The sequence below is a fragment of the Myxocyprinus asiaticus genome, chromosome 3, assembly GCF_019703515.2.
Source record: "Myxocyprinus asiaticus isolate MX2 ecotype Aquarium Trade chromosome 3, UBuf_Myxa_2, whole genome shotgun sequence".
Classification (NCBI taxonomy): Eukaryota; Metazoa; Chordata; class Actinopteri; order Cypriniformes; family Catostomidae; genus Myxocyprinus; species Myxocyprinus asiaticus.
Window position 1 is genome coordinate 77,239 of NC_059346.1, and position 72,089 is coordinate 149,327.

General features: G+C 40.7%; 2 protein-coding genes across 2 annotated transcripts in view; one reads left to right on the forward strand and one right to left on the reverse strand.

Moving 5' to 3' along the window:
* The first annotated feature begins 1,954 nt into the window (after positions 1–1,954).
* On the forward strand, positions 1,955–57,546 carry tek (TEK tyrosine kinase, endothelial). The gene is made up of 23 exons (XM_051667271.1): positions 1,955–2,099; positions 20,212–20,514; positions 20,912–21,022; positions 21,560–21,715; positions 21,980–22,111; positions 26,476–26,613; positions 26,981–27,106; positions 27,221–27,366; positions 27,468–27,612; positions 27,783–27,941; positions 28,800–28,934; positions 29,012–29,287; positions 29,703–30,014; positions 30,928–31,088; positions 45,193–45,397; positions 46,353–46,463; positions 46,650–46,840; positions 52,378–52,491; positions 52,575–52,645; positions 52,726–52,766; positions 53,725–53,824; positions 56,648–56,747; positions 56,853–57,546. Exons 1-23 carry the CDS (start codon positions 1,955–1,957, stop codon positions 56,925–56,927), a joined length of 3,453 nt encoding a protein of 1,150 aa, XP_051523231.1. The 3' UTR covers positions 56,928–57,546.
* A 14,275-nt stretch (positions 57,547–71,821) lies between these two features.
* Positions 71,822–72,089, reverse strand: part of LOC127423543 (THAP domain-containing protein 1-like) — a 7,928-nt gene continuing 7,660 nt past the window's right edge. Inside the window, exon 3 of the mRNA XM_051667945.1 lies at positions 71,822–72,089. This exon is cut by the window's right edge and continues 1,611 nt beyond it. The gene's annotated coding sequence lies outside the window, so the exon portion shown is untranslated.

Sequence of the window (72,089 nt, forward strand, 5' to 3'; positions counted from 1 at the left end):
TTTAATGTGTGTTCAGTTTAATGCTAGAACTCATTAGAAAGCAAAAATTCTTCAGATGCTGAGTGACATTATTCTCTCTCATTCACTCACACTCATTCATGTGCACAAAGGAAGTGCGGCAAGCGTCTGTCTAAACAACCGTTCCTTAAACACGTTCCTCTCTGCAGTCAAAGGTCTGTGAGAATATTTTTCCTACAGTGCTGCCTGGAGCGTCCAGATCACAACTGATTTCATCACTACACAATGATCTGATCTCAGTGTTCATAAACTCTTCTGCCTCTTGATAAGTATGATGCATTCGATGATTGAAAATTTCTGTGATATTTAAGACTTGAATATAAGGACACTGCTGTCAGTCATATAGTTTAATGATTTTATTGCTTGTGTTTTTCCTCATGTGTAATTTGCTTTGAATAAAAAGTGTCTGTTTAATTAAATATCTTCAGGCCCATTGTTTATTTGAGACTTTGGCACATCTGTGTGTTAAATGCTGAACATGTCTAGATTCGAGACTACACTAATCCTAAAATTAATCATGAGAAACTTTTACTAGAATTTAAACTTCCACCCACAGGCATCCTGTTAATATCAGACCCCAGACCTCTCAAATCAACAATTCCAATCTGATTGGTTGGTGTTACACAACTTCCTGTAGTCTGGAAGGGGTGCACCAGTCCACTTGGAAACAAAATTGCTTTTTTACAAGGTACCAGGTTGATACAACTAATCAGTGGATTTGACGTTTCATCATTTGACTAACTGAAAATCTTCATGGACAGGCACTGCTGTAAAATATTTTGAATATGTTTTTATTTTATTTTTTCTTCCAAACCAGTTTATTATTTAGGAATCTCCAATTCCAGACAAACTCGCTCCTAAACGAACTGTGACTGTTCACTTTACATGTCGGTCAGATGGTCTCTTCCTGTCTAAGTGTGCGGTGATTGGCTAAATAAACTGCAAACTGGACCAGTCCTTAAGCTGATAGTTGAAATCTGACTATGTGCTTCTTTCTTTTTTGTCTTTTTGATTCTGGAAGAAAGTGGAGTGTAGACAGGAAAGTAGTGGAGTGAGAGGGGGAATGACAATGGGATGTGACCCAGGCCGGACTCAAACCCGGGTCCTTTTGCGCTGCACCTGATGACCTGCAGAGTGAGAAAGTATTGAGTGATTGAAACATGTTCTGGCTCTGTTCTGCCCTCCAGAGTTTATGATCTCGTCTCATGTTTACACCCTCTGCTGTCCCAACTGGTCACTCTTGAATGTAGAAACACTCATACGTGTTCTCACCAGCAGAGAGTGTGTTTGATTTATTTTCACATTTAGACGTGTTTATTCCATGTGCTTCTCTTTTTTCTTCTGCGTAAGAGGAAACTTGAGCACAGTTCAACATTTCAAATCACAACATACATTTCATTTTGATTCTAAAATAAGACATCCATGATCAACTTCATGCTGCTACTAAGTGAAAAGCTGGAGTGGATGTTCCTCGTGGCGTCTGAACACAGACGGGAAAATTCAACAGTTGAGACTCATTGAAGCTCTTGGGATGGGCTGACAACTAAAGTTCAACAAACATTCAGAGAAAGCATTAAAAAGGTCAAAATAAACAAAGGTACTAATTGCATGAAAAGACTTGCATGAAGTCATTGCCTTGATTTTAGAGTTTGATGACTGAAGCCCTTTGTGATAAAAACAGTGCTGTGAAAATAAGAAGTTTTATAATGTCGGATTACCACATTTGATTTATTCTCTCAGTAAATTTTAATGGTGATATGTTTCTCTGAAAGCGAGACCCTCCCTTCAGGAGCTGCAATTAATGACATGCGATTGTTCAGGCTGCGGCCGATCCCATCCTCACAGAGCAGAGAGGAAACAGGAAAAGGAACTTCACCTCCCTGTGCCTGGAAGAGCAGACGAGAGGAGGAGAAAGCGAGAGTTCATTTGTGTCTGAATGGAGGGATGTTTGCGGACGCTCTGTAGAGTCTCTGAGGCTGAACGTTCTTCTCTTCGGATGAACCGGCATCAGCTGTGCGACGCGGCGACCATGAGTCACCTGACCTCTGTCATGCTGTGTCTGATTGGCTTCTTGATCACAGGTTACGCTGTTTTCATTCTCATGCACTCTGCGCTTCACTTATTCTGCTGTTTTAAGAATAATATCTAGGACACAAAATGATTGAGGTGATGTTTATTTTGAAAAGAGATGTTTGTAGTAAAGTATTTTAATAAGTGAGATACTGCAGTAACATGTACTGTAACAAACCATGGCCGATGTGGATATTTGATGTATTAAAACTTCCACAGAGTGCGATTGCAGAAGAAGTATAAGGAGATGGTTTATGCATTGACACACCTGATTTTGGACTGTTTATGATTTAGATAGTTCCGACCGTGTGTGTGTGTGTGTGTGTGTGTGTGTACTATGATCTCTAGTTCTGGGACTCAGGACAGCTCCCAAGCATGTGTGTTTTATAACTGTTTTAACCTTCTATGAGAACCTTTCTTTTTTCTTGCACTGTATATCATGGCACTTGTCCAATTATAATAAACGTAATATTTGTGTAGAGTTCATTGTAGAAGAATGCAGAATCCGGTCATGATAACACAGAAGCGGAAAGTGTACGGTATGATTTAATACTGTAGTGACTCCAGCTTCATAAATATATATCAGTAATGTAAATTTAATGAAATAATCTCTTAAAGCTCCAGCAGCTGCTGGTTTCTTTCTGAGGAATCAAACTGCAGCTTTTCCTTTCGTCTCTGTTAGTTCTCCACACCCGTTCCATACTGCCAACTCTTCACTCCCTTTTGGGCACAAATATTCCCATCACTTCTAATCAGAACATTTAAAACAATGTAACTGGGAGAGTCCACTCTGATATATATGACGTGCATAGAATCGTTTTTTTTTTTTTTTTTTGACAATTTCACATGGACAATGAAATGCATTAGAAATGGCTGTGACTAATTTTACAATACAAAAGGTCTAAAGCTACATCTAATAATTAATCCAAGTTTGACCAGGATCAGATACATTTTTTATCACATGTGAATGTGTACACAAACACCTAATAAGATCACATCATTTCTATTCATTTCATCAGCATTTAACACTATTTCTTTGTGATATTAAAAACAGTTTTGACTGGTTTAGTTGATCTCAGGTCATGTCAGACGTTCTTCTAAGAATATAGACTTTAGATTGCTGGTGTTGTGATGTTTGGGATTTTCTTCAGGACATTCAATCCATCCTGATGTGAATGTTTTAAAGCAGTCATCTTTATATCTGTATTAACATATCAAAGACACAAACCCACTGCTGTACCTGATAAAGCTAAATGGTTTTGAGTACAAACATTAATCTTATAACTTTTGTCTGCCATAGTCTGAAGATTACTGTATCTGACTTCAACAAAAGCTGGAGGAAGAGTGAAAATAGTTCAGTACCAGGTCAAATTGCTCCGGTACCCTCAGGACGTGGTATCGCTGACATTTACCAAGTTTGGTTTCAATGCATTAAAGCGCTGCAAAGATAACAGCAGTTTACGTTAAAATTAAAAATGATGGACAGGCAATTCGGTCAACCTTTAAAAAAGTGGTATCATTAGACTCCTTGTGACATAAAGAATAGAGCAATTATGAAGGTTTATGACTTTAGACCAGTGGTTCACAAACTGAGTGCTGTGAAATCTCTGCTCAGTTTAATATTTTAATTGCCACCTATTAAAAGTACCTGTAAAGGTATAAGCATATTTCTCAATTATTTGGATTTTTTGAGCAGTAGTCACCAAATTTGGCAGGTATAGTCTGATCAGAGTAGCAATGATGCCAATCAAATTATGTTTCTATAAGCAAAGTGTTGTCAAGATATAGCTTAACTTCTGCCTTTGCATCAACTACATCAAATAATAATTATTTGTTCATTTTTCGTGGGCATAATTCTTTACCAGTTGTGAAAATCAAAAATCTACACAGTAATGTGAGGTTTGGCCTGAAGATCATGTGTGCCAAATTTTGTGAAATTGGAAAGACTTGGAGGAGTAAAAAACAGTTAACAATATAATTGTTGAAAAATGAAACCACTGGTTTAGTCAACTCGGGAAAAGAGGAGAAAGCAGTAATAGAATAGATTTATTTTCCTAAACCAGGGGGTTACAAAAGTAATTAAACTTTGAGCTGGTGGTGGCACTAAGAGCCACAAATTAGTCAGAGGATAATTCAGTGCCACCCAATCAGTGTGGCAGATTTTCTGACATACATCTGGAATTATGATCTGTCTCGGGTGATCCGATCACATGTGGTCAGGTGAGACACTTCGCTGTTTACACCTGGTCACCTAAATGCATCTCCTGTGACCACTTGTGTTTGGATTTGGAGGGGAGGGTCTCTGTTTCATGACGACATATATCAATAACTCTGTCAGTGTGTTACTGCATGATATTAAAGCGCAACAAAGTCAGAAAAGACAACGTGAAAAATGGTGCGCTGTCTCTCACAGATGCAGAAATGTAATCTCAAGTCAAGTCATTTTTATTTGTATAGCGCTTTTCACAACACACATCGTTTCAAAGCAGCTTTACAGGAAATCATGCATTAACAGAAAATGAAGCTTGTATTTATAACCCCAGTGAGTAAGCTGAAGGCGACTGTGGCAAGGAACACAAAACTCCATAAGATGTTGATTAATGGAGAAAAATAACCTTGAGAGAAACCAGACTCACTGTGGGGGCCAGTTCCCCTCTGACTAACATCATAAATAATCTAAGCACAAATGCAACATTTAGAGCAAAATAATCAGTTATTTTAGTGTAGTAACTGTATTACATTCACATTTATTAATTTAGCAGAAGCTTTTATCCAAAGCGACTTATAAAATGTGGAAGGATACAATTCAATTATATCACAAAAGTACGAGCCAAGACAGAAATTAGAGTGCAGACTGAACTTTAGATGTGTGTGCTGATCATCTGTGTCTCTGCATATTTGATATCAGACACACTAAAGAAGATCCGTGAAGCTCTCGTGATTGTGTATGTATCCACTTTTTGAAATTTTCCGATCTTAAGGTTATTTTGTTTTAAACCGCTCGTAAACGGCAAAGTTTAAACTCTTGTTTTAGCACAGCTGTTGATTGACAGGTGAGGGGTGGAGCTTCAATGCTGCCGGGACGCATACAGGACGAATTAGTGTTTACATCTCAAATGTGATGTGGACACATGCGTTTTAGACCACATTCGTATGTTGTTTATCATTTTAGACCCCGTTTAAACCTGGATTTAGCGCTGATCACTTGTGATTGGATCATCAAAACGCATCTTAATACCAGGTGTAAACGGGCCATAGACTTTCACTACAGACATTTAGTGATTTACATTTAGTCATTTAGCAGATGGAGAAAGAAGATGCTGAAAACTTAACTAACTGAGAAACTGTCTGTCCATCTTTTTCTCTCTCTAATCATTAGTAGAACAATAATATCAGTGTTTTACTAAATACACCCAAAGAGAAGAAAAATACATCATTCATCTGGACAGCTTTTATTTGTTGCCTGTTTAAAACCCATACACCATTCACACCCTTCACACACACACACACATGCACACACACACTTTATCTGCCCTAATTATCTTCGGTCTTATTTATGGCATGTAAATCTGGGAGTTCACTTGTTAAGTCTATAAAAGCTCGAAAGTCATGGAAAAGCATGTAATTTTTTCCTTGTCAAAATAAGTTTGACTCATAACTGTGCTGGTGAGAGAAAGAGAGAGAGAGAGAGCAAAAGAGTTAGAGAGAGAGAGAGAGAGAGAGAATTTTGAATTTTAACACTCCTTTATTAAAACATTTTTAACATTTTTTTAAAACAATCACATTATGACAACAGAAACAAAAATCCTAACTCCCCTTATACAGAGACCTCCAGCAGCCCCTAGGGGATGAGTCTGGCCCAAATAGATCTAGCCATTTTGATTCCTTCTGCTTCTTTAGGGAGGCATGATGAGACACTTTCACACATGTTACATACATTGCTTTCTTAGAGGTTTCCTCAAACTTTGTTAGTTCTGGAGTTCTGAAATTGAGAATCGAGTCCTCCTTTGGTTGTTCCTCAATAGCAGCAAAAACCTTTATCTCTGGAAAAAAAAGGTAGCCTTCCTCCTCCAGCGGAGATATCTTGTTGGCCTCAGAAACTTGTCTAAGGACCGAAGGTAAAAAAGAATACATTTCATTAAGTACCATCTTCATGAACCTGACAGACTTAATGCCCGTCAGGCAACACATCTCCTCAGGACTTTTCCAGGTTTCACCAGCTCTCAGATCTGATATTTTGGTACAACAAGCTTTTGCCATTATAGTCCTTAAACTCTTAAGGTTTAACACCTTAGCTTCTATCTGGGGATTACTGAAAAGTGGTTCAAGTTTTATCCAGTCTCCAAGATTTGAAAAGTCTTTCTCCAATTTAAAAGTGGATCTCCATGCTTTTAAAACTGACTGATAGAAAAACAAAGTGCCACTCAAATCCAAGTCTGTCAGCCTTATTAAAAAGAACTGCATGTCATATTTAAAAATGTCCACTTTTTGCAGCAAAGCGCAGGCTTTATCAGTCCAATTTGATCCTCTAGGATATAGCAGTCTCTGTGCAGCTTGAAGTCTGAAGGTCATGAGTCGGCTTTGTACATCTATTAATCCGTGTCCACCTTCATGAATAGGCAAAAAAAGCACAGCCGCCTTTGTCCAATGACATCCAGACCAAAAAAAAATCAATTAGTCTCTTTTGTATCTCATGAACAACATCCTCTGGTGGATTAAGCACAGTCATTTTATGCCAGAGCATGGAAGCAACTAGATTATTGGCAACCAAAACCCATCCCCTATATGATAGCTGAGGTAGCATCCAGTTCCATCTAGACAACTTGGCACATACCTTTTCCACCATACCCTACAGTTCTTTCCCTGATACCCCTCCTTTCCTAAATGGACACCAAGAATTTTTAGCCCTTCACTACCCCATTCAACTCCAGCTGGAAGTACAGGGAGATTTCTCTCTTGCCAGCTCCCTATAATAAAACCTTCACTTTTTTTCCCAATTGACTTTTGCATATGAGGCCTTTTCATAGATTTTTAAACTTTCTTTTAACACTCTTACATCATTATCATTTTTTATAAAAACAGTTATATCATCAGCATATACAGATATATTAACAGGTCTGTTTTCAAATCCTTTAATTAAAAAAACAATTTCTTCCTTAACTGACAAAACAAGGGTTCAATTGCCAGAGAATATAGTTGCCCTGATAAAGGACAACCTTGTCTAATGCCCCTATGTATTAAAACTGGCCGACTAAGCCCACCTCCTACCTTTAACATGGCCGATGCCCCAGCATATAAAAGTTTTATCCCTGATATGAATTTTTTTTCCAATTCCAAAAGCTTTAAGAGTACTGAACAAATAAAAATGATCAACTCTATCAAAAGCCGTTTCTTGGTCAATAGAAAGTATACCCAAATCTTGATCATCCATACATGCTAAATCAATTAAATCTCTTAATAAAAAAAGATTGTCCATTATAGTTCTGTTGGGTACACAGTAGGTCTGGCTTTTGTGTACTACATACCCAAGGTATTGCTTTAGTCTATTTGAAAAACACTTTGCAAGAATCTTATAGTCTGTGCATAATAAAGCAACTGGTCTCCAGTTCTTTAAAAGTCCAAGGTCACCCTTCTTGGGCAGCAAAGACAATATAGCTCTTTTACAACTTGTTGGTAATTCCTTTTTTTCAAAAGAAACTTTAAAAACCTCTAACAGGTCTTCTTTAAATAAGTGCCAGAAATGTTTATAAAATTCTGCAGGAAGTCCATTAATACCAGGGGCCCGACCAACAGAAAGTTGTTGAACTGCTTTTGACAATTCCTGTATTTGTGTCTCAGAGTCCAATTTCTTTTGCTGTTCAGCACTCAATTTAGGCAAATCCTTAAGTAAAAAGTCCATACTAGGGCCATCACACTCTTGTGCTCCAAACAGTTCATTATAAAAGTCCTTTGCAAGTATCCGCATCACTTTTGGATCAGATGTCAAAGTTCCATTAGTTCGTTTCAGATGTAGCATCTGTTTTCTCTCCGATTCTTTTCTTTCTAGACTAAAAAAGAAAGAACTAGGAGTGTCCATGTCCTGCAACAAGGAAAACCAGGCTCTGACTAAAGCTCCTTTTGCATGTTCATGGAGAACCTAAAGCATTCTTTTTTTTCTTCAACATTCCCAAATCTGCTAAATTATTGTTACTTACACTCATTTCAAGTTGTTCAATGTCTCTTTCAAGTTCTCTAATACTTTTTTAAACAAACTATTATTGTGAGCAGTATAATTTTGACAGAACATTCTTATTTGGGTTTTCCCCACCTCCCACCATTGTACAATATCATCATATTCACTTTTCTGTTCTCTCCATTCATGCCACAATAAAACAAACTTTTCACAAAAAACTACATCATGCAATAATTTAACATTAAAATGCCAATAAAAACTAGAGCATTGTGATTTTTTTCAAACTTATTTCAAATAAACACAAATGATGATCAGAAAAACCATTCGGAGAAATAATAGATTTTAAAACACTATTATTCCTGTTTCTACTAATATAAAACCTATCTAACCTAGCTGAACTAATATGTGCATTGGATGCTTTAACCCAGGTGTACTGTCTTGCCTTTGGATGCTGTTCTCTCCATACCTCAAATAAATCATAATCTCTAATAATATTACTTAAAACATTTACTGAGGGAGGGCAGGGTTCCTCTCCATTTCTATCTAAAGTAAAATCTAGGGTACAATTCCAGTCACCACCTAAAATTAAAAAAGCATTCTTATCAAATTGCTTTAAACCATCTTGTACTTTATTAAAAAACCTAGTTCTCTCTGCTCCAATATTTGGAGCATAGGATATTAACAAGTACAAACAATTGGCCCATTATATCAACTTGAACAGCTAAACACCGTCCTCTTTCTATCTCACAAGAAGAAACAACAGTCATATTTAAATTTTTCCCAAATAAAATAGCAACACCCCCACTTATATTAGAGCCATGACTAAAAAAGATATTTCCTTCCCACAACATTTTCCAGTCTATTTCATTTTTCATGTCACTATGAGTTTCTTGTAAAAAAAAATAATATTAATGTTCTTAGTCTGAATATATTCTGATAAAACTGCCCTTTTATTTCTATCCCTCCCTCCATTAATATTAATTCTTCCTAATTTTAAGCTCTCCATGAAAAGAGGGAAAAGAAAAAGAACAAGAAGAGAGAAGGAAAACAATCTAAGACAAGACAGAAGATTTACCCCTTGTGACATTAACATGGTTTGGTTAGTCTTTTGGTTGAGGTTTTCCCTCTCCGTAAGTTTGTGACAATTTTCTTCAATCTAAACCGTTTCCTTCTACTAAGCTCATCAAACCCCACAGACTTCTGTATTTTTCCCACTGAAATCAAAAACGTATTGATGTCTGGGAAAAACTTTCGCACTTCAACTGTTCTGCCAAATGTTTCATCTAAGAAATCATTAATTTCTTTTTCAGTGTGCAGCTGTTCATCTCCACACTGAGAAGGGATGTCCGACATTTCAGAAATGTTATCATCATCACCTATCTCTTCCATACCATCCCTAGTTCCTGTCTCCTCTATCTGTGAAAGAGAAGACTGTTCTGCACTTGTATTACCCCCACTAATAGTTTCTAAAGTACACATGACTTCAGAGGCTTCAGATTCAACACAAGCAGCCTCTATCACTTCACTATTATCCTCCACCACTACACCTGCTGAACTATCCTCCACCACTACACCTGTTGAACTATCCTCCACCACTACACCTGTTGGACTATCCTCCACCACTACACCTGCTGAACTATCCTCCACCACTACACCTGTTGAACTATCCTCCACCACTACACCTGCTGAACTTTCCTCCACCACTACACCTGCTGAACTTTCCTCCACCACTACACCTGTTGAACTTTCCTCCACCACTACACCTGCTGAACTTTCCTCCACCACTACACCTGCTGAACTTTCCTCCACCACAACACCTGTTGAACTATCCTCCACCACAACACATGTTGAACTATCCTCCACCACTACACCTGTTGAACTATCCTCCACCACTACACCTGCTGAACTATCCTCCACCACTACACCTGTTGAACTATCCTCCACCACTACACCTGCTGAACTTTCCTCCACCACTACACCTGCTGAACTTTCCTCCACCACTACACCTGTTGGACTATCCTCCACCACTACACCTGCTGAACTATCCTCCACCACTACACCTGTTGAACTATCCTCCACCACTACACCTGCTGAACTTTCCTCCACCACTACACCTGCTGAACTATCCTCCACCACTACACCTGCTGAACTTTCCTCCACCACAACACCTGTTGAACTATCCTCCACCACTACACCTGCTGAACTTTCCACACTTTCCTGCACAACCACACCTTGTACATTCTCATTTTTGGTTACATTTTGATCTTCCCTTGTTTCCTCCACTATTGGCACTACTGTTTTCATTCCGTTTGTATTCATATTATTCTCAGTTTGCGTTTTGTGTGGACAAGCAAATTTCTTGTGTCCAATATCTCCACACTCGAAACATTTCAGACTACCAGTACTCACATAAATCATGTAGGATTTCCCTTCATGCTGAACACAGAAAGAGATATCCAGAGATTGCGATTCCAAGAACATAAACACCTGGCGTCTAAATGAAAACACGTGCTTTAACGCTTGATTTTTACAACCGAGTGGAATAATTTTTATTCCGCTAGCAAGTTTTCCAAATCTCAGCAATTCACACTCAATATCACTGTTAGATATGAACGGCGGGATATTGGAAATAGTAACAATCGTTGAGAGTGAGACAAGCGGTGAAATAACAGAAAAATGCCACTTACCCACATGCCGCTCTCAATCAGCTGACTAAACAAACCGCAATCCTTCAAAAAGATCAGGCCTTGTTCATTCTTGAGGCCGAGGTGATATTCTCAAAGCCAATCTGTTCACCCACAGCCACGAGCACATCTTCCACAGATGCACCGGCATCAGGCACACACCTGACTCCATGACAGAGTGAAAGAGAAGAATTCCACTCACTCGGGTGAGCTTCCATCTCTACACCCCGCCATGAGGTCGGAAAACAAACAAACAAACAAGCAAGCAAACAAACAAACAAACACACACACAAAATAAATAAATAAATAAATAAATAAATAAAATAAATAACAAACCAACCCAAAAAAGAAAGAGGAAGAAAAAAGAAAAAAAAAGTCGCTCTTCTCACCCGTAAAACGCTCACACGCTCACACACCCAACAATCCCAACATGCAAAGCAAGAGAGAGAGAGAGATAGAGAGAGATAGAGAGAGAGAGAGAGACCGAGAGAGAAAGAGAGAGAGAGAGACAGAGAGAGAGAGACAGAGAGCGAGAGAGATAGAATGAGAGAGAGACAGAAAGAGCGAGAGAGAGACAGAGAGAAAGAGACAGAGAGAGAGAGAGAGAGAGAGAGGTTACCTGAGAGTGACAAATACTTCTCTCTCTCTTTCTTCTGGTTCAGTTTGTGATGTTCATTCCATTAATGAGTAAAGTAACGGACAAAACAATGTCACTCTCTAGGTCTTCTGTTTTTAATAAATAATACATCACAAATAACCCATACTACATTCAAAACATTATAATATACCAACTAATCCACTTTCCTGCAACAATAAAAACATGCAGGTTTAAAATATTGAGCCAAAAGTTCTGTGTGTGACATTTCAGTCTTCTATGAGTCACACGTCGTCTTGTGGTATGAATCCCCAGGTCAGAGTTCACCAGAAAGTTTAAGACGCTGCGGGACATGAAATTTCTTCACGAGCTTGTGCTTCTGGTGTCCCGTATTCAGATGCAATTGAATGGAGTGACAGTCCAGTGTGAACGAGCCTTTAATGATGTGGGTTAATTAGTGTTTGCAGGTTTTTCAGGTTACTCAGAGATTTTTAAAAGCCTCCATTTATGTGTCTTCAATTGATGAGAACGTTTTTGAGTTTGAAAACAAGTTGTGGTTCTTTTGATTGTTTTACCAGAAATTGTGCTGTGACAGTTGAAGGAATAAGTGATTATTGAGAGAGTGATTTTGTGTTTGAAGGACAAAAGTGGAAAGAACAATTTTGTTTTTATCCCATTTTGAGCTCTGTTGAATCTCTTGAAGATTTTCTCATTTGAGAAACACAGACACTCACACACACTCACACACACACACACACACACACACACACACACACACACACTCTCCTACAGTCATGTTACACCTCTTCTGCTACATGAGTCTGTCCATCTGATGAGATAACAAACAATAACAACTTCAACAGGTTGACCGGAAACTGTTTATCGTACAAATATATTTATCTCTTGGCAGAATTACAGGTTTGTTTTTGTGTAAGAACTCTCCCTTCCAAATACGACCTCCACACCCACAACATTAGATTAAACTCAGCTCATGTGTAGGGGCTCCATGAACTGCTGTGTTAAATAAGGGACCTTCAGGATTCGGGTGGAGAACTCCTGCTCTAATCTGATTGGACAAACAACATTACAGGTGTCACATGGTTGGCCTATCAAACACCTCAGCTGTGTCCGAATGCTTTGATCCCTCACAGTTAGTCAGTGACTTCACAGGTAGCGATTTCGATATGAAGGCACCTTGTAAGGACGCTGGTTTTATACAGCTGCTCAAGGCTTCGTGACATCATGTCTAACGATCTAAAAAATATTTCAAGTTAGCTTTAGAGATAGCCAAGGAAATATTTAGAAGCAATGCTTATTTTTCGCTAGAAATTTAGTAGTTGAAAAACGGGACATTTATAAACTACTTACTGCTTTCAACCGCTCCATCATACACACACGCACAGGACTTTGTGATATCAAAGGCAGTGAAGATATTATCTATGCTGTCTTCAAAAACTGAGCAGATGAAGGGTTCTCAGTTGACAGGATGGAACACAAACACTGGATTCAGACATACCTTGATGCATACCTACTAGGCTTGGAATCGATGCCTTTTTCACGCATCAATAATCAGAACATTTTCCCAATGATTATCGATATACAGTTGCATCAGATGTTCGTATTTGGATCAAAAGGAGGAAGTGGGAGACGGCTTTATTGAACCTTCAGCGAAACTTCAGCGTTAATTTCCACACTCTGAATGCATCTCAAACAAAAATAACACTTTTCAGCGGCCAACGTAAAACTGCTGCTTTTCAGCCAGACAGTGAAGCTTCCATAACACACACAATGTGCTCAGGTTCAGCTCTCCCTCTTTCAGAGGACTGGGCCATCTTTTATCTCCCCCTGACTCTCACTGTGAACATAGAAACTGTAATTAGCCACAATTCATCTCAGGTGGATGTCCTTACCGCTTTCTCCCCAGATGGGCGCTCGTCCACGCCCTCACCTCCACAACAGTATATTGTATTTTTTCAGATATGAATAGGGCTACTCGTTGCACAATAGTCTTTGTCTTTTCAAACATGTTTCTCAACACAGTTTTGATAAAGTGACAGTGGCAGGGTAAATTAAAGGTCAAACTGGACTAAAATTAGGAACGATTATTTTCTATGATGGTACACACCGGTGCCGTCACTCAAAATTCTGCAACACCATGGAGCTCAACTCGCATTGTTTTCCATTAAAGTCAACCCAAATCATTTATCAAAGGACAAAGATTATTTACTCTAGCCATCACTGAAAGATATTGTGTATATGCCTTTTTCATATAGCCTACACAGTGTATTTTCAGTTACAAGTATATATTTTTGCAGTTTTCCCTCACAAAAAACTGCCCCATTGAGCAATAACTATGTGCAATACACAGTTTAGTCTTTTCATATTATCCAACACATCCTACCTCTTCTGCCATTACATTCCCTTGCACTGTACATAACCGATTTGTATATGTACATTGTACTTACATATATATATATATATATATATATATATATATATATATATATATATATATATATATATATAGTGTGTGTGTGTGTGTGTGTGTCTTATTGTGTATTTCTATATATACTTTTATTTTCTATTTGCTTTTTATTTTTATTCTATTTTTATTATCTCTGTCTTGTTGTTGTATTGTTTGTGCACTGGAAGCTTCTGTCACCAAGACAAATTCCTTGAATGTGTAAGAATACTTGACAATAAAGCTCATTCTGATTCTGACAGCTTGAATGAAACATATTCAATGCTACATACAGAGAAATCGCATCGTTCAGTTTGCACAGTTACACCAGTTTCATACACTAACCTGCACACTCATCAATGTCACTTGGTTCATTTTTGAAGTACAAAAAACCTAACGTTTGTGTGTATGGTGACTAGATTCACAACTGCCACCTGCTGCATTGACGTGTCCTGTGTAATGTGATATGTGTGCCTGCCTTGTCATACCCACAACGGCTTCAGTAAATGTTATATCACTCCCTTGTGGTCTCCCAAAGCCATTACATCAGACTGCATTAAATGGAAGGCCAATATATTGATGCCTCAAAAACACATCGATATTTTATGACATGCCTGCTACTTACCTCTGTATACAGCCTCCAAAGGCATCACTTTTCAGCTGACACAACCCAAATGAAGAATGAAAGATTTATCACAATTATCACCTGCAGTGTTAATCTTGTCAATGAAATCACTGACGAAAACACTCATTGCCGCAGATTTTTTTTAATTTCGTCAACACTAACAAAGATGAAAAAGGCGCATCATGACGATAATTAAACAATTTTATTAAAGGGGTCATGAATTGAGAAATAAAAATGTCCTTGATCTTTTGACATATAAGAGGTCATAGTACTATAAAAACATACCATAAGTTTCAGAACTCAAAACATATTTGTTAGTCCAAAAAAAGGCTTTATTGAAACCAATGTTCCTAAACGGCTCGTTTTCTACTTCCTCGTCTGTATTACGTAATAGAGATGAATACTTCAGCGCAAGTCTGCCTCTGCATAAACAGGTCAACGCCTACTTCTTGATCATCACCTCTTTGGCCCGCCCACAGGTTTGCGGTTAAGGCGGCACAGAAGGGATAAACACACGGATTATTGGAGCAACAAGAGGCTCGAGATGCCTGCAAAGATTTCAAAACATTGTGCAGTGCCATGTTGTGGAAAAATAGACTCTTTGCATTTGATTCTTAATGATCCTAACATGAGGAAAGAGTGGCTGACATTTATTTTTTATTTATTTTTTTATTTTTTCAAGAACCAGTAATTTAGTGAAGGTCACTGGACATAATGTAGACACTGTATTTCACAGCTATACTATACATCGGCAGTGTTTAGTAATTTGTAATTAACATTTTTTTATTAAATCTTACAATGATAAAGAAAAGCAAAAACATATATATATATATATATATATATATATATATATAATCAACATTTAAACCCAACAACCACCCCTCCTCCTCCTAATCCCCAACCCCGCCCCCCAACAAACATCCCCATGGTCACACATGAGTAAATATACAGAAAAAAAAGCAAACACACAAACAAAAATATATATAATAATCATACTCAATTAAAACTATATCTCTCTCTCCAACACCCCACCCCGAGAGCCCTCTAAAATCTCAAAATAAGTGCCCTATTTCTGAACAAACAAATCTAAGTTACCCGTCTTCCAAATTACACCTCTTCAAAAGCCGCCACCCTCCCCATCTCCGTGCACCTCTCCCGAAATGGGGGCACTCCAGCTGACCTACAACTAGAGGTCTTCACGGGTCCAAAGATTTATGCCCGAACCCAAAGAGACCCGGAAATGTACAACCCGAACCGGACCCTTCTATTATTTGAAAGCTTGGACCCGTACCCATGCAGAACCGAGAAATGCCCGAACCGGACCCGTCTATTATTTGAAAGCTGGGACCCGGACCCAACTGAGAGACACAGACTCGATCGTCACAGCTGATTGCTATTAACAAGTTAATTTAAAAGTTTTGATAACAACGGGTCCTGGGTCGGGTTTCGGGTCTTCAGGTTATAGTGGACCCATGAAGACCTCTACCTCCAACCCCTCAAAATAATCTGCCTGGCAATCATCACACAGGTCAGAACCCAATTCTCTATGTGACTATTCCCCACATCAATGACCGCCCCATCGCCCAAAACACAGAGTCTGGGGCAAAACAAAACCCGAGTGCCCACCATGTCACACACAAAGCTCTGAACCTTCAACCAGAATTCCTGGATCTCAACACACCAGGCTGACGTTTATTTTTAATGAAGTCCCGGATCACGTCAGTAAGACAGTGTTTGTTCGCTTCATTTTACTGTGCATTCTTTTTCAAACAAGACACAGTTCGACGCAGGCATTGCAGAGACTTAAATTAAAAGTTGGTGCAGTGCCAACTATATTGGACCCGACAGAAATGTCCCAACAGACAAGTGTGAGTATCCATGTTAATTCTATTGCTTCATATGTTACAGACTGTTAGATATGTACTATTACTGAGTTTTCACCAAAATTTCTGAATATAAGAAGTATTCATGTGAAACTATTCGCTGGATTTATGTTGTTTAGTTTTCTTTTCATTTGATCCTAGTGATTTCAGTCGAACACGTAATAGTTTTAATGTGTGCTTCGTGTATCTTGTCGCATCCGGCTTTCAATAATAATTGCCCATAGCATGTTATTGTTTTACTTGAATATTGCCTTCAGAGTGTCACAGATGCACCTAAAGAGTATTGATAGCAATCTATTTAGACAGTCTCTTTCCTTTTTAATGAAAACACGACTCATTGTAATGAACAACATATGCATTTGTCACTACACTGAATATATGAAGAACGACAGTGCGGCAAACACCGTTAAGTTTAATCTTGTATACGTTTACATGCTGCACCGTAAGTATATCCTTTGACAGTTATAAATGTGCTAGCACAAAGTATTTAAACTTTAGTTGGCACTGTCATGCGTTACAAAGCATTTATAAAACACGGAAATGTTTCACCGTTGGAAAATGCCACAACTATGTAACAAGATAAACACTGTTATGTTGCGTCTTTGTTTAACCCTCTGGGGTCTGAGGCTGTTTTGGGAAGTTTTTACATGCCTTGACATTTATGCTTTTCTCAGTTGCTTAAAAACATATTAATGGCTAAAGTCTGATAACACTGTATTCAGCACAAACTGGGCTACAATACTATGTGAACAACATGTATGAACATGTTTGTATTTTTGAGAAAATAACGTTTATGTGTGGTTTTACATAAGTCACTGAAATAAGTCCATATAACACATACTAAACATTTGTTCACAAGACTTTTGAGAACTGGATCTTGTAGCCTAGAGTTTTTGCTACGAAATGATGTGAAAACCATCCTGATCACTCATTCATACAAAACAATATAGTCATTTAACTTTTGTAAGACACTTTTAGTGTTAGAAAGGCCATATGCGAGGAGGCGTGGATGATCATGAATATTGATGTGATTCACACCTGAGGAGACAAAGACCCCTCCCCTGAGAGAGAATGAATGTGAGGAGACTTAATGATTGAATGTATTATATGACTATACATTTTCTTTACATAAAGACTTTACTTAAAAACTTTAGACCTACACTACCGTTTAAAAGTTTATAGGTCTGTAAGATTTTTTAATGTTTTTAAAAGAAGTCTCTTCTGCTCACCAAGGCTGCATTTATTTGATCCAAAATACAGCAAAAACAGAGATATTGTGAAATATTTTTACAATTTAAAATAGCTGATTTCTATTTGAATATATTGTCAAATGCAATTTATTCCTGTGATCAAAGCTGAATTTTCAGCATCATTACTGCAGTCTTCAGTGTCACATGATCTTCAGAAATCATTCTAATATGCTGATTTTCTAATATGGGCATATTTACAGCACATTTTACACATTTACACCCGAACAGATATTTACTAGCACAAGCTTCGTTGATGATAATGAGGCAGCAAAAACACTAGTTAAAATATAATCTAAACATTCATATTATTTTTATATCATATTACATATCATATTTATATCATACAATATACAATTTAAATACCTGCTTTAGCCGAAACAACATTTAAATTTAACTAAAACTTGCCTATTAGGACATATTTCACATTTCAATACACTGAATCCTGACTGGCAAGTCTGGAAATAGTTCAACTAGTAAAATATGTCCATGTTTATATAAAATAGCATGTCAACTAATGTACGTAAAACTAAATGACTTACTCATCCGGAATTGTATCCTCGGCTGGATCAAGTCGCTCTTCAAAATGCAAACGTTCCTCGTCGGATTCCCGCTCTTCTTCTGAGGAAAATGCGAACTCTTCCTCACTATCCAGGAGCTTCCTCACCTGTGTAGCGTGCCATCTTCCAAACGCGCAGAACAGTGAATGAACATGATGTTTTTTAAGGCATTGTTGGGGGCGTTCACCATTTGCATTGATCGTCTCAGCACATTAGCGTATGAATAGCGCCCTCTGCTGGTGGGTGGGATCACATTTGCGATAATGAGCTGAACCAGGAGAAACTGTACATAACTGTGTTTCATACAGATTACATTGCAGGAGAATATGTGTTTTAAATTTGAATTATTTTATGTAAAAGTAGACATTTTAAGCTTTCTTTAGACATATGTTTCATGTTTGTGTGATAAGTATTTGCGGAGTTTCAGTTCATTTTTGTGACATGTTTCTGAAAGATGTTCGCGGAGACAGAGACGGCTGAAAGCACACCCTGTTTACTTTCTTATTTTACAAAAGCACAAGGTTTTGTTGTTATTGTGAGTGTACACAAATAAAAGTAGACCCTTTATAGTTTCTAATGATGTCTTACACTTATCTGTATGCCCAAAAATGTATTTTAAGTTGTTTATGCTGTTATGAGGAAAAAATCCAGAAGGATGCCGTCGACACCAGAGAGTTAAATGAGAATAAAAAGTAATATCTATTACACAAATAGACAAGGAATAAATATAAATATAGAGTGATTACTTTCCACACTGTTACAGACTGCAGTATTCGTGATGTTTGTGGAGGGGGTTCATCTCCTTCAGATTCGGGATCAGACTCTGGCTCAAACATGTATGGCTGAATTCCTCCGGTTGCCATTTTTAACCATCCAAACTTTTCAAAACAATTCCACATGTGCATGGGCGGGGGCATTGGCACTTATTTCATATGCAAAGATGTTACCCAATCATAGCAGTGGGCATTTACATTGAAGTCTTAAAGGAGACATGACCCGAAAATTGAGCTTTTTAATCAGAGGGCCAAAAACAGGATTGTAACAGTTCAAGGATGGGCAAGGAGGAGGAGGGAACCGGCTGAACAGTAAATATTATGTTTAAATGTCAAACTAGATTTCTCAGATTGAACACCGGCAAAATGAACCACTTCTAAACAGAGTAAATACCTCAAACGCATCCTAATTATACATGAAATTAATCACTGTATGTAATATAACAGCTTACATCTGCACAGAGAAGTAGCAAATACTTCAGACTATTCATTATGATTTTTCACAAGGACAGTAAGTATATTTATATGTTTGATTAAAATGTTTTTAATCTTTTTTTATGTTTGAATATTTGATTAATGTTTGGTCTGTTACAGTTTGACAATATTTGTATTTTTATTTATTTATTTTTTATTTTATTTATTTTATTTTTTTCAATTTTGCACATTATCATCTACTAAAATATTTTATTTTCACTGACTAAAATGAAAGAATATGATATGACTAAATATTGACTATTTTTAAAGGACATTTTTGTCAAAAAACTGAAAAAATGAACACTAGGTAAAGCTGAGCAGCAGATGGAGAGAAAATGTCCACTGGATCATAGAATTAACAGCACACAGCTGTTTTATAAGTGTTTGTGTCTGTTTTAACATGAGCTCAGTTTCTTTACATGACATACTAACACACATGTTTATCTCAGGAATCAGCGTCACTGTCATATAAAGAAAACTGTTCCTTCAAGTACCTGAACTTCTTCGTTTTGTCCTTTTGTTAGCAGGGAACAATAATGAATTTGTATTTTTGTAGAGAATGAAAAGCTGTGAGTGTTGCGATCATGAACTGTGATATTTATATTCACTCTGAAGTGACGTGTTGTCACGTGTCTTGTCATTTTTGCAGGTGACGCTCTTCACATCTCAGATGTGACTCTGATCAATCCAGACCCGGTCGTGTCTTCAGCCAACTCGCCATCACTCGTGTGTGTGAGCAGCGACTGGACAAGTTCTGGTACCGGTTCTCTGAGTTTGGGTCACGAGTGTCCGGATCACGAAGCTCATATCCTGAACGCTGAGACGGACCGAAGCCGCCAGTCTGCCGCTAAAGTCACGTGGATGTCACGCAATCACACGTTTGGTACTTTTTTCTGTCAAGTTAAAAACTCAAATGGAAGTAAAATCTACACATACAAGATGCTCAATGAAGGTAATAAGTTTCTTCTTTTGCTTTTTGAATGCAAATACTTTAATCAGACAGTAAATAAAAAAGAGAAAAAATTACAGACAAAATAAAATGAATGTTGATGGTCATTAAGAGTGCTGGTTTATAAACCTTTTAATCCTGTTTTTATATGTATTTGTTAGGTTTCACATGGAATAAGTACTTCATGAAAAATTTCAATGTTAAATTAGCCACTCCTTTAACCCTCTTATTAAAATTATTTACAGTTATTAATTTAAATTGTAGTTGAGCACAAACAGATGGGTTAATGTTGAAATTGTGACTTCATTTGTACTGGCTGAGCTGAAATTGTGATTGTTTATTCAAATTTGTAATAACTCAAATACTAATTTTATTTGATTTTTCTTTATTTTTTTTTTAGCTTCATTCCTGCCTGAATTAATGACAGTCACTGTTAATGAAGGCGATGATGTCAACATCTCTTACACCAGAAAGACACATTTACCAGAGGACACGGTTATCTTTAAAAATGGTGTGAGGACACAGTTTAGTTCAGCCAAAGATGAAAAATCTCATCATTTACTCAAACTCATGTTGTTCCAAATCTGTGTGATTTCTTTCTTCTGTGGGGCACAAAAGGAGATGTTAGACTGTAGTTTCAGTCACTATTCTATTTCACTGCATCTTTTTTCATACAATGAAAGTGACAGAATGACATTCAGGTTTGGAACGACATGAGTTTGAGTAAATGATGACAGCATTTTTATTTTCTTTTTTTTTTATAGTAAACTATTCCTTTAACTCTGAACAGATGAAGTAACATAATTTTTGTAAAAGTGCATATGGAACAACTTGTTTATTGTAAAGTTCCTTTAGAAAACACTCTTTATAAAAATACACTTTATTATTATTAATTATTGTATATTTAATTTACTAAGACTCAGTTTTAAGGTTTTCATTTCCAAAAAGGATCCCCTTCAAGTGCAGTTAAACAGTTGTTCTCCTGAAAATCCACAAGCATATTTTTCAACAATATCAATATCATTGTAGTTTTTTTTTGTTTTTGCAGGAAAATTTGAACACTCATCACCCAAAGAGGACATTATGGACGTCATTCATTACCCCATAACTAATGCGACAGCACACATTCATGCTGGCATTTATACCATCATTTATATTTCTGGTGCTCCGTTCAGTTCTGCAATAACACGACTGATAGTCAGAAGTATGAACAACAATTCATCTTCTTTTAAACACTACTGAACACACACTCATTATGATATTTTAAATGATTTATTCTTCTCTTTGTTATGCATTTTGTTTGCTGATATCCTTCATTTGATAGTATATTAGTTTATTTGAAGGTTTATTAAACATTTGTGAAAGCAATTTTGTACTTGCTACATTTTTATCGACTATTGGTTTTATGTGTAAACAAAACTCAGTTGTAAACTCAAGTTGTATAAAGGTTATTTATTGTTGTTAACAGGTTGTAAGGCTGGGTTATGGGGAGTGAATTGTACAAACTCATGTCCACCGTGTGTTAACGGAGGCGTGTGTCATGATGGAACGGGAGAATGTATCTGTCCTCCGGGATTCAAAGGAGCCACGTGTGAAATCGGTAACGCTTCTTATTCTTTTCATGTATACTGAAAAACCTCCCGTTCATTAGAGCGAACATACTGTCTTTATGCAGCTGGAGAATTCATATGAAAGGAGGTGGTTATACTTTCAGTTAAATTCTGTAAGATTTTCAACATTCTATTGGATAAATAATGAGTCTTAATATATATTGTTTTGTGCCGTCTGGGGCTGAAATAATGTCTATAAATTTAACATAAATATGGCCACAAATGTTTGAGATTTGACAGGTCAATCGTTCAGTTAGACATTACTGGTCTGGTGCTCAATGTCATGACACAAGATGCTCATTAGTAAAAGAAATGTAATGCTTTTATTTCTATTAATGTTTACAATCTAATAATCCATTTTTGTATTTTTTATTATTATATTAAAATATGAAAACAGGGTTGACAAGATTAAGATTATTCCCCACTAACAAACAAAACAAAACATAAGATGTGATACAAAGGAGGAAATAGTTCAAGAGTTCAAGGATAATAATGCCCCAGATTTTTGATTTATGTAATTTATTGAGATTATTTTAATAAGAGATTGTTGTGATGGTATCAGGGTTGATTAATAACCTGGGGACACAACAAGTCTTTTTAAATATTGCATTGCTGAAGTCTGCAAAAATAGACATTAGTAGTATTTCTTAATTTTTGTTTTCAAAATGTGTTTTGATTCAACTATTCAGTGAAGTTATGATTTGCAGAAGTGTTAATGAGAGATGTTTTCAGAAGAGTAGTGTGTTGTGTGATGTACAGTGTGTTGTGTGATGTACAGTGTGTGTTGTGTGTTGTACAGTGTGTGTTGCGTGATGTACAGTGTGTGTTGTGTGTTATACAGTGTGTGTTGTGTGATGTACAGTGTGTGTTGTGTGTTGTACAGTGTGTGTTGTGTGATGTACAGTGTGTGTTGTGTGTTGTACAGTGTGTGTTGTGTGTTGTACAGTGTGTGTTGTGTGATGTACAGTGTCTGTTGTGTGTTGTACAGCGTGTGTTGCGTGATGCACAGTGTGTGTTGTGTGATGTACAGTGTGTGTTGTGTGTTGTATAGTGTGTGTTGTACAGTGTGTGTTGTGTGATGTACAGTGTGTGTTGTACAGTGTGTGTTGTGTGATGTACAGTGTGTGTTGTACAGTGTGTGATGTACAGTGTGTTGTGTGATGTACAGTGTGTTGTGTGATGTACAGTGTGTGTTGTGTGTTGTACAGTGTGTGTTGCGTGATGTACAGTGTGTGTTGTGTGTTATACAGTGTGTGTTGTGTGATGTACAGTGTGTGTTGTGTGTTGTACAGTGTGTGTTTTGTGATGTACAGTGTGTGTTGTGTGATGTACAGTGTGTGTTGTGTGTTGTACAGTGTGTGTTGTGTGTTGTACAGTGTGTGTTGTGTGATGTACAGTGTCTGTTGTGTGTTGTACAGCGTGTGTTGCGTGATGCACAGTGTGTGTTGTGTGATGTACAGTGTGTGTTGTGTGTTGTATAGTGTGTGTTGTACAGTGTGTGTTGTGTGATGTACAGTGTGTGTTGTACAGTGTGTGATGTACAGTGTGTGTTGTGTGATGTACAGTGTGTGTTGTGTGATGTACAGTGTGTGTTGTGTGTTGTGCAGTGTGTGTTTTGTGATGTACAGTGTGTGTTGTGTGTGGTACAGTGTGTGTTGTACAGTGTGTGTTGTGTGATGTACAGTGTGTGTTTTGTGATGTACAGTGTGTGTTGTGTGATGTACAGTGTGTGTTGTGTGTTGTACAGTGTGTAATGTGTGTTGTACAGTGTGTGTTGTGTGATGTACAGTGTGTGTTGTACAGTGTGTGTTGTGTGTTGTACAGTGTGTAATGTGTGATGTACAGTGTGTGTTGTGTGTTGTACAGTGTGTGTTGTACAGTGTGTGTTGTACAGTGTGTGTTGTGTGATGTACAGTGTGTGTTGTGTGTTGTACAGTGTGTGTTGTACAGTGTGTGTTGTGTGATGTACAGTGTGTGTTGTACAGTGTGTGATGTACAGTGTGTGATGTACAGTGTGTGTTGTGTGTTGTACAGTGTGTGTTGTGTGATGTACAGTGTGTGTTGTGTGATGTACATTGTGTGTTGTGTTGTACAGTGTGTGTTGTACAGTGTGTGTTTTGTGATGTACAGTGTGTGTTGTGTGATGTACAGTGTGTGTTGTACAGTGTGTGTTGTGTGATGTACATTGTGTGTTGTGTGTTGTACAGTGTGTGTCGTGTGATGTACAGTGTGTAATGTGTGATGTACAGTGTGTGTTGTGTGTTGTACAGTGTGTGTTGTACAGTGTGTGTTGTGTGATGTACATTGTGTGTTGTACAGTGTGTGTTGTGTGATGTACAGTGTGTGTTGTGTGATGTACAATGTTTGTTTTGTGATGTACAGTGTGTGTTGTGTGTTGTACAGTGTGTGTTGTGTGTTGTACAGTGTGTGTTGTGTGATGTACAGTGTGTGTTGTACAGTGTGTGTTGTGTGATGTACAGTGTGTGTTGTGCGATGTACAATGTTTGTTTTGTGATGTACAGTGTGTGTTGTGTGTTGTACAGTGTGTGTTTTGTGATGTACAGTGTGTGTTGTGTGATGTACAGTGTGTGTTGTGTGTTGTACAGTGTGTTGTACAGTGTGTGTCGTGTGATGTACAGTGTGTGTTGTGTGATGTACAGTGTGTGTTGTGTGTTGTACAGTGTGTGTTTTGTGATGTACAGTGTGTGTTGTGTGATGTACAGTGTGTGTTGTACAGTGTGTGTTGTGTGTTGTACAGTGTGTAATGTGTGATGTACAGTGTGTGTTGTGTAATGTACAGTGTGTGTTGTGTGTTGTACAGTGTGTAATGTGTGATGTACAGTGTGTAATGTGTGTTGTACAGTGTGTAATGTGTGATGTACAGTGTGTAATGTGTGTTGTACAGTGTGTGATGTACAGTGTGTGTTGTGTGATGTACATTGTGTGTTGTGTGTTGTACAGTGTGTGTTGTACAGTGTGTGTTGTGTGATGTACAGTGTGTAATGTGTGTTGTACAGTGTGTGTTGTACAGTGTGTGTTGTGTGATGTACAGTGTGTGTTGTGTGATGTACAGTGTGTGTTTTGTGATGTACAGTGTGTGTTGTGTGTTGTACAGTGTGTGTTGTACAGTGTGTGTTGTGTGATGTACAGTGTGTGTTGTGTGATGTACATTGTGTGTTGTGTGTTGTACAGTGTGTGTCGTGTGATGTACAGTGTGTAATGTGTGATGTACAGTGTGTGTTGTGTGTTGTACAGTGTGTGTTGTACAGTGTGTGTTGTGTGATGTACAGTGTGTGTTGTACAGTGTGTGTTGTGTGATGTACAGTGTGTGTTGTGTGATGTACAGTGTGTGTTGTACAGTGTGTGTTGTGTGATGTACAGTGTGTGTTGTGTGATGTACAATGTTTGTTTTGTGATGTACAGTGTGTGTTGTGTGTTGTACAGTGTGTGTTTTGTGATGTACAGTGTGTGTTGTGTGATGTACAGTGTGTGTTGTGTGTTGTACAGTGTGTGTTGTACAGTGTGTGTTGTGTGATGTACAGTGTGTGTTGTGTGATGTACATTGTGTGTTGTGTGTTGTGCAGTGTGTGTCGTGTGATGTACAGTGTGTGTTGTGTGATGTACATTGTGTGTTGTGTGTTGTACAGTGTGTGCTGTACAGTGTGTGTTGTGTGTTGTACAGTGTGTGTTGTGTGTTGTACAGTGTGTGTTGTACAGTGTGTGTTGTGTGATGTACAGTGTGTGTTGTGTGTTGTACAGTGTGTGTTGTACAGTGTGTGTTGTGTGATGTACAGTGTGTGTTGTGTGATGTACAGTGTGTGTTGTACAGTGTGTGTTGTGTGTTGTACAGTGTGTAATGTGTGATGTACAGTGTGTGTTGTGTGATGTACAGTGTGTGTTGTGTGTTGTACAGTGTGTAATGTGTGATGTACAGTGTGTAATGTGTGTTGTACAGTGTGTAATGTGTGATTTACAGTGTGTGATGTACAGTGTGTGTTGTGTGTTGTACAGTGTGTGTTGTGTGATGTACAGTGTGTGTTGAGTGATGTACAGTGTGTGTTTTGTGATGTACAGTGTGTGTTGTGTGTTGTACAGTGTGTGTTGTACAGTGTGTGTTTTGTGACGTACAGTGTGTGTTGTGTGTTGTACAGTGTGTGTTGTACAGTGTGTGATGTACAGTGTGTGTTGTGTGATGTACAGTGTGTGTTGTGTGATGTACAGTGTGTGTTTTGTGATGTACAGTGTGTGTTGTGTGTTGTACACTGTGTGTTGTACAGTGTGTGATGTACAGTGTGTGTTGTGTGATGTACAGTGTGTGTTTTGTGATGTACAGTGTGTGTTGTGTGTTGTACAGTGTGTGGTGAGGGGCGTTACGGGAGCAGCTGTAAAGAGCGTTGTGTAGACGGACAGTGTCGCGCTCTCGTCTTCTGTCTCAGAGATCCGTACGGCTGCTCGTGTGCCGCTGGATGGAGGGGATTTAACTGCACTGATGGTGAGATGCAAAAAACAACATTAGTAATCATTTAATTGACCGCTTTAAATGAAATCTTGTGGAGTTTCGTAACTTCATCTCTGATTAAGAAAATGTAATTCTTTTGGATTTATTTAGTACTATTCATTTAACTGTGTCTAAACACTTTTATTAATGGTAATACACTGAACTTGTTTTGTTACAAGTGGTACATTGTGCATTTTGTGTGTGTGATACACACTTTATATCTCACACACTTTTTATACCTTTTAATTTTTATAATTTTGTGAAATAAGAATTGAAATTATTGTAATATTTAGTGCTTTCTCTCTATTATAATTCTTATTGTGTTGATATATTGAGGACACATGTGTTTGTGTAATTTCAGCGTGTCCGGTGGGCTTCTACGGCGCCGGTTGTAAACAGAAGTGTGAGTGTGAACGAGGAGTGAAGTGCGATCGCTTCAGAGGGTGTGTGTGTGCGGGCTGGCATGGAGCTCGTTGTGAGAAACTAGGTGAAAATGATTTAAAATGTCATTTTTTTAGACAGAAACGTGTAAAATCAGCCTGTGTTTCTGGAAGCTGGACTGAATCTGCGTTCTGAAGTGTTTTTGTGGTTTGTTTGATAGACGTGAGACCTGTCATCACGAGCAGTCTGAGAGACACTGAACTTAATGCCGGAGCCGTTTACACTGTTAACTGCTCCGCATCGGGTCAACCCGCTCCATTACACGGTGAAATTACACTGCTGAAACCAGATAAAACTACCATCTATGTAAGTCAAATGACAGTCTGTGCAACGAGTGGTGTATTTGTTTGATGAATTGTCATTGAACACCTGTTATTCAGGCCAATGATTCTGTTTGTTATTGCCAGGCTGTGGACACGCACACACATAATGATCAGACAACATCCATGTTCAGAGTGGAAAAGATCACCATATCTGACGCTGGTCGATGGCTGTGTCAGCTGAAAACCACAAACTTTCAGGAGGAGAAAGAATTCATGGTAAATGTCAAAGGTGAGACTGAGTAACTTCACATGTAGAACGTTTGATGCAGTCTGAAGTCTATGGGAAACTTTTATTTTTTCTCATTAATACTGATGCAGAAACAACAACTTCACAGGAAATTGCATCAGCTGACTTGATTTGTAGATCAGTAATCAATTATCACTTGATGGTTGTTACAGTTCCACCAAAACCGCACAATCCTCCTCTTCTGAAGGACAGCGGCCTGTACCATCTGCTGGTGCTGGTGAATGCAGATCTGTACACAGGAGATGGACCTCTCACCTCAGTCAAGGTCATCTATAAACAAGCCAGCGCATCCACATGGAAATCCATAGAGGGTAACTGTTCTTTAAATGTGCCTACATTTGTTTTGACAAAGTGTTTTCTAAGAAAGATAATTCATGCTGTCAGTAGATTAAAATCTAAAAATACTTCAAAAACAGCTGGAATATTTTATATCAGAGGTCATAGGTGACTTCCTGCTCTGGACAAACTACGAAGCTTAATAAATATTCCCATTGTGCAGTAGATTAAAAAGAAGTGATAGAAATCTGATGAGCTAAACATATTTCTGATAATACATAACGTATTATGATTAGTCAGAACAATGCGGGTGAGGTCATCGTTCTGAAAGGGCTCTTTTATTTCACACAGGGGGAAATGAATCACTGACCTCATCTCATGTTTGTGCTGTTCCACCTCATGGTGGGGGATCTTCTACAAGCTAAATGTTTTGTTACTGATAGAACAAAAGGAAGGATGATATATTTAACAAAATAGAAAAAGTCTTTTGCTTATTTATATTTTGTTCAATTGTTTTCATCAAGTCGCCTCCAGAACTAATCTTAACACACCTTATCATGAACATATCTGTGTCTTATGAAGCGCTCATCATGTTGATGAAGTTCATTCATGTCTTCCCGGGTGAACAGGACCTCAATATGTGAAAAGTTATTTCATTTATTCATTTTGCAGATGCTCCATCTAAAGTGAAGTAGAATGCATTCTAAAGATGCATTTTATGAGTATGTGTGTTCCCGGGAATTTGAACCTATGTCCTTGATGTTGCTAGCGCCACACTCTACCAGCTGAGCCACAGGAGAACACAGAACTGTAGCACTATTTTTGGAAAATAGGACAGTTAGATTCCTTGAGTAAATAAGAGAATAATTCTGATGTCCATGTGTGTTTAACAGCAAGCGGATCTCTGGTGAGGTTGGACAATCTGTCACCCATGACCCAGTACACCACATTTGTGCAGCTGAGTCGCCGTGGAGCAGGCGGAACAGGCAAACCTGGACCTGAAGCGACTTTCTCCACACAGATGCTTAGTAAGAACGCTCAAGCAATCACATCATAACACTGATCATATCATATGGACAGATAATAACATGTCTTGAGTTCTCAGAGTTGCCGATGGGAATGAAACTAACACCAGTCAGTCAGACCGAGCTGGCTCTGTCATGGGACTCGACTCAGACTGAAGAGAACTGGGGTTATGAGATCGAGTGTCAGCAGGACGATTCATCAGAAATTGTGTGGAGCTTCAAGCTCGCGTCTAACTCTTCTGGCCTTCATCTAAACAAGCTCAAACCCAGAAACAAATACCAGTGTAAGGTGAAGATGGCCACCAGCTCCACAGGACAGCCGTGTCGCACAGTCACTGCCTGGACACTGAGTGACCGTAAGGACTTACATTTTATATCTTCAAGCTAATGGCTAGATGTTGCAATTGGTATTGTTACTCAAGTATCCTTACAACTACAAACACACCCTAACTTTGGACTCCTGGACTTCCCTGCTTAAAATCACCAGCTCAGACCACTGTGAATTTCCATGCTGGTTTCTGCTGGTAAGTGCTGATTACGCAAAACTTAGCTGACAAGGCTGGTTGACCAGCTTGGTCTTTTTAGTGAAGCTGGTTGAGGAAGGAATTTTTGCTTGTTCAGCTAGTTTAGAAGCCTGATGGGGACACAAGCACACAATGATGGTGTCCAGTATCCAAAACCTGTGATGCTGGTGAGCTTTTCTGCTGGTGTTTTTATCCTGGCCGAATCTCTATCTGCTCTGAAAAGTATCTTTACGTCTCTCTCCATCAGAGCTTCCACCCCCTCCTGATAATGTCTCCACCTGCAACATTAGTGACTCCTCCGCCATCATCACCTGGTCAATTGTCGAAGGTCACTCCATCTCCAGAGTGATCATTCGTTACGAGCAGATGGGGCGGTCTGATTACAGCCAGCAGGTGGAGCTCGGCGTGCAGGTGGAGCAGACCAACATGCAGTTCCAGCTAAGGGGTCTGAGAGCCGAAACCACCTACCAGCTGGAGATCTGGACCATCAACAACATGGGAGAGAGCGCAGAGAGACCGCAGTTCAGTCTCAAGACCTTGACGCCGCAGGAGAGCTCACGTCAGTAGCTGTGTTTTAATGTTATGAGCTAAAACCGTTTCTTATGAGAAATAAACTGATTGACATAGTTACTTCAGAACTCAGAAAATCTATCTTAAACAGCTCAAAAAAACGAATCCTACAATGAGCCGCAATCAGATCTCAGAACAGGTTTTGTTTTATTAGAAACATTTATACACTTCAGTAATGCAATCCCTTTAAATAAGTTAATAAATGTCCTTTCCTAAATGGCTCATGTTGTCCTCCACAAAACATAATGTGAGCTCTTAAACAGTTCATGAAGGTGTATCAGTTATTAGAACGTGCTCTTGGGCAAGCCTAAATACTTAGTGAAATGTGAAGTAAGATGTTTGGTACTGGGTAAAGGAATGTACTGTATTATAAACTCACACTTGAATATCTTGTTCTCTGCCATATTTTTCTTTGCCACGAAACTCCTGTCTATCGATGATTGGTCAAGAACTTATGTTGCATGGGCTGCTGAGTTGTAGACTGCTGTGAAGTAGGGTTCTCTCAAAAGTGTGCATCAAGTGTGTACCTTTGCAGTCTTGTGGACTTCACATAGATTTCAAATTACACAGTGAAGAAGAGTTAAATTAAAACAATTTTTATGTGGATTCATCACCCCTGACCAATTAGAGCCAAATCCACTATAAGGTCTGAGTTTTCATGATAACTGCCATTGAAAACACTTAATCTATTTCTCTGTCTTGAACATAAAGTACACATACATACGCTGGGAATGTCACACGCCCTCTGCAAGGGAATATATATAGGAATATTCACTGTTATAACAAATCTGACCAGACAAACTCTTTTCAACACAAGTGAATTCAAACAGTTTTAGGCTGTGTAATATCTTGTTTATGTTGTGGTGTGTATCATCATGTTGTTTGTGTTGTGTATGTTTCAGAGTTATTTGGGTTCAGGGGTCATGGCAACATGCTCTTCTATGCTATACTGTGTTCTGCTGGAATGACGTGCATCACAATTCTGCTGGCATTCTGCATCGTACTGCAGCTCAAGAGAGCCACCTACCAGAGACGCATAGAGCAGGCCTTTCACAATATCACGGTGTGTGTGTTATTATATTAATCATGAGTTTACTCAGCATTTGCTCTTCAGACTTGTGTTTGAACTCTGTATTTTCAGTAGGGATGCATCGATCCGATATATTGACGTTGTTTTTCTGGATCAGGTATCAGTCTGACGATCCAAGTCCCGATACAGTGTGTTAATCATGGTCATTACCGTTAAGCCCAAAAAATGACATAAAAGAACAATAAAGCACTATTAAAGTAGTCCATATGACTCAAGTAATGCAATTTTATTTAAAGTCTGAAGACAAAAGATAGCTTTGTGAATCACAAATGTATAGGTTGCATGCGCAGTGCATTTCAGTGAATGTGAGCTGCTCTGATAACACAATAATAGCACGCACAGAACTCAGGAGCATTTCACCAGATTTTGAATAAGAAGCAAATTAAACTACTGTGAACTAGCCTACAAACACACACTAACAGGTCTTCCTGGAGAATTCTGACCGCAAATATAAAAGCCTGAGGGTCTTAAAGTTAATAAATTATGACTGAAACTACTGACAGTGTTGTGTAGTAACGGAATACATGTAACAGGATTACGTATTTAAAATACAAAATATAAGTAACTGTATTCCACTACAGTTACAATTTCAATCATTGGTAATTAGAATACAGTTATATTCAAAAAGTAAGAGATTACTTTGCATTTTATTGTCATTTGTTTCATTTAATTTTTAGTCCTTTCAGATGGAAAACATTTATACATATAAATGATGTGATCCAAAGTGCATTTGAACAGCGGTGAAACACTTTCTTATGATGTGTTACATTCATACGAGCAGACAGAGAAGTAAGTTTGAAGTAAGTTTGGAGCAGAAGAAATAGAAATAAAACTTGTGTAAACTGTCAGCTTTACGCTAAGCTAAAATGCTATTTCTAGCCATTTTACATGCACATGTTACCAGGCACGATCATATTTTTATATTAGGGCAAAAATCGTATTCTTGATAATAATTTTTTTATTGTTTTCCTGTAAAAATATCTAAAAATCCTTAAAACAAGATCAGTTTGATTGATCTTGTTTTAGAAACGTCCTGGTTACTTTCATAACCTCCGTTCCCTGATGGAGGGAATGAGACGTTGTGTCGATGTAGTGACACTGGGGGTCACTCTTGGGAGCCCCAAACACCTCTGCTTTTTTGAAAAAAGGCCAATGAGAATTGGCGAGTGGAATTTGCATGCCACTCCCCCGGACATATGGGTATAAAAGGAGCTGGTATGCAACCACTCATTCAGGTTTTGTGCTGAGGAGCCAAGACCAGGTCCCGGCCATTTCAGCGGGTAATTCAGCATTGTGGCAAAAGGGACACAACGTCTCATTCCCTCCATCAGGGAACGGAGGTTACGAAAGTAACCAGGACGTTCCCTATCTGTCACTCACTCAACGTTGTGTCGATGTAGTGACACTATGGGTCCCTGTACAAAACGCCACAACTAGTTGAACTGTGTTACGTGAACTGGCGGTGTGTGACGGGAAGACTGCTGTGAGCCTCGTAGCCAGCGCACCAGGCCGTCACGTAACCTCCCCCAACGCTCTTATGAGCATCGAACGGTCCATCAGGAACAAGTCGACTGCCTAACTCTAGGGACAGGCTAGCCCAGCCGAGGCCTCTTTTCTCCTCAAAAAGAGTGAAATTTGTTAACTGACTGGGAGCCATAAGTGTCTATGTCGGGGGGTGTCCCTCCCAAGGGGAAGACAACGCGGAAACCACACCCCACCCAAAAAGGGGGGGGGGGTATTTTGAGTGGAATACATCACATGGTCTTACCGAGTCTTGTCGGAAGTATGTCATGTGGAGAGGTCCCATGGTAGGTCCTACTCGATGGGGGAGGAGTTTCTACAGAGCATGGCGACTGGGGGCAGAGGGGCCTCTGCCCAAGGAAGACGCAGTTTGCCGCCAGAGAAACGATTTTGCGGAAGATATCACATGGGGTCGCCTTCGGGGAACCAGCACATGCAAAGCACCTACCTCAGTACAGGGGCTCATTAACGCACGTACTAGGCCGGTCAGCAAGTTTCTCCACAAACTCATCTGCCAGAGGGCTAAGGAGGAATGTCATCCAGGGATCACAGTCTGTGAACATGACTGGGAGTCAAGAGCACACGTCTTCACCTCAATGGAGGGGAAAGGCAATATGCGCAAGCGGTACACCCGGCCAGCTGTCCCAGAACTTACCTGCTCGTGCCTGCCAATACACGGGATGAGACCGGCTCAACCCGGAGATTGTAGAACCTCACAAATGTGTTGGGTGTTGCCCAGCCTGCTGCTGCAGATGTCTGCCAAAGAGGCACCACTGGCCAGGGCCCAGGAAGCCGCCAAACTCCTGGTGGAGTGGGATCATAACCCCGCAGGGGGTGGCACATCCTGAGCCTGATATGCCATCGCGATGGCGTCAATGACCCAGTGGGTCCGCTATGGTGTTGAGGTTGCCCGGGATGTGAGTGGCTCATAGCGACTTGAGGCGCTGCTGACTCCAGAGGAGGAGGCGGTGGGTGAGTTGTGACATGCAATGGGAGCATAGACCGCCTTGGTGGTTGATGTACGCTACCGTCGCTGTGTTGTCCATCCGGACCAACATGTGCTTGCCCTGGATCAACGGCTGAAACCTCCGCAGGGCGAGCAGTACTGCCAAAAACTCTAGGCAGTTGATGTGCCAATGCAGCCGCGGGCCATCCAGGAGCCAGCGGCTGTGTGGCTGTTGCATATGGTGCCCAAGCCCATCTTGGAGGCGTCTATTGTAACCACAACGTGCCTGGAGACCTGCTCTAGGGGAACCCCTGCCCGTAGAAATGCAAGGTCGTCCATCTCGGGACTCGAGTCTGCAGCCAGTGCTGAAGCGGTCTCATATGCATCAACCCGAGTGGTGTGGCCACCACTGAGGATGCTTTATGCCCCAGGAGCCTCTGAAACATTTTCAGTGGAACTGCTGTTCTCCATCTGAACGCCTTCAAATAGTTCAGCACCGACTGTGTGTGCTCATTCATGAGGTGTGCTGTCATTGAGACTGAGTCAAGCTCCAAACCGAGAAAAGAGATGCTCTGAAACGGGGAGAGCTTGCTCTTTTCCCAGTTGACCCAAAGCCCCAGTCGGATGAGGTGCCGGAGCACGAGGTCCCTGTGTGCGCACAGCAACTCTCGAGAGTGAGCTAGGATTAGCCAGTCATCGAGATAGTTGAGGATGCAGACGCCCACTTCTCTTAGCGGGGCAAGGGCTGCCTCTGCGACCTTCGTGAAGATGCGAGGGGACAAGGACAGGCCGAAGGGGAGGACCTTGTACTGGTACACCTAGCCTTCGAAGGCAAACCGCAGGAAGGGTCTGTGTCGAGGTAAGACTGAGACGTGGAAGTACGTGTCCTTCAGATCTACTGCCGCGAACCGATCTTGATGCCGGACGCATGCTAGAATGCGTTTTTGCATCAGCATCTTGAACGGGAGACTGTGCAAAGCCAGGTTCAGTACTTACAGGTCCAGGATTGGTCACAACCCACCGCCTTTCTTCGGTACGATGAAGTAAGGGCTTTAGAACCCTTTCTTCATCTCGGCTGGAGGAACAGGCTCTATCGCACCCTTGCGCAGAAGTGTAGTGATCTCCACATGCAAGGTAGCGGCTGTCTCGCTCTTCACCGAGGTGAAGCGGATGCCGCTGAACTTGGGCGGGTGCCTGGTGAACTGAATCGTGTAGCCGAGTCAGATGGTCCGGGTCAGCCATCGCGATGGGTTGGAAAGCGCGAGCCATGCGCCCAAATTCCGGGTGAGGGGGACCAAGGGAATGATCATGTCAGACGTACCGGCGGTAGGGCCTTGCGGCGGGGCGGAGCTCGAGGTGCCACGTCGAGGGGATTCGAGCCCCGTGGCCATGCTGAGTCCAGGGGCATCGAAGCACTTACCTGGCTCCTGCCACCCACCATAAGATTGGCCGAGGAGGGGGGAGGAAGAGTCTCATCCCCGTAGTCCACCGGACCCAATCATGTGTTGGTGTGTTTGTGCCACAGCTGGGTGCACATGGGCAGGGGGACCGCCGCTAGAGCACCACACCTGCAAAGATGGGATGGTGGACGGCGGTCGTGACGATGGTGAACCCAGGGAACAAGAAAACCGCTCTTTTTATTTTTATTTTTGGGTACCGCAGCCTCTTGGACATGCGGCGAAATTAAATGAAAACGAAACAAAAGATTCTCCTCCCGACCCTCCACCGGGGGATGGAGTGGTCTGCTCACCAGCTCCAGAGAAGCGGGTCTCCTTGCCCCTGGGTCTCCCGTCTCAGGGGCGCTTCGAAGCCTTCCTCGGGTTCTTAGCGGCCAGCTGTGAGACGGGTGGCACCTACTTCCTGTGCTGGGCTCCACGCCGGGGACAGGCCACGGTGTTGTTGCAGGAGGATGCCCTTGGCGACGACCAGATGGTGTGCGGGTTTTGAGCCGTGCCGGGGCAGGATGTGTTGTATGGCCTCCGTCTGCTGCTTCATCACAGAAACTGCTGGGCAAAGTCCTCGATGGTGTCGCTGAATAGGCCAACCTGGGAGATGGGGACGTCAAGGAACCGTGCCTTGTCAGCCTCTCGCATCTCAACCAATTTGAGACAAAGGTGGTGCTCCTGGACCACCAGGGTGGACATCGCCTGCCCAAGAGACCGCGCTGTGACCTTCGTCACCCAGAGAGTGAGGTCGGTCGCTGAGCGCAGTTCCTGCATCAATCCCGGGTCAGAACAACCCTCGTGCAGTTCTTTTAGCGCCTTGGCTTGGTGTACCTGCAGGAGAGCCATGAGCATGCAGGGTGGAGGCGGCTTGTCCAGCGGCACCGTAGGCCTTAGCCGTCAGGGACAATGTAAACCTACAGGCCCTGGATGGGAGTTTCGGGCGCCTGCGCCAGGTGGCAGCACTCTGCGGACACAAGTGCACCGCGAGTGCCTTATCCACCAGGGGGATCACCGAATACCCCCTGGTTGCTCCACCATCGAGGGTAGCGAGAGCGGGGGAGCTGAAAGTCCGGGACCGGGCAGTAAAAGGTGTCTCCCACAATCTTGTCAGCTCCTCATGCACTTCTGGGAAGAAAGGAATGGGGGCGTGGCACGGCCATGGGCTGCGCCCTGAGCCCATGAACCAATCGTCGAGATGCAAGGGTTCTGGGGAGAGTGCAGGGTTCCACTCTAGCCCTACACTCGTGGACGCCCGGGAAAGCATGTCCGTCATTTCCGCATCAGCCTGGGACTGGGTGACCATTCCCGAAGGAGGAAGCCCAGTCGAAGCCTCTGCTTCTGACTGGATGAGCCCACTCTCCGATGCTGCGCTTGATAACTCGTCTTCTTCCCGGGCTCTGAACGAGAGGTCGAACTCACCCTGAGACGAGCCGGCGATCTTGTCCGAGCGCCCGACCGGGGCAAGCGAGCATGCTGGGGAATGGGAGGTCCGTGGGGGATACCCGGCGGAGGTGGTCCCAGTGAGGTCCCCAAATCGCCCCCAGTGCTAACCGGCACGGTTTCATACCCATAGGTAAAAGGACTGAGGTGGGGAGCCACTGGGGTGGCTTGCTTTCTTACGAATGCAAGCCGCGACCGCAACATTGCCATGGTCATGTTCTCGCAATGAGGACAAGACCCATCCATGAACTATGTCTCCACGTGGGCAGTGCCCAGACATGTAAGACAGCAATCGTGGCCGTCAGTGGCAGAGAGATAACGACCGCAACCAGGAATAACACACAAACGTAAAGGCATCTTTAAAAAGACGTTCCTTGTGTGCCGCTCTTTTAGAAAAAAAAATACTCTTTTTAGAATATACTCTTTTAGTTGTTCTGCCGAAGCGCCCAGGGGCATTCTCTGCACTCCACGGGTGCAGAGGGGGAGAAGCCACTGAAATGCACCGTGGAATCCAGCAGATGAGGCAAATGAACTTCGTGGATGAATTCAGCTTCAATGAATAGAACAGCTCGGCTCCGAAGAGAAAATCTGAATGAGTGGTTGCATACCAGCTCCTTTTATACCCTATTGTCCGGGGGAATGGCATGCAAATTCCACTCGCCAATTCTCACTGGCCTTTTTTCAAAAAAGCAGAGGTGTTTGGGGCTTCCAAGAGTGACCCCCAGTGTCACTACATCGACACAACGTCGAGTGAGTGACAGATAGGGAACAACACTGCATAAGATATTTAGGTTTTTCAGAGAATGTATTTTTAACATGTATATTTTGTCTTACTGTACTGGCAGAGTTTTTATAGTCAAAACAAGTGAAAAAAAATCTACCAGTGCTGAAGAAGTAATACAAAGTATTTAGAATACGTTACTGACCTTGAGTAATCTAACGGAATACGTTACAAATTACATTTTACAGCATGTATTCTGAAATCTGTAGTGGAATAAATGTCAAAAGTAACCCTCCCAACCCTGACTATTGAATAGTAAAATTCTAAAATGTAATTATAATAATAATAATTATTATAATTATTACCAATTACAGCAATATTTAAGTTGATTGATTTTCAAAACAAAAAAAAACAAAAAAAATGTGAAATGGTTTCTTTTCTACTGAAGACTTTCAGTGGAATTACTGTTAGTTACAGAAATACTCAGACGTGACGCCATGCAAGGAGCAGATGTGTGAGCGACGAGCTCTGTGCACTTTGCTGAATTTTCGATTATTTTCATGTTATAATCTGGTGAATTTTGATACACCCAGTTACACATTTGCCCTTTGTTGCAAAACATGGCAAAGAAGTCAAAATCCTCGGGCTCTGGAGATATTAAAAGACACTTACGTGTTCAGGATGAAAGCCCCAACAGGCCGACAGACCGGGGACTCGATTTGGATGGCGTGGCGGGAGAAGGAATCCAGCGTCAGTTGTCCAACAAGTCGGTGATGTTGACGAAGATTCTTGCTGACTTGGAGGATCTCGCTGTAATATGTCGATCGATTACGGCGATGGAAATAAAATTCTCTGAGTTAGTCACAAGAGTGACTGATGTTGAAAAATGAATCGATTTTCTGGAATCTTCGGAGAGGGAATTAACCGCTAATCCACCTGCGACCAAAGTTGATTTTGAACATCTCCTTGAAAAGCTTGAAGATCTTGAGAATAGAAGCCGCAAGAATAACGTTTGAATTGTTGGAATTCCTGAGCTTGAGGAGGGCAGAGATATGGTGAAATTCCTAGACGAGTTTTTCCCGAGTCTGCTCGACATAACAGGCCACAAGTGTCAGTTCACAGATCTGCTGAGGGAGATAGGCCCCGATCGATTCTGGCCAGATTTCTGAGATCATCCGATAAAGATCTTGTGTTGCGCCAGGCAAGGAGCAAAGGGAAGCTTTCTTGGAAGAACCATAATATTTTTTTGTTCCCGGACTTTGCGAGTTCGACAAGAGAGAAACGCGATTGGTTCAAGGAATGTAAGAAACTCTTACATCAGAAAAAGATCTCGTTCGCTCTAATGTTTCCAGCAAAACTGAGAATAGAAACGAAGGTCGGTCGCAAAGTATTTACATGTCCAAATCTGGCAATGTCTTTTATTGAATCAATGTCCGAGTAAACCATTGGATGTTTCTCATGTAAGTGGGCCTGACTCACTATACTTACTCTTGAGGAAGCTGGGTGACATTTTAGGTTTTTTGTGTTGGCTCCGCCGAGCGGCTGGAGCTTGTTTTGTGAATAACACTTTTCCTTAAAGAAACTTTTGCATCGAAGTTCCCGGACAGATTGAGAGTGGACACTATGGATGACTGCAAAATATCTACATGCTCACACAAAGGATGTCTTTTATAAAATTGATGGATTGTGTAAGTCATGGTATATACGTTTATGCGGCCTCCGAGTGAATTAACTCGACCATCCAGCGAACCAGGATGCCGATTTTGTTTCCTTTTGTGTTGGCTTTGCCTAGCGGCTGGAGCTTGTTCTATTGAATAACACTCCTTTGGAACAGCTGTGGATTAATCTGTTCATTCTTCGTGCTTATTCCTCCTGTTGGCTGTAGTTTGTTTTGTTGAGTTTTTATTACGGGACATTAGAATGAATACGTCATCCGTTGAACTCATAACAGCTGGCTCACTGAACATTCGTTTGTCTGTCCGAGGAATCTGATTGGTTTTATATCAGCTGGAATTTGTTTTGTGGAAGATCACACCTTTGAGACAGTTCTGTGAATTAATCTACATGTCCTTTGTGTTCATTCTTCCTATTGACTGGGTTTATTTTACAATGTATTTTCTGTTATTTAATTTTGCCTCACAAATTTGTGAGGCAAAATTGAGCAATCCGTTCATGGGTGTTCATGGACCTTTTGAGTTTAGAGGGATTGTCGCCGGTTGGCGCTGTCGTGCGCGGGTTTAATGCGCACGTTTTTCTTTTTTCTGTTTGTTTTGTTCGGGGGGATGTTCAGGGGTTGATTGTTTCACTAATGGGGAATGTGGTCTGTATAATTTTGTTTTTGATACACAGTTTATTTTTTTTTATTATATCAATGTCAAATGTTAATATGAGCGGATTGTCTCTCTCCACTTGGAATGTGAATGTTCTTAAATGTAAGAAATATGATATATCGTTTCTTCAAGAAACACATCTTTCCCCGCAGGAAGCTGAAAAATTTGGGAAGATATGGGGTGGGCATGTTTTTTTTTAGTGCTGGCTCAAGTAAGAGCAAGGGAGTCATTATATTGATAAATAAACATCTATAATTCAAATGTCTCAAACAGATTAAAGATAAATTAGGGAGAGTAATTATTATGTTAGTTGAAATTCAAGGGCAAAGTTTGATTTTGGCTAATCTTTACGCACCTAACGCTGATGAGGCTTTTTTATAGATCTTGAAGGGATGTTGCAAGCCGCTGGCACCCCTCATGATATAATATTGGGAGGAGACTTTAATCTTTTGATGGACTCAGTCCTTGATCATAGTGAAGCAAAAGTCTGTAAACCCCCTAGAGCAACACTGACACTTCACAGGATGTATAAAAATCTTGGTCTTACGGATATTTGGTGACTTTTGAACCCATCTGGTAGGGACTATACATTTTTTACATCAGTCCATAAGATTTATTCTAGAATAGATTTTTTTTTAATATCCAAATCCCTCATTTCATCTGTTGTTGATTGCTCAATTGGAAACATTTTAGTCTCAGATCACGCCCTGGTGAGTTTAAAGGTGTTGCCACATATAGAGAAAAAGAAATCATATAGTTGGCGCTTTAATGTGTCCCTTTTGCAAAATCCTGATTTCCAACAAATGTTAAAGACTGAAATCAATGTTTATATGGAGACATCTGGTCCTCAGTATCCTCTGTGGGCATGGCTTGGGAGGCACTTAAGCCGGTTCTTAGGGGTCGGATCATGCAGTATGCCTCATTCATTAAAAAATCCAAAGCATGAGAACTTGTGGAGTTGGAAGAGAATATTAAAAGTGCCGAGGCAGAGCTGAAGCGCCGAATGTCGTCTGATGGCCTCAGAGAATTTACCCGATTGAAATATATATATAATACTATTTTGTCACGGAAAGTGGAGTTTTGGTTATTCAGGGCAATACAGTCATATTTTGAGTCGGGGGACAAAGCAGGGAAGCTTTTGGCTAGATATATAAAGCAGAGAGAGTCTCTTTCTATTATTCCCTCAGTGAAATCTGCTGGTGGTGAAATATTTACCTCAGCTATTGATATTAATAATGCCTTTAAAGAATTCTATCTTGATCTCTATGGTTCCACGTCTTCATCCACTGATGAAGATATTAGGAACTTTGTGGAACCATTAGATCTCCCTAAACTGACGACTGTGCAAAAAAACTCTCTTGATTCTGAGATAACCTTGAAGGAGGTTGACGAAGTAATTAAAGCTTTTCCTCTGAGTTTTTCAAATCTTTTGCTACAGAATTGGCTCCACTTTTGTTAGAAGTTTATACGGAATCATTAAAGAACGGAAAGCTTCCGCCAACCATGACACAAGCCCGGATCAGTCTGATTCTTAAAAAGGGACAAAGATCCAAGCGAGTGTAAAAGTTACCGCTCAATTTCCCTGATCCATTTAGATGTAAAACTTTTGTCCAAAATTCTGGCTAATCGATTAAGTAAAGTTATGACATCTCTTATACATATAGATCAGGTGGGGTTTATTCTGGGCTGCAGCTCTTCTGATAACATTAGGCGGCTCATCAATATTATGTGGTCAGTAGCGAATAATCAATCTCCGGTTGCTGCCATCTCTCTTGACACCGAAAAGGCATTTGATATGGTAGAATGGGATAATCTTTTTAAGATTTTGGAAATGTATGGGTTCGGGAGTACATTTATTGGTTGGATCAAGTTACTTTATAGACACCCTGTAGCAGTGGTACAAACAAATGGGTTAATTTCAGATTATTTTACTCGGGATAGGGGCACCCGGCAGGGTTGCCCTCTTTCCCCATTATCGTTCTGTCTTGCCCTGAAACCATTAGCAGCTGCGATAAGAAAGGAAGATGATTTTCCAGGGGTGACGGGGGGAGGTGTGGCGCATAAGCTTCTGCTTTATGCAGATGATATTTTATTATTCGTCTCCGACCCCACTAGATCTATGCCTTGCCTCCACAGAATTATTAATTCCTTTTCCAGATTCTCAGGATACAAAGTCAATTGGTCTAAATCTGAAGCTTTGGCTTTGACAGCGTACTGTCCAGTAACGGCCTTCCAGCCAGGTGCCTTCCAGTGGAAAAAAACAGGGAATTAAGTATTTGGGAATTTTATTACCAGCAAATTTGTCTGATTTAGTCAGAGTTAATTTTGATCCCTTAATAAAAAGGTTTTCGAATGATGTGGACAGGTGGGCTTCATTACACTTATCGATGATTTGGAAGGTTAATGTTATTAAAATGATTTGTATTCCAAAATTCAACTACCTGCTACCTCTCTTATTTCAAGCAATTTGATAGCACAGCGAAGTCCTTTATTTGGAATGGTAAATGTCCCAGGTTAAATATCAGTAAATTACATAGGCCGATTGACAAAGGTGGATTAGGCCTACCCAAGATTTTGTTTTATTATTATGCATTCAGTCTTAGACATTTGGTTCATTGGTCGCTTCCACCTGAGAGAGCCCCTCCCTGGTTTTGTATTGAAAAGGAAGTTCTTGCCCCTATCTCGCCACTGCAAAGCCTTTTGATTAAACTAGCTGGAGAGGTTAAGTCGCACCCCGTTATTTTGCATTTGCACTCGATATGGACAAAAGTGTCCAGAGTGTTTAATTCTGATATTTATTTAAATGTTGCCTTGAGCATATGGCAGAACCCTAAACTATGTATTAATAAGTCCCCTTTCTGTTGGTCAGATTGTATTGTGAGGGGGGTTAATGCACTTGGTGACCTATATGAGAGTGGAGTATTGAGGTCTTTTGAAAATTTGATTCAACATTTTGGGATTCCCAGATCTCAATTTTATAAGTATTTACAGCTGCGCCACCTGCTCTGCTCTATTTTTGGGAGTAGCATACACCCCCCTAGAGCAGCAGATACTCTGGAAGTGGTGATTGCTGCTTTTGGAAAAGGTCATGAGGCATCAGTGTATTACTCCCTGTTAATTCAGAGTCTAGGGACGGAGCTTTAAATTCTCTCAAAAGATTATGGGAGGAAGATTTAAATTTGTTATTGGAGGAGGGAGTGTGGGCTAGGATTCTAAACAACATAAAGTCTGCATCTAGAGATGCAAGGGTTCGCCTCATGCAATTTAAGATTTTACATAGATTTTATTGGACCCCCCTCTAGATTGTACAGGATTGGTCTTAAAGACTCACCCACCTGCTGGCGATGCCAGTCAGAAGACGGGGACATAACCCATGTTTTTTGGGGTTGTATTAAAATTCAGGAATTTTGGTTGAAGATCCAGCATTTTGTGTGTGACGTACTGGACACTCAGTTTTCATTTTGCCCCAGACTTTGTATTTTGGGTGATGGAGGGGTCCTGAATATAGGAGATATATATATGAAAAGCTGGGTACTAACCAGTGTGATGATTGGCAGACAGCTAATCCTTAGGGGTTGGAAGTCAACTGATGCACCCTCATTTCGTGAGTGGTGCACCGAGTTGGGTAAAGTGGCAGCTTTCGAGGAGATGACTTCCAGACGGCAGGGGAACCTGTTGAGTTATGGCAGAAAATGGGGCAGTTATTTGTCTCATTTGGAGAGGTCCTAGCGGGGAGCAGTGGAGGGAGACAATTTTATTTATTTATTTGTATTTTTATTTTTTCTTCTTCTTTCACTATATGTTGAACTTTGTCTTTTTTTTATGTACTATTTGTGTGTCTGTTTATATGTGGGTATTTACTTATTTGATATTTGTGCGTGCGGGGGGTGGGTGGGTGGGGGTTATAAAGGGTTTTAAGTCAATTCCTAATGTATAATTTTGTGGTTAAATTTATTCTTGTCTGTCTTGGAATCAATAAAAAATGTTAATAACAAAAAAAAAAATATATATATATATATATTTATAGCCGTTAATCACGCATCAGACAGTGTATACCGAATGAGTTTGCCAGGCTGAATTAAAGGTTATTGATCGTTACTGGTGAATTGCTCCAACACCTGAAATTTTATGAATTTTGCTAATATAACACTAAGGTAAAATACTTGATAAAACTTCAACTATGTAGCCAGCATGTACTGTTGTTTTTAGTGGAAGACATTTTTGACATTTAGCATAGGCTATCTTATTTATTATTTACTTGGCTATTGTATAAGCCTTTATTCATCATTACTGTATGTATATAAATCTGCAAAAAAAAAGAAAAAAGAATACTCAAACCATATCAACCAATCAAACCAGCCCATCTGGCACCAACAATCATCCATGCAATTATTTAATTAGCCAATCATGTGGCAGAAGTGCAGTGCATAAAATCATGCAGATACGGGTCAGGAGCTTCAGTTAATTTTCACATCAACCATCAGAATGGGGAAAAGTTGTAATCTCAGTGATTTTGAGCATGGCATGATTGTTGGTACCAGATGGGCTGGTTTGAGTATTTCTGGGATTTTCACACACAACAGTCTCTAGAATTTACTCCGAATGGTGCCAAAAACAAAAAACATCCAGTGAGCGGCAGTTCTGCAGATGGAAACGTCTTGTTGATGAGAGAGGTCAACAGAGAATGGCCAGACTGGTTTGAACTGATAAAGTCTACGGTAACTCAGATAACCACTCTGTACAATTGTGCTGAGAAGAATATCATCTCTAAATGCTGTTCTGAGATGCGGGTTGGCGCTGTTTTGGTGGCACGAGGGGGACCTACACAATAATAGGCAGGTGCTTTTAATGTTGTGGCTAATCGGTATGTATATATATATATATATATATATATATATATATATATATATATATATATATATATATATTTGCAATGTGAATGATCATGTTTGACTTCATAACTGTCTAATCTCTAGAAGTAGCAAGCGTTTTGAATAAAGTTTAGAACAAAAACCGTCAGTGTTTCTCATTCGTGCTCGTAGTTTCAAATGATTACATCACATTCAGTCGGGCAGTCACATATGGTCTAGTCTCACAAATATTTCAACATATCCGAAGCTCAAATCACATCCGAAATTCCGCCTCTGCAGATGGTCGGAACTCCACACAGCCGACGTGCGACGTTCAATTTGAAATGACCTCTGGCCTGTCGTTAATTGGATGCAGTAAAAAGCGGCTTCAGTCCAGTAAGATGAGAGAAAATGATCTGCAAAAATGCATTGAGTACTTTTCAAGTTTAAATAAAATTGTAAGGAGTAAAAAGTACTATATTTTATTTGGAAATGTAATTAATTAAAAGTACAAGTATTCAGTTTAAATTGCACTTGATTAAAGTACAAATCCCCAAAAAAAGAATACTTAATTATAATACTTAAGTATTTTTACTCAGTTACTTTACACCCTTCTTTAACAATAAAGTTTTTCTTAATACATTTATGTTAAAATAATGTGTACTTAGAGATTTGTGTTTTCTTATACTGTAAAAGAGTAAAAAACAACACTGGAATCAGATCTGGAGAGAAAAAGTGGCCTCGCTGCTTTTCTAATTCTCAGAGACAGCAAATAAAACAGCTGAATTTTCTCTGTTTAAACAGCAGTGTTTGTGTGTTGACAGAGAGAGGAACCGGCAGTGCATTTCAGCTCTCTGAACACACAGAAGGAGCAACAGAACTCCAGTCAGTCTGTGGCCTATCCGACACTCCAGTGGAGCGATATCAAGTTTCAGGACGTGATTGGCGAGGGAAACTTTGGACAGGTGTTGAAAGCTCGCATTAAGAAAGACGGACTGAGGATGGATGCTGCAATTAAGAGAATGAAAGGTGACAAGAAGAAAATGAACAAAAATCATCATAATATATCTCAAATTGACTTTTGTTAAGCTCCCTAAACATTTTTAAAATCCGAAACAGTTCTGTTTTATTACAGTATGCACACCGCCACTGACAGACGACGAGCTACAACTGCACATTCTGCAATGCTACTAAATGTAACTCGCTTAGTTTTCCATTAAAACCCAAATCATTATCAAAGGACAAGGATTAATTACTCTAGCCATCACTGGAAGATATTGTGTATATGCATTTTTCCTATAGCCTACACAATGTATTTTCAGTTACAAGGATGTCTTTTTGTGGTTTGACAGCTTGAATGAAACATACTGCTGCATACAGATATAATTCATAATAAACGTTGTCATTTCTAATCGTTCAGTTTGCACAATTACACCTGTTTCATACACTTACCTGCAAACTCATCAACGTCACTTTGTTCATTTTTGAAGAAGTACAAAAACCTTCGTAACCAACCTAGTTTGGACTGCAACTGAGCCTCTCCTACCGGCAATTGGAAAGCACAAATTAGGCTTCTAATTTAAATGTTGGCTAATGTTAATATATCAATGCCTCAAAAATATATAGATAAAATAACATGCCGATCAGTAATCAATATATCTATGTTTGACATCCCTAGTAATTACTGATGTTATAGTATAGAATGTAATGTACACATTGTGCACTTCTCAAGATGTGTAAGATTCTTAAGGGGAAAAATATTTGTGTATCTTGTGTCAGAGGAAGATTGTTTAAACGTTTTTGTATAATTTCTGTAAAACCTACACAAACAGTACTTCCACAGACTCACATTAAATGAGTAAAAAGCTCATAATATGGCAAACATCAACAGTTGCTAATATACGTTTAGTCAGTTTTGAACATTTTTAAGGTGGTCAGTCACTCAGTCTCTCTCGTTGTGTATCATTCTTTGTCTTAACGTTAGAATACGCCTCTAAGGACGATCACAGAGACTTTGCTGGGGAGCTGGAGGTTTTGTGTAAACTGGGTCACCATCCAAACATCATCAACCTCCTGGGAGCGTGTGAACATAGAGGTACTCTTCAAAAACACTCAGAGACATGCACTGATCTGCTGCAAATCACTCGAGCTCGACAATAACAGGACACTGTCTTACTGTTCTAACATATAATCCAGTGTACAGTATTTGCACAACTGTCTATTGACCTGTTCTATCATACAGGAAACACCAGTGTATTGAGGCTGTTCAATTTTATTGCAGGTTATCTGTATTTGGCCATTGAATTCGCTCCTCATGGAAATCTGCTGGATTTCTTGCGTAAGAGTCGAGTGTTGGAAACGGATCCGGCATTCGCCATCGCTAACAGCACCGCGTCCACGTTGTCATCGCAGCAGTTACTGCACTTCGCTGCAGATGTGGCACGTGGCATGGATTACTTGAGCCAGAAGCAGGTGATGCAGGAAACAAAAACACACGGATCTTAAATTAGTCGACACACAAGAACATGTCCTGTTTGAACGTCTGCTGCGATGGTGAAATTAAAATGTTCAGGGTCTTTAGTACAGTATTCCACAAATACTCAATTGTGATTGGTCAGTGGTGGCATTATCTGGTTAAATATTTATTTTATACGATTATTGTTTAATTTAGCTTAGAACAAACCAAAAAACTGTTTAATGGCAGGGTTTGTATAAATAAATTGCCACACAGAAGGGCGGAAGGGGAAATAAGATGGTTACAGATCAGATACTAAAGAAAAACAAGAAAACACATAAACAAAAGTGACCATAATTCATGTATCATTCATTCATTTCATATTCAATTTGAAATTCAAAATCTGAAAAACCAAAAACGACTTTATCGTTTACAAAACCAATATAATTTTTTTTTAGTAATTTCGATTTAATACTCAAGTTAAAAATAGGAAACTGGAGAAGTAGCCACGGGACACGTTTTGATTATTTGATTTCACTAATATATGGCTTGAATATTTGTGAGACAGAATAAAAGTCCTCTGCTGTTTAATTGTTCAGATGAATTCGTCTCAGATAAATTCTTTACCATTTATTCTCCTAAACTCGCCACGTTTATTGCAGCTGAGCTATCTCTCTCATCAAACAGTCAGACACAGTGCCTACACACATCTGTAAAATGAGCACTGAATGCAGACAGGGTTTCTTCTTCATGCGATTCAGCATTAGGACAATCATTGCCACATGAAGCAATTGATAAGAGTGACACACACAAACACACACACATCACACAAACACACACACACACATCACAAACACTCACATACACACAAATACACAGACACACACACAAATACACACACCACACACATACATCACACACACACATCACAAACACACACATCACACAAATGCATCACATACAAACAAACACACAGACACACACACACATCACACAAACACACACACATCACAAATACTCACATACACACAAATACACAGACACACACACCAAACACAAAAACACACACACACACAAATACACATACATCACACACACACACACACACATCACACAAATGCATCACATACACACAAACACACACACACACACACACACACACACATCACACAAACACACACACACACACACATCACAAATACTCACATACACACACACACATCACAAACACACACACATCACAAACACACACACACAAATACACACACATACATCACACACACACACATCACAAACACACACATCACACAAATGCATCACATACACACAAACACACAGACACACGCACACACAAACACATCACACACATACAACACACACATCACAAACACTCACACACACAAATACACACACATCACACACAAACACACACACATACAACACACACACATACATCACAAACACTCACACAAATACACACACAAACAAACACACACATCACACAAACACATCACACACATCACAAACACACATACACACCTCACAAACACACACATCACACAAACGCATCACATACAAACACACACATCACACACACACACACAAACACAAACACATCACACACACACACATCACACACACATACAACACACACACATCACACACAAACACACACGCATCACACAAACACATCACATACACACAAACACACATACACACACATCACACACAAACACACACATTACACAAACACATCACACACACATTACACAAACACATCACACACAAACAAACAAACACACACATCACACACACACATCACATACACACAAACACATACACACACACACACACAAACACACACACATCACAAACACACACATCACACAAACGCATCACATACACACACACACACATGTTGGTGCAGCTATCATTATGAGGACTCTCCATAGACATAATGATTTTTATACTGTACAAACTATAGATTCTATCCCCTACCCCTACCCCTAACCCTAAACCTAAACACACACACACACACACACACACACACTCACACACTCACACACACACACACACATGTTGGTGCAGCTATCATTATGAGGACTCTCCATAGACATAATGATTTTTATACTGTACAAACTATAGATTCTATCCCCTACCCCTACCCCTAACCCTACCCCTAAACACACACACACACACACACACACACTCACACACTCACACACACACACACACATGTTGGTGCAGCTATCATTATGAGGACTCTCCATAGACATAATGATTTTTATACTGTTCAAACTATAGAATCTATCCCCTAACCCTACCCCTACCCCTAAACCTAACCCTCACACACACACACACACACACACACACACATGTTGATGCAGCTATCATTATGAGGATTCTCCATAGACATAATGATTTTTATACTGTATGAACTATAGATTCTATCCCCTAACCCTAACCCTACCCCTAAACCTAACCCTCACACACACACACACACACACACACACACATGTTGATGCAGCTATCATTATGAGGATTCTCCATAGACATAATGATTTTTATACTGTATGAACTATAGATTCTATCCCCTAACCCTACCCCTAAACACACACACACACACACACACACACACACACACACAGACACACACACACTCACACACACACACACAGACACACACACACACACACACACACACATATGTTGGTGCAGCTATCATTATGAGGACTCTCCATAGACATAATGATTTTTATACTGTACAAACTATAGATTCTATCCCCTAACCCTAACCCTACCCCTAAACACACACACACACACACACACACTCACAGACACACTCACACACACACACACACACTCACACACACACACACACACACACATGTTGGTGCAGCTATCATTATGAGGACTCTCCATAGACATAATGATTTTTATACTGTATGAACTATAGATTCTATCCCCTAACCCTAACCCTACCCCTAAACCTAACCCTCACACACACACACACACACACACACACACATGTTGATGCAGCTATCATTATGAGGATTCTCCATAGACATAATGATTTTTATACTGTATGAACTATAGATTCTATCCCCTAACCCTACCCCTAAACACACACACACACACACACACACACACACACACAGACACACACACACTCACACACACACACACAGACACACACACACACACACACACACACATATGTTGGTGCAGCTATCATTATGAGGACTCTCCATAGACATAATGATTTTTATACTGTACAAACTATAGATTCTATCCCCTAACCCTAACCCTACCCCTAAACACACACACACACACACACACACTCACAGACACACTCACACACACACACACACACTCACACACACACACACACACACACATGTTGGTGCAGCTATCATTATGAGGACTCTCCATAGACATAATGATTTTTATACTGTATGAACTATAGATTCTATCCCCTAACCCTAACCCTACCCCTAAACCTAACCCTCACAAAAAACTTTCTGCATTTTTACATTTTCAATAAAACATCGTTTAATATGTTATTTCCCTTGTGAGGACCACCCAAAAGATCCTCACAACCAGAAATGTCCTCACAGAACAGGTTGATTCTCAATACTTGGTCCTCACAAGTATAGCAAAACCTGTACACACACACACACACACACACACACACACACACACACACACACACACACACACACACACATTATTAAGATGTTTATTAAGATTAATTCCTCGGTCTGTATGCCAAATGTCTTTTCAAAGTTATCCTTCTTCATGCCACACAACTTGTTTTATTCATTTATAAGTGGTGCCATGCAGTGCAGATGATCAGTTGGGCACTGGTGATCCACACTGCACTGGAGAATCAGCTGGCATTCGCAGTAAGGGTGACCAGACATCACTTTAAAACCGGGGACAGTCCCGATTTTACAAGTCATGTACTGTGTCACAGTGGACTTACAGTCGGGACACCTTTTGTACTAATAATTAGTCTAAGGCAGCTAAAGTTTGATTGCTTTAAATAAGTGTTTTAAATTGACATCAGTGTTTCGTGCATTTTTTAAATGAGAAATCATCCAGAATCGGTTTATTTTCATTTTTACATATTGCAGTGCAATGAACAAAGCAAGATGCGGTTCAGGGAATAAACAGACATCCAAGACAGATGAGCATTCATGCCAGTGAATTATAAGAGCTACAACAGTAAATAACAAATTATTAATAATAATAGTTATAACAACAAATAAATTGGAAGATATTTTTACATTTAATATTGAATATAAGACAATAAGTATTTACATGTCAGCGAAGAGTACTCATTTCAAGCTCAGATCATTCCCACATCCATGTTTTTGAATGGGAATATGGGTGGCCTTTACCTCCTGGGTCGTAAACGCGGCAGTTTTTTGTGCCTTTTATTATCGGACAAATGTGAAGGCTGTGTGTAAATGCTGATTTTAAATTCACTGGTCGAGCTTTTGAGAGCATTCATGAACTTCCTTTAGCATAATTTCCATGATGAGCAAGTCTCTCACACCTAAACTCCCAGAGCGGGGTAAAGTTAGTTTTAGATTCAATATTTTTTGGATATTCGGTTTCTTGCACCGCGCTCTCTGCCGGCAGCAAGTTTGCAAAGATTTTGCACACTTGGCCTGATGTTATGTTATATAAATATAAATGGTATATAACTACAATATACAGACATAAAACACTGCACTCAGAACTGCCAGTTGGTTTGGCTCCAAAATTATGGCTGAAAATGCCCCGATGCGCTTTCACAACGTACTTAAGGAACCGTCTGAAAATTCCACTCACTATTAAACACAGGCGGTGTCAATCACTCATTCAGTTGATGTGCAAGTTTAAAACATTATATGTCCACTTTTACATTCCAGATTTTGGAATAATCAAATAATCAAAACGCACAGTGTCCCATGGCACAACCTATTTCCTATTTTTAACGAGTATTAAATCGAAATTATGAAAAACAAGTCATAATTTGTTTTTAATATTGGTTTTGTAAATGAATAATGAAATAAGTTGTTTTTTGTTTTTCTGATTTTGAATTCCTAATTGAAAATGAAATGTATGAATGATACACGGGTTGACCATGACTATCTGTGCCTGAATTATTATTTTTTATTTTTTTATCCTTGATGTTGAACCCTCTAACAAAGCAATATTTTGAAGCTGAAATAACAACACTCAAATCAATATTTTATGTGCATTTTGGTAAGTACTTGTGTAATAAGCAGGATAATGTAAAGTCAGACTTATATAATATGTAGGGGTGGTGTGGCTGGTAACCGGAGAGTTTCTGGTTCGAGACATGAACTACCACCACTGCGCACTGAATAGTGTTTTTTTTTTTTTTTTATTAAACCGTGGTAAATATATTGATTAAACCCTAGTAAATATTCTGCAGGTTGCTTTGAAAGCATCAGTTAATTGACACATGTGGTTACGGGTCACAATAAAATGTTAGAAAAGTAATAACTGCTAAAGTTTCATTATGTGCATTATATTGCAGTTTATTCACAGAGATTTAGCAGCCAGAAACATCCTGGTAGGAGAAAACTTTGTGGCAAAGATTGCTGACTTCGGCCTGTCCAGAGGTCAGGAGGTGTACGTGAAGAAGACCATGGTAAAGACACAATACACGGCTGTAATTGTCATCTGTAAATGAACAGACAATACATGAACACACATCGGTTTCTCTCTCTGCAGGGTCGTTTGCCTGTGAGGTGGATGGCCATCGAATCGCTCAACTACAGTGTTTATACCACTAACAGTGACGTGTAAGAGTCTCTTCTCTATATGTTTAATCTCTATATGTTTAACTTCCTGTTGTGAGTGACAGTGACGTGTGTCGTTTCAGATGGTCGTATGGAGTTCTGCTGTGGGAAGTGGTGAGCTTAGGTCTGTTTGTGATACTTCAACTGTAATCTATATGCATATGAATATTCAAGGTCTGTTTACTGTAGTGAATATTATTATGAAGAGGGGTGTAAATATTTGCACTGACATTGATTCAGTTACGATTATTTACCTAATGATTACGTTGCTCCGTGATATCTGAAATTTCATCACGATTCAATTAGAAAATCATTTGGTTTATGTATGGCTGCATATATATATATATATATATATATATATATATATATATATATATATATATATATATATAAACCAAAATATAATACTGATCTTACATGCATTAAAGATCTGATATGAATAAAGGATAACATAATGCAACATAATGATACACACACACACACACACACACACAAACAGATGGTATGTAAACCGTGGAATAAGCATTATTGACTTGCATGTCATATAACGTTAACATTTATTGCACTAATAATTACAAATGAAATGAAATATGTCATACGCAGACAGACAAGGCAAAAAGTAGGGTCATAGGCTGTGTTTATTTAAGCTGTGCTCTATTTGTGATTAAACTATTTAATTGAGAAATAACATATTTATGGACATCCAACGCAATATAAACATAATATATCGTAATCAGAGAAGAAAGTAATAACAATAAACTTACTTTGGTCAAATGGACACTAACAGTTATGAATAATGACACAGAAAGTCGAACTCAGCAGCATCTATCCATCCATTTTCCTGCTTGCAGAACAGGACAGCATGAACTTTTTTAAACTGCGCTTTTTTCCTCTTCAATCTTGCGTGCTCCGCGTCTGTTGTGTGAAGGCTCGTGCAATCTGAGACAGTATCTGTATCACATTGGGTATTAATAAAGTAATAATAATCCATTCTTAAATTCCATAATTGATGCATTTTTACACCCCTAATTATGAATGTGAATATTCATTGAAGGTGTGATTGATTGGCTTCTGATTGACAGGTGGTACGCCGTACTGCGGTATGACATGCGCCGAGCTCTATGAAAAACTACCACAAGGGTATCGACTGGAGAAACCGCTGAACCGCTGTGACGACGAGGTGTAAGTTTTAATCGCCACTCAGCGACTCAAAAAACCATTAGTGACATGAGCTGCTTTGTCTGTTTCTCTTTTGGTCCATCTGTCTCTTATTATTTTATTGAAGTTCATGATAAATGTGACCCATAATTTGATGCCATTTGATAATTTTTAGTGTTTGTCAAATGTCTCTCTCTCTCCCTCTCTCACTCTCCCTCTCTCAAAGAAGACAGTGCAACACAACATACATAAATTAAGAGAAATATCAAAAGACAAAATATACAAAGTACATTTACATTTTACATTTATTCATTTGGCAGACACTTTTATCCAAAGCGACTTACAAAAGAGGAATACATTACAAGCGAATCATCTTAAAGAGACAGTGGTATGAAAACTGCCGTATTACAAAGTTTCACTAGCATGAGAATAGTATTCAAGACAGATTAAAGTGCAACAAGAATGTTTTTTATTTATTTACTTATTTTTTGTGACTGGTTAAGTGCTCATGGAACAGATGTGTTTTTAGTCGTTTTTTGAAGACAGAAAATGAGTCAGCTTCACGGATGGAGTTGGGAAGGTCGTTCCACCAACATGGTACGATGAAGCTGAAAGTCCGGGAAAGTGTTTTGGTGCCTCTTTGTGTTGGTACAACAAGGCACCAATCATTAGCCAACTGCAGGCTTCTAGTGGGCGCGTAGCTCACATAAATGATTTTAGGTATGCTGGAGCAGACCCAGTGACTGTTCTGTATGCCAGCATCAGAGCCTTGAATTTGATACGTGCATCAACCGGCAGCCAGTGGAGAGAGACAAGGAGTGGTGTAACATGTGCTCTCTTTGGTTCATTAAAGACCAGACGTGCTGTTGCATTCTGGATCATTTGGAGGGGTCTAATTGCACATGCAGGCAGGTCTGCAATGAGAGCGTTACAGTAGTCCAGTCTAGTTATGACAAGTGACTGGACAAGCAGTTGTGTGGCATGTTCAGAGAGGAAGGATCTTATCTTCCTGATATTGTAGAGTGTAAATTTGCATAATCTTGTGGCCTTTGAGATGTGGTCTGTGAAATTTAGTTGGTTATCGATGGTTACCCCTAGATTTCTGACTGATTTGGAAGGCGTTACTGTAGTTGAACCCAGCTGCATGGTGATGTTGTGTTCAACAGCAGGGTTGGCTGGAAAGACAAGGAGTCTTGGCTGGATTGAGTTGCAGGTGGTGCTCCTTCATCCAGGCCAAGATGTCTGCCAAACAGGCAGAGATTCGAGCAGTCATTGTGGTGTCGTTGGGCTGGAAAGACAAGTAGAGTTGCGTGTCATCAGCATAGCAGTGGTAAGAGAAACCATGTGCCTGAATGATGGGTCCCAGTGATGTTGTGTATATAGAGAAGAGAAGTGGCCCAAGCACTGATCCCTGAGGTACCCCAGTAAGTAGCTGATGTGGCTTGGATACCTCACCTCTCCAGGCTACCTTGAAGGACCTACCTGAGAGATAGGAATTAAACCAGTCAAGCACAGTTCCTGTGAAGAGAGGGTAGAGAGTAAGATCTGATGGTTGACTGTGTCAAAGGCTGCAGAAAGGTCCAGCAGAATCAGGACTGATGATCTGGATTCAGCTTTCGCCTGTCTCAGCGACTCAGTGACAGACAGCAGGGCAGTCTCGGTGGAGTGTCCACTTTTGAAGCCTGACTGATTGTCATCCAGCAGCTTTTTCTGTGAGAGATAGGCAGAGATTTGATTGAAAACTGCCCTTTCAAGTGTTTTTGCCATGAATGGGATGAGAGAGACTGGTCTGTAGTGTTCTATTTGTGTGGGATTAAGTGCGGGTTTCTTCAGCAGCGGGGTTACTCGAGCCTGCTTAAATGTAGTGGGAAAAGTGCCTGTAAGTAGAGATGTGTTAATTAGATCTAACTTCAGTGGCAAGAGAAATCAATATTTCAAAGAAAATATAGAAATGGTCAGATAGCGCGACTTCCTTAATAATTAGTGGATGAAATGTTCAGACCCTTACTAATGAGCAGATCAAGAGTGTGTCTGTGATTGTGTGTGGGTCCTACATGTTGAGTCAGATCAAAAGTGTTTAAAACTGTTGTGAGTTCTTTGGCAGTGTTGTGTTCAGGATTGTTGTAATCCCCAGTAATAGGCCTATCCAAGGCATACCATATATTCAGAAGCTATAGCCTAAATGTAAGAGAGTAACATTTTAAAATCAGTTTTGACGCACTTCTGGTTTAAACCATGCCCACATCTGGTTCTATCCGAATACAGATAATTTTGTCATAGTAACAGATACAGATAATGGCTTTGCTGCACACAATGTCTGTAACTTGTCAAGGTGGCTCTCAGTTTTTTTTATCTTTCACTGGGTACAGATGGTATTCTCTATTTATGGCCAGATAGCATTGAATTTTACTCTGTTGTGTTGAGTTTCCCAATAGCCAGTATAATTTTGTTTAATGTGTGCTGTAATTTGGCCATATCATATTAGTTTGGCAGTATTGTTCTGGTCCAGAGCTTAAGAATGATGAGGATTTTATAATAGTGTGACTGCGGGTCACTGAGTTTTAGGTGTTTCCAGAATTTCAATGCACATTTATTTTATTTTTATTTTTAGTGGATATTTGCCTAATCTTTCTCTCTCTCTCTCTCTCTCTCTCTCTCTCTCTCTCTCTCTCTCTCTCTGTATGTGTATGTGTGTCTGTCTGTCTCTGTGTGTGTGTCTGTCTGTCTGTGTGTGTGTGTGTGTGTGTGTGTGTCTGTCTGTGTCTGTGTGTCTGTCTCTGTGTATGTCTGTTTTTGTGTGTGACTGTCTGTGTCTGTCTGTGTGTGTGTGTGTGTGTGTGTGTGTAGGTATGAGCTGATGAGACAGTGTTGGAGAGAAAAACCGTACGAGAGACCTTCATTTGCTCGGATTTTGATGTCACTCAACCGTATGCTGGAAGAGAGGAAGGTAACAGATCAGATCTTCATCACAGTCCATTAACGAGAAATATTTTATAAAGGTTTGAACCTGAAGAGCATCATTTCATTTTATTTTTCTCCTCTCGTTTTCCAGACATATGTGAACACAACGCTGTATGAGAAATTCACATACGCAGGCATCGACTGCTCTGCAGAGGAAGCTGGCTGATGAACGCCGTCACATCTAACATCACGCTTCAGTGTAAATATACAGATGTCAAATTTATGTCAAATCCTCTCAGCAGGTTTCATAGATTCATGTTTTACACACATTGTGTATTCCAGATCAGATCAGCATATTTTTCTTTTATCACAGTTTTTTTTTTTTGTTTGTTTTTTTTTTTTTTTTGTGAAATGTTCAAGTGCAGATATTGTATGACAGTATAACATATTTTTAAAGAAACTGTTTTGCTTGATACTGAAAATGTTATGCTGAAAAAGACAATTGTTGTTTCTTGTGTCTGAATGTAAATATTGTTCTGTAAACAAAAATTATTGCATATGCCGGCTGCTTTGATAAACTTCTGGGGGGTAAAAAATGTCAGTTTTCAGATACAAAACCTGCAACCTTCAATGTGTACAGAACAAGAAATAAAGATCATGTATAACCCATTCCAAATGTACTCTTTGCCACATCTGGAATTACTTGAGGAAATTTACCAGCCATAAAACTGTAATATTTCATGAAACATGTTGTTGTTCCCTAATTGGAAATAATTTAGCTGTCATTTTAGGATTTTTATTTAAACTTATGGTAAATCTGCAGTAAAAGTCACTGATCTTGTCTTTGATTTGATTCGTTCATGTCTCCAAAACTAGAGCCTCAACTGTTAAAAGTAATTAGTTTACAACTTATAAGGCAACTTTCTGCACAGCTTTTTTTAAATGCGTTTACTCACAAAGCCAAATTAGTTGAACCATCTTAAAGCTAGATTGTAAAACGTTAAAGTTATGGTCAGCTAAACTTCAAAATGTGAGTTTATTAAACTTCTAGTATTCTTTTTTTTTTTTTTTTTCTTTTTTTGTCATTAACAATTTTTATTGATTCCAAACACAAATTAACACAAACAGCACATGAATCGGAATCAGAATGAGCTTTATTTCCAAGTATGCTTACACATACAAGGAATTTGTCTTGGTGACAGGAGCTTCCAGTGCACAAACAATACAAAAACAGCAGCAAGACAGAGATGATAATAAAAAATAAATAAAATAGAATTAAATAAAAATTGGATAGAAAATAAAGTATATATAGAATACACAATAAGACAGTGTGTATATATATATATATACATACATACATACATACATACATACCTAGTGCAAATTTAAATACAAATCGGTTATATACAGTGCAAGGGAATGTAATGGCAGAAGAGGTTGGATGTGTTGGATAAATATAAAAAGACTAAACTGTGAATTACACATAATTATTACTCAATGGGGCAGTTTTAACTGTTCATGAGATGGATAGCCTGGGGGAAAAAACTGTTCCTGTGCCTGACGGTTCTGGTGCTCAGAGCTCTGAAGCGTTGGCCAGAAGGCAACAGTTCAAAAAGATAGTGGGCAGGGTGAGTGGGGTCCAGAGTGATTTTTCCAGCATTTTTCCTCACTCTGGAAGTGTACAGTTTTTGAAGGGAGGGCAGGGGACAACCAATAATCCTCTCAGCAGTCCGAATTGTCCTTTGTTGTCTTCTAAAAAAAAAAATGATTTCATAGCTGAACCAAACCAGACAGTTATTGAAGTGCAGAGGACAGACTCAATGACTGCTGAGTAGAACTGGATCAGCAGCGCTTGTGGCAGGTTGAACTGCCTCAACTGGCGAAGGAAGTACAACTTCTGCTGGGCCTTTTTCACAATGGAGTCAATGTGGGTCTCCCACTTCAGGTTCTGTGAGATGGTAGTGCCCAGGAACCTGAATGACTCCACTGCTGCCACAGTGCTGTTTAGAATGGTGAGGGGGGTCAGTGTTTGGGTGTTCCTTCTAAAGCCCACAATCATCTTCACCGTTTTGAGCGTGTTCAGCTCCAGGTTGTTTTGACTGCACCAGACAGCCAGCTGTTCAACCTCCCTTCTAAATGCAGACTCATCATCATCTCGGATGAGGCTGATGACAGTGGTGTCATCTGCAAACTTCAGGAGCTTGACAGAGGGGTCCTTGGCGATGCAGTCATTTGTGTACAGGGAGAAGAGTAGTGGGGAGGGCACACATCCCTGGGGGGCACCAGTGCTGATTGTACAGGTGCTGGAAGTGAAGTTCCCCTGTCTCACAAGCTGCTGCCTGTCTGTCAGAAAGCTGGTAATCCACTGACCGATTGACATGGGAACAGAGAGTTGGTGTAATTTAGTCTGGAGAATAGCTGGGATAATGGTGTTGAAAGCCAAACTGAAGTCCACAAAAAGGATACTTGCATATGTCCCCGGTCTGTCCAGATGTTGCAGGATATGATGCAATCCCATGTTGACTGCATCCTCCACAGACCTGTTTGCTCGATAAGCAAATTGAAGGGGATCTAGAAAGGATCCAGTGATGTCCTTCAGGTGGGCCAACACCAGTCTCTCAAATGATTTCATGACCACAGACATCAGGGCGACGGGTCTGTAGTCATTAAGTCCTGTGATTTTTCATTCTTTGGGATTTATTGAAGATCTGTGTGAAGATGGGGGCCATCTGGCCCTTTGCTTTCCTTGTCTTTTGTTTTCGGAAGACACGGCACACCTCTTCTTCACAGATCTTAAGTGCAGGTTGAGTAGCAGGAGTGGGGAGGAGGGGGGTTGCAGGAGGTGTTGCTGTTTGTGTAAAGTGAAGGTCAGAGCGGGTGTGGGGTTTTAGATTGGGCCTTTCAAATCTGCAGTAGAACGCATTCAAGCCATCAGCCAGTTGTTGGTTACCTACAGTGTTGGGGGTAGGAGTCTTGTAGTGAGTAAGTTGTTTTAGGCCACTCCGCACTGATGATGCAGAGTCGTTAGCTGAAAACGTGTTTTTCAGCTTCTCACAGTATCTTCTTTTAGCCACTATGATTTCCTTATTCAGTGTGTTCCTGGCCTGCTTGTACAAGACATTATCCCCACCTCTGTAAGCATCCTCTTTGGCCTGACGAAGCTGCCTGAGTTCTGCTGTAAACCATGGTTTGTTGTTGTTGTTGAATGTTAAATAAATTCTAGTAGGAATGCATATATCCTCACAGAAACTGATAAATGATGTAACAGTATATGTAAGCTCATCCAGATTGGTGTCTGCAGCCTCAAAAACACTCCAATCAGTGCAGTCAAAGCAGGCTTGTAGTTCCAGCTCTGCTTCATTGATCTATGTCTTTACAGTCTTTACTACAGGTTTAGCAGATTTTAGTTTCTGTCTGTATGTTGGAAGAAGATGAAACAGACAGTGATCAGAGAGTCCCAAACTGCTCTATGGACAGAGCAATATGCATCCTTTATTGTTGTGTAGCAGTGATCCAGTATATTCTTGTCTCTGGTGGGGCATGTGATGTGCTGTTTGTATTTGAGCAGTTCACATGTGAGGTTTGCTTTGATAAAATCCCCAAGAATAATAATAACTGAGTCCGGGTATTTTTGTTCCATGTCTGTGATTTGATCAGCCAGCAGTTGCAGCGTGGTGCTCACACACACATGGCGGGATATAAACACTCAACAGAATAAACGAGGAAAACTCCCGCGGCGAGTAGAAAGGCTTACAGTTAATAAAGAGCGCATCCAAATTAGGACAGCACATCTTCTTTAACGTTGTTACATCTGTACACCAACCTTCACTGATGTAAAAGCATGTTCCACCACTTCTCGTTTTCCCCGTTAACTCTGCAATGCGATCTGCTCTGAATAGCTGGAAGCCTGGCAGATGTAATGCGCTGTCCGGAATGGCTTCCCTCAGCCAGGTTTCTGTGAAGCACAAGGCAGCAGAGGTTGAAAAGTCCTTGTTTGTACGGGTGAGGTGATGTAGTTCATCCGTTTTGTTAGGAAGAGAGCGGAGATTTGCTAGATGAATACTTGGAAGGGCTGTTCGAAAGCCACGCCAACGGAACCTGCAGCAAAGCGTACGAATAGTCAAAAACCCGGAAAAGATTGTCTGGTATATGCTGCCAAATGTTCAGCAGTTCATCCCTGGTAAAACTGATTGGAAAAAAGATGACTAAACACAGGACAAACAAATAAAAACAACAAAAGAATAGGAGCGCTCCACACCGAGGCAGTCATCTGCAGCGCCATCTTGATGTATAAGAACAAAGAACATGCAGATTCATCCACATACTGTCCCGAAGGAGTGTTATTCCACAAAAAAAACTCCAGCCACTAGGCGGAACCAGCACAAAAAGAAATAAAACAGTCGCCCAGTTTCCTCGGACAGTCAAGTGAATGTTCAGTGAGTCAGGTCCACTAGGCTGAAAAGTGAGCGCCACACAATGACTTATTCCATTGACTTCATGAAGGACAATGCTTGTTGTGGGCATATAAATATTTTTCGGCCATCCTTAGTATCAATTCTCAATTTGGCCGGGAACATCAATGCAAAAGTGACCTTCCATTGATGTAAGAAGTCTGATAACAAGAAAAATTGTGGTTCTTCCTAGAAAGCCTTCCTTTACTCCTTGCCTCACGTAACACAAGATCTTTATTGGATGATCTCAGAAATTTGGCCAGAATTATTCGGGGCCTGTCTCCCTCAGCGGATCTCAGAGCCGGACCTCTGTGAGCTTGGTTGATTTCCAGCTTATGACCTGTTATGTCGAGCAGACTTGGGAAGACCTTGTCTAGGAATTTCACCATACCTCTGCCTTCCTCATGCTCAGGAATTCCAATAATTTAGACGTTATTTCGCCGTTACGATTTTCAAGGTCTTCCAACTTTTCCCAAACGCGTTCCAAGTCTATCTTGGTCGCTAGCAGGTTAGCAGCTAATTCCCTCTCCGATGACTCCAGATAATCGATCCGTTTCTCGACGTCCCCCATTCTTGTAACCAACTGAGAGAATTTCATCTCCATGGCTGTGATCGATCGATGTATTACAGTAAGATCCTCCAAGTCAGCTACGACCTTCGCCAGCATTACCGACATGCTCGACAGTTGACGCTGGATATCTCCCGCCGCACCGTCCAAACCGAGTCCCTGGTCTGCGGCCCTGTCTGGGGTATCAGCTTGAGCACATAAGTGTCTTTTAATGTCTCCAGACCCTGAGGATTTTGAATTCTTTGACACACTGTCTTCATAGAACAGTTATGGAATAGGGTCTATTGAATATCACCGGTTTATGACACAAAAAGTATTAAAAACTGGCAAAGTGCGCAGAGCTCGCCATCAATATTTCACCACCAGCAGATTTCACTGAGGGAATGGTAGAAAAAGACTCTTTCTGCTTTATGTATCTGGCCAAAAACTTCCATGCTTTGTCCCCCCACTCAAAATATGCCCTGAATAGCCAAAACTCCACCTTCCATGACAAAATAGTATTATATCTGTATTTCAATCGGATCAATTCTCTGAGGCCATCAGATGACATTCGGCGCTTCAGCTCTGCCTCAGCACTTTTAATATTCCCTTCCAACTCCACGAGTTCTCATGCTTTGGATTTTTTGATGAATAAGGCATACTGTATGATCCAACCCCTAAGAACCGCCTTAAGTGCCTCCCAAGCCACGCCCACAGAGGATACTGAGGACCAGTTTGTCTCCATATAAACATTGATTTCAGCCTTTAACTTTTGTTGAAATTCAGGATTTTGCAAAAGGGGTACATTAAAGCGCCAACTATATGATTTCTTTTTCTCTGTATGTGGCAACACCTCTAAACTCACCAGGGCATGATCTGAGACTAAAATGTTTCCAATTGAGCAATTATCAACAGATAAAATGAGGGACTTAGACATAAAAAAAATCTATTCTAGAATAAATCTTATGGACTGATGACAAAAATGTATAGTTCCTACCAGATGGGTTCAAAAGTCTCCAAATATCTGTAAGGCCAAGATATTTACACATCCTGTGAAGCGTCAATGTTGCTCTAGAGGGCTTACACACTTTTGCTTCACTATGATCAAGGACTGAGACTGTCCCCATTTCCCATTAAATGAATCCCAGATCCCCAGCCTTCTACTCGACACCTCCTTGAAGGCTGTCATCCTCCCCATCTCCTCGCACCACTCCCGAATTGAGGGTGCTCCAACCGACTTCCATCCCCTTAAAACAATCTGCCTGCCTATTATAGCACTGGTCAGTACCCAATTTGTTATGTATTTATCTCTTATGTAGATGACCGCCCCATCATCCAAAACACAGAGTCTGGGGCAAAACGAAAGAAGAGTGCCCAACACATCACACACAAAACTCTGAACCTTCAACCAAAATTCCTGGATCTCAGCACACCACAAAAAAACATGGGCCGTGTCTCCATCCTCCAATTGGCAAAGCCAGCAGGTGGGTGTGTCTTTAAGACCAAGCCTATACAATCTAGAGGGGGTCCAATAGAATCTATGTAAAATCTTGAATGCATAAGTCGCACCTTTGCATCTCTAGATACAGACTTGACATTCTTTAGAATACTAGCCCACACTCCCTCCTCCAATACCAAATTAAAATCTTTCTCCCATAATCTCTTGATAGAAGTTAAGCTAGCAGGGAGTAATACACTGATGCCTCATGACCTTTTCCAAAAGCAGTAATCACCACTCCAAAAGTGTCTGCTGTTTTAGGGGGGTGTATGCTACTCCCAAAAATAGTACATAGAGTACAGGTGGTGCAACTGTAAATACCTAAAAAACTGAGATCTGGGGATCCCAAAATGTTGAACCAAATTATCAAAGGATCCCAACACTCCACTCTCATATAGGTCACAGAGCGTAGAAACCCCCCTCACAATCCACTCTGACCAGCAGAAAGGGGACTTATTAATACATAATTTTGGGTTCAGCCATATGCTCGAGGCAACATTTAAATAAATGTCAGAATTAAACACTCTGGACACTTTTGTCCATACCTAGTGCAAATGCAAGATAATGGGGTGTAACTTAACTTCTCCGGTTAGTTTGATAGAAAGGCTTTGCAATGGCGAAATAGAGGCAAGAACTTCCTGTTCAATACAAAACCAGGGAGGGGCTCTCTCAGGTGGAAGCGAACAATGAGTCAAATGTCTGTGACCAAATGCATAATAATAAAACAAAATCTTGGGTAGGACTAGCCCACCTGTGTCAGTCGGCCTATGTAATTTGTTGAAATGCAATCTGGGATGTTTACCATTCCAAATGAAGGACTTCGCTATGCTATCAAATTGCTTGAAATAAGAGAGAGGGACATCTACAGGGAGAAATTGTAGCAGGTAGTTGAATTTTGGAATACAATTAATTTTAATAACATTAACCTTCCCAATCATACATAAATGTAATGAAGCCCACCTGCTCACATCGCTCAAAAACCTTTTTACTCTGACTAAATCAGACAAATTTGCTAGGAATAAAATTCCCAAATATTTAATGCCCTGTTTGGGCCACTGGAAGGCACCCGGCTGGAAGCCTGTTACTGGGCATTACGCTGTCAAAGCCAAAGCTTCGGATTTAGACCAGCTGACTCTGTATCCTGAGAAATTAGAGAAGCATTTAATAATCCTGTGGAGGCAAGGCATTTATCTAGTGGGGTCGGAGACGAATAACAAAATATCATCTGCGTAAAGCAAAAGCTTATGCGCCGCACCTCCCGACATCACCTATGGAAAATCATCCTCCTTTCTTATCGCGGCTGCTAATGGTTCCAGGGCAAGACAGAACAATAATGGGGAAAGAGGGCAACCTTGCCAGGTGCCCCTATCCAGAGTAAAATAATCTGAAATTAATCAATTTGTTTGTACCACTGTTACCGGGTGTCTATAAAGTAACTTAATCCACCCAATAAAAGTATATCCGAACCTGTATATTTCCAAAATCTAAAAAGATAATCCCATTATACCATAACCCATATGCCTTTCTTTAATTCATGTAATTTAAAAGGAGATGTTAGGCTGAATGTTAGTCCCAGTCACCATTCACTTTCAATGCATGGAAAAAAGATGAATGAAAGTGAATGGTGACGGGAACTAACATTCAGCCTAATGGGCTTGGAACAGCATATGGTCGAGTAATCATGACAGAATTTTCATTTTTGGGTGAACTATCCTTTTATCTACATGTAAAAATATTTGTCAAAGGTATTTGCCAGCAACAGTATAAATGTATGAAAAACAAATGACTAAATATAAGGATCATAATGTAGGTTGTACACTAAAAAATTATTATAGCTGAATAAAACAGCAGTGAGAATTGAGGTAAGAAGTAGTCCCCTGGGAGATTTAGATGAGATTGTTGTTAAAATTGGGATTTTTTAGTATTACAAGTTTTTTTTTACGTTTTTTTTTATTACATGACTGAAAAAAGGTTGGGAAACACTGTAATAGACCAGTACTTTTACTTTTGAAAGCAAGTACTTTTGTACTTTTACTCAAGTAGAAATTTAAAATGAGTAACTTTAGTTTCACTGGAGTAATATTTCATAAGTGTATCTGTACTTTTACACAACTACAGGATTAATGAAGTAAAAAACAAAACTCGATGATAGATGTTTCCCTCTAATTATGAACAAACTCACTACACTAAATCCAGAACATAAAACAGATCAGAAGAAACATTGATGAATCTTTTAAAAGAAGAAACCTGTTTCAACTAAATTATATTATTCATTCATATTAGTCCGTTAAACCCAAAATGTGCTGAAGTGTTTTTACTCACCGCAGGAGATCGGTTGGTCTGCTTGTGCTGTGTTTCAGTCCCGCTGTTTTCTCTCTCTCTCTCTCTCTCTCTCTCACACACACACACACACATGTTGATGCAGCTATCATTATGAGGACTCTCCATAGACATAATGATTTTTATACTGTACAAACTATAGATTCTACCCCCTAACCCTAACACTACCCCTAAACCTAACCCTCACAAAAAACTTTCTGCATTTTTACATTTTCAATAAAACATTGTTTAGTATGTTTAATAAGCCATTTCCCTCATGGGGACCGCTGGCTGGTCCCCACAATGTAGGTGATCTCAGGTTTTACTATCCTTGTGGGGACATTTGGTCCCCACAATGGAGGTTAAACCTGTACACACAAACATAAACACACTCACACACACACTTTCTCACACACACACACACACTCTCACACACAAACACTCACACACAGGCACACACACACAAACACGCACACACTCTCACACACAAACGCACACAAAGACACAAACACACGCACACACACTCACACACACACTCACACACAGGCACACACAGGCATTCACACAAACACACACAAACACACACACACACACACACACATACACCCACATCACACACACATGTTGGTATTGGTGGTTTACGAGAACTCTCCATAGACATAATAATTTTTACCCTGTAGAAATGTACTATTCTATCCCTCAACCGTACCTTACCGCTAAACTTAAGCATCACTGTAAAAAATCTACCAGCCCATCTGGCACCAACAATCATGCCATAGTCCAAATCACCTAGATCACATTTTTTCCCCATTCTGATGGTTGATATGAACATTAACTGAAGCTCCTGACCCATATCTACATGATTTTATGCACTTCACTGCTGCCACACGATTGGCTGATTAGATAATTGCATGGATGATTGTTGGTGCCAGATGGGCTGGTTGAGTATTTCTGTAACTGCTGATCTCCTGGGATTTTCACACACAACAGTCTCTAGAGCAGGGGTCGGCAACCTATGGCACGCGTGCCAGCATTGTGATGCATAGGGGTAATCACTGGTACGCCGGCAATGGCGAGAGAGGAATAGACTATTTTATTTATATAAATTCTGCACCTGCATTCTAATCTACATCTTGATGTAATCCCTCCTCATGATCACGCAGCGTGTTTTTATGAGCTGAATGGTAGACTAAACAAAAAGTGAAAATGTGACGAGACTGCAGTACCCCCAACAGACTCGTGCAGTGCGTGCAAGCCATTTGCGCATCTCGAGCAGGTAGTGCTTCACTTTCTGTTAATTGCTTTGGTCAGACTGCGCGGATGACAGCCTACATTCCATGTTTCATTTGTTTCTTTTTGCTTTCAGAACAACACGTAATGCAATAAGAAAAACACCACTATTAATCCTTGAGATTTCCAACCCAGCATACAGGTACACCCTCCTTAAACCATAATCACACTCAAAATTACATTAAACGATTAAAAGAGAAAAAAATAAACCCACATGGTGAGGTTCAAAAATCTGAGTCTATTCAAAATATTAATTAAACCTGGAAAAAAGGTTTTAGGATTTTGCAGGTGTGGTTAACTGAAAAGGGCTAAATAGTCGATCAGCTTGTAATGCGCAAATGGCTTGCATGTGCAGCACGAGTCTCGTCACACTTTAATACTGTTTAGTCTCCCATTCAGCTGATGAAAACATGCTGCATGATCATGAGGAAGGATTACATCAAGATGCAGATTGGAATGCAGGTGCGATAAACATCCTGGTTACTTGCGTAACCTCCATTTCCTGATGGAGTGAACGAGACGTTGTGTTGATGTAGTGACACTAGGGGTCACTCTTGAGAGCTCTGGTCTTTGATAAAAGGCCAATAAAAATTGGTGAGTGGTATTTGCATACCACTCCCCTGGACATACAGGTATAAAAGGAAATGGTATGCAACCATTCATTTAGATTTTGTGCTGAGGAGCCGAGACAAGGTCCCGGCCATATCAGTGGGTAGTTCAGCGTTGTGGCAGGAGGGACACAACGTCTCGTTCCCTCCATCAGGGAACGGAGGTTACGCAAGTAACCAGGACGTTCCCTATCTGTCACTCACTTGATGTTGTGTCGATGTAGTGACACTAGGGGTCCCTATACGAAACACCGCAACTGGCTGACCTGTGTTACTTGAACTGGTGGTGTGTGACGGGCAGACCACTGTGTGCCTCGTAGCCAGTGCACCAGGTCCACACGTAACCTCCCCCAACATTGTTATGAGTGTCGAATGGCACTTTGGGGACAAGTCAACTACCCAAAAGATAGAGACAGGCTAGCCCAGTCGTGGCCTCTTATCCCCTTTTTTCCCCTCTCCCCCCAAAAAAAGGGAATTAACTGACTGGGGCCACCAGGTCTAGTCGGGGGGGGGGGGTGTCCCTCCCGAGGGGAAGACACAGAGACCACACCCCGCCCGGGGGGGGGGGGGGGTATTTAAGTGGAAATATGTCACATGGTCTTGCTGAGCTTTGTCGGAAGTATGCCATGTGGAGAAGTCCCATGGTAGGTCCTACCTTACGGGGGAGGAGTTACTACAAGCATGGTAACTGGGGCAGAGGGACCTCTGCCCAAGGAAGATGCAGTTTACCAAAAGGGAAACAAATTAGCATAAGATATACGTCGCATGGGGTTACCAATGGGGAACCACCACATGCGGAGCACCTACCCCAGTACAGGGCTTAGTTAGCACAGGGCTCGGAGGAAATCAACCAGGGAACACAATTTGTGAACACTACTGGGAGTCAACAGCACACGTCTTCAGCTCAGGGGAGATGAAAGACGCTATGCACAAGCGATACACCCGGCCAGCTGTCCCGGACGTACCTGCTTGTGCGTGCCACTACACGGGACGAAACCGGTTCCACCCGAAGATTGTAGAACCTCGCAAGGTGTTGGGTGTTGCCCAGCCCGCTGCTCTGCAAATGTCTGTTAGAGAGGCGTCACTGGTCAAGGCCCAGGTGGCCGCTACACCCCTGGTAGAATGGGCCTGTAGCCCTACCGGGGGCAGCACATCCTGGGCGTGATATGCCATAGTTATGGCATCAATGAACCAGTGGGCGATCCTTTGCTTGGAGACAGTGCTTCCTTTCCGCTGTCCACCAAAGCAGACAAAGAGGTGCTCAGAGACCCCAAAGCACTGCGTGTGATCCAAATAGATGCGTAAAGCGCGCACTGGACACAGCAATGTCAGGGCTGGGTCTGCCTCCTCCTGGGGCAGCACTTGCAGGTTCACCACCTGGTCCCTAAAGGGGTTGTAGGAACCTTGGGCACATAGCCCGGTCGGGGTCTCAGGATCACGTAAGAGTAGCCCGGACCGAAATCCAGGCATGTTTCACTGACAGAGAACGCTTGCAGGTCTCCTACCCTCTTGATGGAAGTGAGCGCAGTCAGGAGGGCAGTCTTCAAAGAGAGTGCCTTAAGCTCAGCTGACTGCAAGGGCTCAAAGGGGGCTCTCTGTAGACCCTGAAGAACTACAGAGAGGTCCCATGAGGGAACGAGGTGCGGTCTGAAGGGATTCAACCTCCTGGTGTGAGGTCAGAGGACCATATCTGGGTGGGCCAGTAGGGTGCTACCAGGACGACCTGCTCCTCATCCTCCCTGACCTTGCACAGGGTCTGTGCAAGTAGGCTCACTGGGGGAAACGCATATTTGCGAAGTCCAGGGGGCCAGCTGTGTGCTAGCACGTCTATACCAAGAGGTTCCTCGGTCAGGGCGTACCAGAGCGGGCAGTGGGAGTATTCTTGGGAGGCGAACAGGTCTACCTGTGCCTGCCCGAATCGACTCAGAATCAGCTGGACCACCTGAGGGTGGAGTCTCCACTCTCCTCTGAGGGTAACCTGCCGTGACAGCGCATCCACTGCAGTGCTGAGGTCGCCCGGAATGTGTGTGGTTCACAGCGACTTGAGGTGCTGCTGACTCCAGAGGAGGAGACAGCAGGAGAGTTGTGACATACAACGGGAGTGCAGACTGCCTTGACAGTTGACATATGCTACCATTGCCGTGTTGTCTGTCCAAACTAACACGTGCTTGCCCTGGATCAACGGCCGAAACCTCCACAGGGCGAGCAGAATTGCCAGCAACTCGAGGCAGTTGATGTGCCAACGCAGATGTGGGCCCATCCATAAGCCGGTGGCTGCGTGACCGTTGCATACAGCGCCCCATCCCATTTTGGAGGTGTCTGTCATAAGCACAATGCGCCTGGAGACCTGCTCTAGGGGAACGCATGCCCGTAGAAACGTGAGGTCGGTAAAGGGCTAAAGAGGCGGTGACAGATCAGCGTGATGGCCACGTGATGTGTCCCGTGGCACCATGCCCATCTCGGGACTCGAGTCTGAAGCCAATGCTGAAGCGGTCTCATATGCATCAACCCGAGTGGAGTGGCCACCACTGAGGATGCCATATGCCCCAGGAGCCTCTGAAAGAGTTTCAGTGGAACTGCTGTTTTCTGTCTGAATGCCTTCAAACAGGTCAGCACCGACTGTGCACGCTCGTTCGTGAGGCGCGCCGTCAACGAGACTGAGTCCAACTCCAAACCGAGAAAAGAGATGCTCTGAACCGGGAGGAGCTTGCTCTTTTCCCAGTTGACCCAAAGCCCCAGTCGGCTGAGGTGCGAGAGCAACCGGTCCCTGTGTGCACACAACACATCCCGAGAGTGAGCTAGGATTAGCCAATCGTCGAGATAGTTGAGGATGCGAATGCCCACTTCCCTTAGCGGGGCAAGGGCTGCCTCTGCGACCTTCGTGAAGATGCGAGGGGACAAGGACAGGCCGAAAGGGAGGACCTTGTACTGATACGCCCGACCCTCGAATGCAAACCACAGGCAGGGTCTGTGTCGAGGTAGAATCAAGACGTGGAAGTACGCGTCCTTCAGGTCTACCGCCGCAAACCAATCTTGATGCCGGACGCTTGCTAGAATGTGTCTTTGCATCAATATCTTGAACGGGAGTCTGTGTAAGGACCGGCTCAGTACTCGCAGGTCCAAGATTGGCCGCAACCCACCGCCTTTCTTCGGTACAATGAAGCAGGGGCTGTAAAACCCCTTCTTCATCTCGGCCGGAGGGACAGGCCCTATCGCATCCTTCCGTAGGAGGGTAGCGATCTCTGCACGCAAGGTAGCAGCGTTCTCGCCCTTCACCGAGGTGAAGTGCATGCCGCTGAATCAAGGACACAACGTCGAGTGAGTGACAGACAGGGAACGTCATATAAATAAAATAGCCTGCTCCTCTCTTGCTGTTGCTTGCGTGCTAGTGATTAAATGATTACATTGACATAATATGAGAAATATTTAAGGTTCCACACAATTTCGTGATCAGTAATCAAATAAGCAAATTTGTGACATTAACTTTGTTTAACTCATAACACAAAAGGACAGGTTTTCTTTCATTAAAGCACTTTAGATGCTATGTGAAAACTCACATGCAGCATAATCATCGGGTTTTGTACAAAATTTTCCCTCAAACTGTTCAATTTAATTTGTAATGAAAAATAAACGATTAAATTAGAAAAATGCTAATTTTGGCTTTGGGGTGGGGGGGTTGTTGGCACAGCCATTGACCAGGAAAATATAAAATGGCACTCCATGTCAAAAATGCTGCCGACCCCTGCCTTAGAATTTACTCCGAATGCTGCCAAAAACAAAAAACATCCAGTGAGTGGCAGTTCTGTGGATGGAAACACTTGTTGATGAGAGAGGTCAACAGAGAATGACCAGACTGGTTTGAACTGATAAAGTCTACAGTAACTCAGATAACCACTCTGTACAATTGTGCTGAGAAGAAAATCATCTCTGAATGCTGTTCTGAGATGCGGGTTGGCAGCACGAGGGGGACCTACACAATATTAGGCAGGTGCTTTTAATGTTGTGGCTGATCGGTGTATAAATAATTTGGCATATTCTATCCATTAACTTCTTAAAAATATGTAGTTAGGGTGAAAAATTTACGTTACTGTTTTAAGTTTAAAAAGAGGTTTGAGGTTTTTTCAACAGATAACTTGAATTTGCATCTCATTTTGACTTTGTTACAGGAAACAGATATATTGAATGCTTTCTAACTGTAGTTACTATACTTACTGTTTCAACAGAAATACTGTGATAACTTTGTGTTATTAGTCACCTGTCATCAAATAAATACAAATAAATAAATGTAAGAACATGAATTGTCTCACACTGTTGTGCAATTAGAATTGTTTTAACTAAAATAATTACATTCATAAACTGGGTACTGGACACATTAACCTACATTAACAATTGCACTGTGACATAAGGCAACTACAATGTAACTTTTCATAACCCCAAAATCAAGTTTATTCCATATATGGCTTTCAGTGATTCAACAATTATTCCTGTTTTGTGAACAATAAATAAATCAGCATATACAGCACATCAGCCCTTTGATATCAGTCTATATGTCTAATGAAAATGTCTGTTTGGTTTTAATACATTGAACTCTTTGAGACACCAGTAACACAGTTCAATTCAGAGATCACTTGAGAAACGTTCTTGAGTCAGTTCAATGAGTTAAACAGGTTAAACA

Excerpts from the sequence above, each read along its gene's own strand:
- tek (XM_051667271.1), top strand. The coding sequence starts at position 1,955 with ATGGAGGGATGTTTGCGGACGCTCTGTAGAGTCTCTGAGGCTGAACGT. Across the intron at positions 52,646-52,725 it reads TATACCACTAACAGTGACGT|ATGGTCGTATGGAGTTCTGC; the intron begins GTAAGAGTCTCT and ends GTGTCGTTTCAG. Across the intron at positions 52,767-53,724 it reads GTGGGAAGTGGTGAGCTTAG|GTGGTACGCCGTACTGCGGT; the intron begins GTCTGTTTGTGA and ends TCTGATTGACAG.